At 37.4% G+C, this 61,422-nt stretch overlaps 4 protein-coding genes across 4 annotated transcripts; 1 reads left to right on the forward strand and 3 right to left on the reverse strand.

The window, feature by feature from the left end:
• Positions 1-2,019: 2,019 nt before the first annotated feature.
• On the reverse strand, positions 2,020-9,836 carry LOC110454307 (carbohydrate-responsive element-binding protein-like). The gene is made up of 7 exons (XM_021503752.1): positions 8,961-9,836; positions 7,192-7,362; positions 6,089-6,173; positions 5,643-5,742; positions 4,418-4,541; positions 3,923-4,052; positions 2,020-3,642 (listed from the first exon to the last, which is right to left on the reverse strand). Exons 1-7 carry the CDS (start codon positions 9,045-9,047, stop codon positions 2,975-2,977), a joined length of 1,365 nt encoding a protein of 454 aa, XP_021359427.1. The 5' UTR covers positions 9,048-9,836; the 3' UTR covers positions 2,020-2,974.
• Positions 9,837-26,541: 16,705 nt separating this feature from the next.
• Positions 26,542-39,951, reverse strand: LOC110454330. The gene is made up of 9 exons (XM_021503789.1): positions 39,814-39,951; positions 36,990-37,180; positions 36,671-36,784; positions 35,492-35,556; positions 34,808-34,900; positions 32,592-32,828; positions 32,159-32,227; positions 31,142-31,230; positions 26,542-30,547 (listed from the first exon to the last, which is right to left on the reverse strand). The coding sequence occupies exons 1-9, from the start codon at positions 39,825-39,827 to the stop codon at positions 27,037-27,039; spliced, it is 4,383 nt and encodes a 1,460-aa protein (XP_021359464.1). The 5' UTR covers positions 39,828-39,951; the 3' UTR covers positions 26,542-27,036.
• A 233-nt stretch (positions 39,952-40,184) lies between these two features.
• LOC110454310 (glycerol-3-phosphate phosphatase-like) lies at positions 40,185-41,403 on the forward strand. Its single transcript, XM_021503756.1, has one exon. The coding sequence runs from the start codon at positions 40,332-40,334 to the stop codon at positions 41,352-41,354; it is 1,023 nt and encodes a 340-aa protein (XP_021359431.1). The 5' UTR covers positions 40,185-40,331; the 3' UTR covers positions 41,355-41,403.
• A 7,310-nt stretch (positions 41,404-48,713) lies between these two features.
• On the reverse strand, positions 48,714-60,449 carry LOC110454311 (pectin acetylesterase 11-like). Its single transcript, XM_021503757.1, has 7 exons — positions 60,381-60,449; positions 54,685-55,112; positions 53,823-53,904; positions 53,169-53,314; positions 52,475-52,615; positions 51,814-51,987; positions 48,714-50,636 (listed from the first exon to the last, which is right to left on the reverse strand). The coding sequence occupies exons 2-7, from the start codon at positions 55,037-55,039 to the stop codon at positions 50,182-50,184; spliced, it is 1,353 nt and encodes a 450-aa protein (XP_021359432.1). The 5' UTR covers positions 55,040-55,112; positions 60,381-60,449; the 3' UTR covers positions 48,714-50,181.
• Positions 60,450-61,422: the final 973 nt, after the last annotated feature.

Genomic DNA, 61,422 nt, shown 5'->3' on the forward strand with positions numbered 1-61,422 from the left:
TACATGTACTTGCCTCTCCATGTCTCTGCATACATGTACCTGCCTCTCCATGTCTCTGCATACATGTACTTGCCTCTCCATGTCTCTGCATACATGTACCTGCCTCTCCATGTCTCTGCATACATGTACTTGCCTCTCCATGTCTCTGCTTACATGTACCTGCCTCTCCATGTCTCTGCATACATGTACTTGCCTCTTCATGTCTAACAATTTTATATTTGGCTATATATAGGGTGTGAATCCTGATCATTTCCAAGTTATTACATAAATTCCCCACCAGAGCCTACTCCTCAGATGGAACAGACCACAGAGAAAATTCTGATAGCATGCATTATTTTCTCTTATAATGTTGAACATGGATATATCTGTATAAAGGGTGGGGACCTCAACCATTTCCAAGTTATGACACAACTTCTTCAATTTGGACCCATCCCTCTATCCCTGTCACACCCTCCATTTACACAAAACTAAATTCTAAGCCCTTGGACCATGGATGCTCTAGATCAAATTTTGTTTAAACCCCTCAATTCATATGGAAACAAGAGTACCGCAGAATGGAACAGTACACGCCCGTAGAATGCCATATAGTGTTATATACTTTCTTACATTGAAATAAGATCTGCATCATTCTAAGAGTGGTTAGCTGACATGCTATAAAAAATGATCAAGGGAGACACAACTTCATATCATGATGATAATGTATATCAAGTTTCAAAGAGATCCGTTGGAAAATGTTGGAGGAGATTGCCGGTCAAAAATCAAATACTGAAATGAACGAAGGGCAATTATTTTTTGAAAAATTGTTGAATCAAAATCCTTTTAAGGGAGACACAACTTCATATCATGATTATAATGTATACTAAGTTTCAGAGAGATTGGTCGAAAAATGTAGGAAGAGATTGCCGGACAAATAAAAGTTTACGCCGGACGGACGGACAGACGGACAGACCCATAACATAATACTCCCGTCAAATTTGACGGGCGCATAAAAAGGATATCAAAGACTCTCTATTTCCCCTACTGGACCCCTACCCCTTGAAAACCTTTTGCCCAAGGATACCAAATTTATAAAAATTCTCTGAGCTATTCAGGACTAGTGACAGACAGACATGGACGCTTCACCAGGACATAATCTGGCCTGACCTTTGGACCTGGAGAGTTAACAAGAGGCCCAATGGGCCTGCATCGCTCACCTGGTATTAATCTCACACTTGTAAACTTAAAAGTGGACTAAAATACAGCTACAGGCAGAATATCAGTGTGACCTTGAATGTCAAACAATGACATTAGGTTGAAAGTGGGTCAAGGTCATTCATTTGAACAAACTTGGTAGCCCTGATTGCTACAGGCCTAATATCAGTACCCTGGGCCTTTTGGTTATTGAGAAGAAGTTGTTTGAAAATTTTAAGACATTTGACACCTGTGACCTTGAAAGTTGGTCAAGGTCATTCATTTGAACAATCTTGGTAGCCCTTCATCCCAGCATGCTACTGGCCAAATATCATCACCCTGGGCATTTTGGTTATTCAGAAGAAGTTGCTTAAAGGTTTTAAACATATTTGACCCCTGTGACCTTGAAAATGGATATAGGTCATTTATTTGAACAAATTTGGTAGCCCTTCATCCCAGCGCGCTACTGGCCAAATATCACCACCTTAGGCCTATTGGTTATTCAGTAGAAGTTGTTTAAATGTTTTAAACATATTTGACCCCTGTGACCTTGAATATAAATCAATGTCATCTATTTGAACAAACTTGGTAGCCCTTCATCCCAGCATGTTACTGGCCAAATTTAAGCACCCTAGGCCTATTGGTTATTCAGAAGAAGTTGTTTAAATGTTCTAAACATATTTGACCCATGTGACCTTGAATATAAATCGGTCTTTCAGAAGAAGTTGTTGAAAGTTTTTAAACATATTTGACCCCTGATGAAGGTCATTTATTTTTAACGAACTTGGTAGCCCGAAGGGCCAAGTGAGCTAAAAATCATTGGTTAAAATAAAAACGATGAGCAAAATGTCAGAAAAATCTATGCATTTTATGACAAATATATGGTCATATAGTACAATGAATACATTATCACTCACACACATTCAAGGCTAAATACAGAAATCTGGCACTTTTGCAGTCTTAATACCATAAAGTAGACTTAATGCTTGTTCAGCTGCATGTGTGTGCAGTAATTGATTGTGTAAATCTTAATACTGAATATTGAAAAATGCAAAATTGAAAAGATAATAAATCAAAGTAAGAAATACTGAACAAATCATCATATTTATTGGGTATAGTGATAGAACTTTTTTTGCTTTCATTCTTGCCATGTTGTCTACTGTACATAAATGGACTCAATCTTAATCTTCAGTCAGTAATCACTTTCATTCCTATACAGTTCTGTTAATACTTTAATACACTATTGATGTTATTTTAAATGCTGTAACCAGCATTGACTTTAATATGCTGTATGAAATGCTTATCTCAACATCTACCATTTCTGTTCTAGCCTGAATGCAACATCTATGGTACCTATAGGCGTGTATCATCAATATAAGCAGCAGCATCATCACTCAGTGTGTGCGATACGTTGACCTGTAAATTCAAATGATCCAGGAACATCTAAAGCAACACGCAATGACTGGTTTATATGATGCATACCGTCACCTTTTTGTACAGCTCACTTCTACAAAGTAACGTTGTTCTATTCATTGTACAACACACTTTTTGTACAAAACATATTACATCTTTTTATCCTGTAAATTCTAAATTTTCACTTTATTTACTCTTCCTATTCATACCCCCACATCCTTTTCTCATTTGTATTTTCCTCTCAAACACCACTGTATATTTTTCTCTTAAATTCCTCCCAGCATAACTTTTCTTTCAGACTTCTCTCCCTTGCATTGCTCTCCTGTGTTTTCCCCACAACCCTCTCCCCCTGGAGTGTTACCACAAAGCCTGGTGAACACCCCCTGTGGTGTTATACCTGTTGGTTCCCCGATATATGGTTCGTCTGGGAAACAGCACTGGGCGAGGTTACCAGATTACACGAGTTCATCACACTAAAGCTATTACTACACAAAGGTTCAAACATGTCCACAAAGTTCAAAGATTGTGTAAAATAATGTCCTGGTATCACAGTGCTATTCATGGATTGTGTTGACAAAATTCCTTCAAAGGTGTTGGACGGGGTCAGAGAGTCTAATGTGGTGACGGGGAGAATGTGACCAAGTTCTGGTAAATTGCTTTCTGGTATGTCAACCTGCTTGGCTAGACTGTCAAGGAGGCTGTCCGACAACATGTTGTCAATGAGGAGTTGACTAGAGGTTGGAATCTCGTTCTCCGCCATGATGGTATCCATGACGTTGGCCAAGGTGTCTATCTGCCCATCCAAGACAGTGCACATATCCATGCGGTCATCTGTTCTGAATTCTTGGGTTGGCATAACAGGGGATTGGGGCATCACAGTTAGGTCTGGGGACACAGAAGGGCTTGAAATGGACACCGGTATCTGTGGAGATGTTGGACTGGTGGGTGCAGAAAGGGGAAGAAAACCCTGGATGCTGGATAATGCTTCCTTTCTTAGATCCTCTGGTTTGGTCATGATACTTGTCTTTTTACACATTGTTGTTAACGAACCAAGCATTCCTAAAATAAGACAATTATGTAGTGTAGAATAGACAAACATTTCTGATATCACTAGTTAATATTTTTTGACCAGTTTCTGCATCAATTAATACAGAAATTAAAATCTCGAACGAAAGTATCACAGATGTTGTAGCACAGTACACTAGTTTTACATAGGATGGAAAGTGAACGGAATTATCAGACTATTCAGACGGCAAGTTTTACAAGAATGCATCAAATTTAGCTAGTTCCAGGCCTAAGTTACGATGAAATCAGATTGCTCCAACAGTTCAATACTTACCTGGGCGAAGGCTTGTGAGAGACAGGTTATCAGCCGCCCACTGGGTCACCGATTTTATCAGGGTATCTCTAGTGCTTGAGGCAGTCATATTTTTGTATGCTTTATACAGAGGATCCATCAGGAAACTGAACTAAGACAACTTAAGGAAAGCAATTTTGTAAGCAGCAATCAATTTTAACATTTTCATTGCTCAGCTCCTAGGCTACAAATACCAGTAGTTTTGAAGAGTGTTAAGTGACATTCAGATTTGATAGTTAACTAGTACTGTTAATAGGACTTTTTGGAGTCCTTTAATGGAGTTTACATTTCCATTTCAACACGAGTGAAATAAATCATGTCACTAACAGTAACAGTAACAATATGTTGAAAAAGTTGTTTTTAAAGACATGAATACAAAAAATACTGCGGTATTCACTTATTCTTTACTCTTAGAAGTTGTAAAAGGTTTATAATCTCTACCTTCCCTGTAGACATTGTGAATTAGAACAAGGATACTATCCAGAATTTCCAGTTCTGAGAGGTACGGTCACGGACGTAGTCTGCATACAGCTTGTCCAGGTCATATTGAGGAGTGTCGAGGCTGTCTATCCCTGTGGCTGGCAGACCATTCTGCAGCACACTAAAATACAACAAGTTAACATGCTTTACATGTGCACATTTACCTAAAAATACTTGACATGTCGTAAGTATAAATATTCTGTACCGTGTACCCTGACGACAACATTAACTACCCTCAAAAAGTTCAGGTTATTTTCTACATTCAAATTCTTATCCCTGACTGCAATTTTTTGAGCAATTTGTACAGAATATTCTATAGCAGAAAAAGTGATTCCTCATCTTGCCTCCTAGTTGTTTTACTTTATTTTATTATATTTATTATTATAACTGCACTTAACAAAATATAACACACTGAACAGATTGATCACAAACAACTTGGTTAATGAGGAATCACCCACTTAAAGACAGAACGTTATCAAAGTGTTGGATGTTTGGACTGACCGACACAAACTGTGGTACGATTCCTTGAAAACTACAAAGCTTCAAACAAAACTGTTATTATATAGGCACGCCACCTCTTAAGCACACAAATTTTGCATATAAATAAAGTTGTATTGTGAAAGGATATGTTGCTTCTGAAAAGAAAGTTCACACCATGAAATAGTAGACAACTCATTGGATGAATATATTATAGAATATATCAAGAATACCTATTAAAGAGAAACAAATCATATTAACACATGTATGTATTATGTAAATTACCACTTATTTCCTGGTGAATCTGTAAGTGAAACAGAGAGGATTAAACAACAGAAGTAAACGCAACAACTATTACTACAGAGTAGAAGCGTACCACAGTTTGTGAAAACGTTTTTTTGTTGCTGCCTTCCAGTCCTTCAAATATAAAATGTATATTTAACGTTTGTTCTATCAATGTTGTTCTATCAAAACAGCAAATAAAGTGTTGTCTTAAACAACATGCATATCATTACCTTAATGAGTAATACAAATTGGTCACCTGGATTCAAATCAAAACAGATATTAATCATCATCCAATTAAATCCAACACTTTGATAGGAGTTAACCTGAAAGTGATAGGAAATGGTGTAATATTAATCAGTAAAGGTTACACGATCAAATCATACATCATTTTAAAATTACACTCATGACTGACAGTTTAATGACAAACTTTACACGTTATTGATAAAGTTTCAGGACTTACTGAATGTCAGACCCCAAGGCTTGTATTTCTTGCCGTAGGACACTGATCTCGTCTTGTCGAGCCTTAGACTCGGCCTTACCCTGGCAGCAATGCACGGCAGCTACAATATGGAGACGTGTCAGATATTTGGGTGAGGGCACCCCCCACACAAACAGGGGGGTGTCGACCTATAGATAAGCTAAACAACACATACAGTTCTCTTTCCACGAGTCAACACAGCACTAATGCGGATCTACAAAAACACCTCGTTACAGATGGTGGTTTCTTGGAGATTCCCCCCTCCCTTTAACACTGATTCAGGAGATTTCATGCAGGCGTGAGGTATGGAAAGAGGATTGCAGTAATTGTATTGTTTCCTAACAGACCATACTCGAGAGAGTATCAACAGGCATAAAAGGGTACTCTTAACCAACATAAAAAGCAGAAAATGTGTGAAGTGTACCTACTTTTACACAGCATTGCCGACTTGCTTTCTTTTGGGGAGCAATCTTCTAGAGCAGGAACCAACTCTCTCAGGGTATCAAAGCCTTTCTGTAAAAAAAGAGCAACTATCAAGATGAACAAAAAGATCAAACCAAAATGAAAGATTTATTCTGAAAAAGACACATTAACATGATTAATGTAATATCATTAGCGACATCCCTGAATAAATCAATATCCAATTGTTTCATGGCTATTTGGGGAACAGTCAAAACTACCATCCCAAGGTAGGGGGATGCCCCGTGGAACTGTTTGCCCTCGGCCTAGGGGTCTCGGGCAAACAGTTCCCCAGGGCTTCCCCCTACCTTGGGATGGTAGTTTTGACTGTTCCCCAAATAGCATTGAAACAATTGTTTTATTACCAAATAAATATTTTATTATTAATGCTGAGGTCAAAAAAAAACGCTTTAACAGGGCTCTCAAGGGGAGATTTCTGTGCATCAAATTTGCGTCGGGTAACAGTTCGCTCTGACCGGGAAACAGTTTCGACTGTTTCACCCCTATAGCTGAAATTGGACAAAAAGCCAGAAACAGTCAAAAATGACTAATTATAATTTATATAGTTTATTGGGTAATAATGTATTGTGCTATACAAGTCAACAGGCAACCATTTCCTAAATAATTTAGTGGCTTCCTGGATAATGACAATATCAATTTAATTTTAAATAAAGTCCATTATACATGAACCAATAATTTAGCTCGACTGCATGCAGTGTTACAAGTCAATTACACCAAATTTCCTACAATGATCAAGCAATAAAACAGCTGTGATGTCTTACAGCAGCCAAAGTGACCCACCTTTGATGTCCATCTTACCTGGTAGACTCATCTTTTGCACATAATTCTCATTTCTTACAAAGGATAACGGGCTCATGGACTACTGACCATATGTATTATCATTCCGGGAATGGTCACATTCCTGTTTGCATTGCCCAATGGCTGGAAAATGAGCTAGTTTGTTTAGAAATGAAAACCACTTTTGACCATCACAACACAAACACCAATTATCAGAAATAAGAAATAACAAAATAATTTCATAACCTATCATCTGAATTGGCATGAAGCAAACCTGTATTTTGTCCCGGCGTTTATATTCTGCCTTGATGTGTGAATCTCTCTTGTGTCGAGGGACTGGGTTGGCAGGACGACCACATTTGCGACCATGTTTTGGGGATGACCCAGTGGAGGAGCAGTTACCATCGGACTTGCGTCTGGTCTTCTCACCATAGTGGCCATTAACCTTCAATAGAAACCAAACTTTAGACTAAAGCTTCTGAATGTGTGGTCATTGTTTTATTTAACCATTCAATCCTTGCTTGCCATCATCAGTCTAGTACAGGCCCAAAGGACTATGTATGGTTTTGGCCCCCAAATCCATCAAAATTAAAAATCTGCAATAGAACTTTCAAACCACTGTTTCTTTAATTTTGAATACTTCCCCAGTACTATTATGTAAACATTTATTGGTGTTTTCAATTTTGACTGCCATGGTAACCAGGTCATATTTGCATAAATTATTGAAATTTGATTATTCAGTCAATTTTGACAGGTTTTCACCTAGTTTTTCTCTTAGCTACCATAGAGCGCACTCTTGAACAAACTTTATATTTCTCATAAAGATTTATTACAGGTGCCTACACATTATCCTTTGATATTAAGTTTGTTCAAGCATGCGCTCTATAGTTTCCAGGAGAAAAACTGAATATTAAATTTTTTCTAATTTATGCAAATTTGAACTTGTTACAACCATGATTAGAATAAAAAAAAATAAAAAAAAATTTAATAGTATTTGGGAAGTATTCCAAATTCAAGAAACAGTCATTTCAAAGTTCATTTAAAGTTTTTAAATTTTGATGCATTTAGGGGCCAAAAAATGCCCAAACCATACAATCCAACAAAAATGGTTTACTGTTATTTTTGCAAACTTTTGTTAGATAATATTTAAAAGATGATTTTCATATATGTATGATTATAATTTCACTCACAGAAGTAACACATCATCTGACAACATTTTGTGTTCATGCATTTCCAAAACAGAAAACATTTTATGGGGCTGGGGGAGTTTATTTTAAATTATAGACTATCAATAAAATTACACACAAACAAACATCTTTGAAAATAGAACAAGATACACTATTTTCAGATTTGGTCAACATGGCATAACATAAAAATATAAAAACAAAAACAAAAGTAAAATTTATCTTTAAAATGAGGAATAGCTATATAGCTCTGTTGAAGTTTCACTTTATCCGCACAAAACAAAAACTGCATAAAAAATAAATATTCAAGAACAGTTGTTTCCCCTGCGCTATACACAGACAAATTTGAAATAAATTATAATTATGAAATAGACTATAAACAGTTGCGCGCGTCTTAAGATTTATCTGAAACAGGCTGTATGCGAACAAACACATTTGATTGGCGGATCAGGATATTCCCAGTCGTTCATTGGTTGACCAATAGAACGCGAGATGATGTCAGCGTTAGGTATAAAAACCTTTGCGCACCACATTTGATTTCTTGCCAGTTCAGCCGTCGACAGGAACGCAATTTCACGTGACTGTTCATTGTCTCGGCTAGCTGTGGTTGGGAAAATTTCTCAAATTGATTCATTATTCGGATATTTTACCGTGAAGACATCAGAAAGAAGATGAATCAACAAGCAATCATGTTTGCGTGAGAAAACCCGCTCCGAACTGGAAATAATCCGTGTAATAACGTTTCAATACAGCACATGTCCAAGGCTAATGTTGCCGACATGGAGCGTCGTTCAAAATCGACTTACACTGAAGAAATTAAATGGAGAAGCACTGCATGAATTAAAAACAAATTAAATACCTTCAGTTTAGTTGAGATATCCTTGTCCAGCTGTGTAATTGCGTCGTTAATTGTTAAAGGTGTTTCGTAATCGTCGACAACCTTCATCTTGGCTGGGGGCTCGGAAAATATCTCTTGGCGGAGGCTTATATACCCATATCCCACAATGCATCGGCGAGGTATAAAATTAGCGTAGAACCCAAAGTAGATTTTCCCACGAAGTTAGCATTGTTATAATAAATGTTTTGAAAACACTGTCACTAATGAAATGAATAACATAGAAAAGTAATGCAGTGTTTAAATTTTCACGGTAGCATTGGGAAGTATGCATATTTTCACGGAACATATCGCGCTTATGAAAGTATGTCAAAATGGAGGATTATTTTATTGGACACTCGACTCCGGTGTTCACAGGTGAACAACGCGATTGTGAAGTTATTGCTATCGTTCTTTACACTTTCACCGAATTTTACGATGGCAATATGGACTAGCTTGTCTTAATATTTGCTGTCGGTAGCCATACTTTTAGCTTGCATCTGTGCTAATCGAGGGCACTCCCAGTCCCTCATTTTGAACAATGGCCATGTTGGGAAACGTGACAACATGTAGGCCTAATCTATATTTCACGGTTATGTGGAAATGTTTGACAAATACCAAAAGAAAGAGTTTAAGTTGATAGAAATAAGTTAAGAAATCGTATTGTTTTAGGCAGTGTTGACTTGTGGCGGCATAGAGACCAACCGGTATAATAATAAATTTCAACGTCTCAATGTCCCTCTTCTGTTGTTTCAAATGACAACTGATCACACTGCAATTAATCATTCATCTTCATGTTGTATTTATGATCCGAATATATATTGAATATTTGCCGGACCGTTTTTCATGATCAGCCATTGTGTGTTGTCAGGACACTCGCTGTGCCAGCTGGTTTGAGCCGGTTTATACCAGACAGGGTTCTCTCTGGGTATAAGTGTACCGTACTTGTGCTCCACGTGTGTACACACGTCACCTCTGTAGATGTCTCATTTGGTGAAGTCACTTAAGTTATTAGAATATCTCTGGACAAGTTTTACCAAATATAAGATCTTTTATATGATATAATTGCGCTAGAATTTCATAAGTAAATCGACTATGAACACCACAGATGTTATCACAACAGAGACGTATCGTGTATATACTACATTATGTCTCTGGTTAGCACCTGTGATTTTATGATGTAGGTCTATTGTTAGATACAGAAGCATTGCCAGAAATCTCATTTTAAAAGCTTGTTTAATAACACATTTATAATAGGAATAATTTCCCAAACACTTCCAAAGTGTCGAGGTCCTGGGAATTCCCTCTCCTGTTTGTTCAAGTAGACAGTCTATAAAATTCGTGGCGGAGATTCCCGGAGACGTGCAGCAGGACCGAGTTGGTTGGTGCTATATATAAAGTATCTGAGTTAGGAGGTCCCGGGTTCGAATGCCGGTCTGGCCCTTTGCATTATACCTTTTAAATGTTACATAAATCTACTGTAATAATTAACTTCCCCTGTAATTTATCCATATTCACGTCACTCTCCCTAAGCTGTAGTTGTTAATGTTGGTTACGATGCAAGGTAACACTTATATAAGTGCATTAACACTTGTTTCTGTCTCCAATTCATTTATGTTCAATCATGTTTGTATTATATATTACATATGTTATGTGAATAAAACAAAGTTTTAACTAAATATACTGTAATATACCACATGTTTACAATACGATTCCACCGACTGCACATGATGGACCGACTTATACATCAAACGCAGTAAATATTTCATTTGACTTCCATGCAATACAGACTTACGTTTGTAAAAAGCACTCGTGTGTTTTTCTGTATAAAACCACGTACTTGGATAACAGTCTAATCTAATTCCGTGATAAAACTACGACACAATTAAAATGATATATATATGTATACATAAGTACATACACATGAATGCATATATATGTACCGTATGGGGGGCGATGTACAATCTGAAGCGGTACGTCGTTTTGAGACTGTACAAAGCATAAATGACGGATAAACATTAGGATAGAACTGTATTACCACTATAAACTGTATAGTACGACCAATAAATAGGTCCTTTCGCTCATTCGGCGTAAAACCCTACAAGGTTAGCGCGTGTAAAGGAGGGAAGCTGACAGCGCTATATGGACCTATTAGTTCAGTAGGAATAACGGGATAAGCGAATCTTGAACTAATAATCAATATCTCTTTATCTAACACAGCTAATAGGGATAATATTAATAATATACAATAAATCAAAATACCCAAACCAATTTTATAAAACAAATAGCACAGCGATGTTATACCTAATAAAACATAATATGTATACACGAGCACATACACCAACCCCTAAATATCCTCCCACAACCAACCAATCCCCCTCCTCCCAACCATCCCCAACCCCTCTTCGGTCCATACAACTAGCACTCGATACAGCCCGTAAATCTATCGGCACATTTCTTTGATACCCATCACTTCTTTCAATCTCCAACCCCTCCAGCTCACATCAATGTTATAACCAAACTATAACACTAACCTGTCCCCCTTTTCTATCCCTTCACTCCATATTTTATCCCTTCTACTCATTTTCCTTTCTTTTCTTCGTCTGCTGGATAACCGAACTACTTGGTAGTGAAGCGGACGTAAAACCTATCAATCAATCAAATCAGTATGACTAATGTTGCATCGATCATGAAAACACATATTTTTTATGAATATAACAAATTTGTAATATTTAATACAACAAATCCTATGAGTGAATAGAGTGACGCTGCGATGTGCTTTGGTGTCTTGGTGGTTATTGCAAATGTGCCCCTTTGACGCCATGTCTTGGTGGTTACTGGCGCTGTGCCCCTATGCCGGCAGGTCTTAAGTTACTGGCGTTGTGCCCCTCTGGCGCCATGTCTTGGGTAACTGACGTTGTGCCCCTCTGACGCCAGGCCACATGATCATGGTCTAAATTTGTCTTAAGTTTTGACTTGGCCAATTACAGATAACGTCATGAAAAGTGACATCATACGTGTTGGCTGAGCAAAATCTTAAGTCTAAGATTGTTTCATGATCCCGGCACCAGGTCTTGGGTTACTGGCGTTGTGCCCCTCTGACGCCATGTCTTAGGTTACTGGCGTTGTGCCCCTCTGACGCCATGCCTTAGGTTACTGGCGGTGTGCCCCTCTGACGCCATGTCTTAGGTTACTTGCGTTGTGCCCCTCTGACGCCATGTCTTAGGTTACTGGCGTTGTGCCCCTCCTACGCCATGTCTTAGGTTACTGGCGTTGTGGCCCCTCTGACGCCATGTCTTAGGTTACTGGCGTTGTGCCCCTCTGACGCCATGTCTTAGGTTACTTGCGTTGTGCCCCTCTGACGCCATGTCTTAGGTTACTGGCGTTGTGACCCTCTGACGTCATGTCTTAGGTTACTGGCGTTGTGCCCTCTGATACCATGTCTTGGCTGGGGTTACTTATCCTGGACGGTTAACCCTCACCTGTCCACCTGTTCGAGTGACCGCTAGATAAGGCTTTATTTGCACCTCGTGATAATATATTTCTTTTCAAATGAGGCATAAACATTTAACTTTTACAGATGTTCACACAAACAGGGCGATCTCTCAAACTGCAAATATGTCTTACTTTATGCGGGAAGAAAATAAATCAATGCTTTAAGAATAGTTTATTCATCCGATTTACTAATACTAGTAACTTTAAAGAACTAATACTGATTCTATCCCAGCATTATACGACGCTGACAACAATTGTTTAGTGCATAACGAAATTAGTAAAGCTAATGTGTTAAAAAAGTATTTTTGCTCGATATCTAATATCGATGAAAACCTGGACAGTCCCAGTTTTCCATCCCGTTGTAATTCGTCGTTGCATTCCATTGTAATTACTTAATCTGATATTCATTACATTCTTAAAACATTGAAGTTAAACAAGGCAAATGGAAATGATAATATAAGTCATAATATGTTAGAAAATACTGCCGAGACAGTTTGCGAACCCCTGTTTATTTTATTCGCTAGATCATTAGGAGAATGCAAATTCCCCTCGGCATGGACATTAGCTACACTTCTACTATTATTTAAGAAAAATGAACGAACTCTTCCAAAGTTCTGTAAGCAAACTGTTTGAGAGAGTCATACACAAATACCTTCATAATTATATGTTAGAGAATAATTTACTTTACAAATATCAATCGGGTTTCGTTAAAGGACATTCAACCGTTTACCAATTAATAGAAATTTATCATAATGTTTGTTCTGCTCTGGAAATTAAGCAACATCCAAGGCTTTTGACAGGGTGTGGCACAGGGGTTTTATTAATTAAATTGTATGCTTATGGTATCGAGGGTAATATTCTCTGCTGGATTAAGGATTATCTACTTGAAAGAAAGCAGCAGGTCATATTAGGTAACTCTACTTCTTCAATTGGGCATTTAAATGCAGGTGTTCCACAGGGGTCGGTTCTCGGACGTTTCCTATTTTTAGCTCACCTGGCCCGAATGGCCAAGCCAAGTGGGTTTATGGCATGGTGCGGCGTCCGTTGTCCGTCCGTCCGTTGTCCGTCCGTCCGGCGTCAACTTTTTACTTTAAACAACTTCTTCTCAGTAACCAAAAGGCCTAGGGTGATGATATTTGGCCAGAAGCATGCTTGGATGAAGGGCAACCAAGTTTGTTCAAATAAATGACCTTCATCAATTTTCAAGGTCACGGGGGTCAAATATGTTAAAATCTTTAAACAACTTCTTCTCAATAACCAAGATGCCCAGGCTAATTATATTTTAGCATGTAGCATGCTTTGATAAAGGGCTACCAACTTTGTTCAAATGAATAACCTTGATCTACTTTCAAGGTCACTGGGGTCAAATGTCTTAAAATCTTCAAACAACTTCTTCTCCATAACCAAAAGGCCCAGGGTACTGATATTGGGCCTGTAGCATGCTGGGATGAAGGGCTACCAAGTTTGTTGAAATGAATGAGTTTGACGTATTTTCAAGGTCACTGGGGTCAAATGTCTTAAAATCTTCAAACAACTTCTTCTCAATAACCAAAAGACCCAGGGTACTGATATTGGGCCTGTAGCATGCTGGGATGAAGGGCTACCAAGTTTGTTCAAATGAATGACCTTGACCCACTTTCAAGGTCACAGGGGTCAAATGCCTAAACTCTTCAAACCACTTCTTCTCAAAAACCAAACGGCCGAGGATACTGAAATTGGGCCTGTAGCATGCTGGGATGAAGGGCTACCAAGTTTGCTCAAATGAATGTTCTTGACCCACTTTCAATCTAATGGCATTGTTCGACATTCAAGGTCACAGGCGTCATATGTTTATATCTTTTAATAGGTTCTTATGAATCAAACACTGATATTCTGCCTGTTGCTGTAATTTAGTCCACTTTTAAGATTATAAGTGTGAAATTAATACCAGGTGAGCGATGCAGACCCATTGGGCCTCTTGTTATAAATGATATCGATGATCAATTACTTTCACTTGCAAGAATGTTTGCCAATGACACGTCTTTATCATTTTCATCGAGGATTGTAATATAAATAGAAAATGTATTGAACCATGATTTGGCAACTATTGAAGATTGGTCAGACAAATGGAATGTTCATTTTAATCCAACCGAAACTGAAGTAGTTCATTGTTCACAAAAGTTAGATGTACATTTAATGTTTAATAATACACCATTACAAACTTCCACTGATCACAGACATCTAGGTGTAACATTAAATAAAAACTGTAAATAGTCTGTACATGTTGACAATATTGTTAAATCAGCATCAAAATATATATCAGTATTACGTAAGTTAAAATATATTTTGAATAAGAAAACATTGTCAAAATTGTATACAGTTTTTATAAGACCTCTTTTGTAGTGTACATGGTACAGATGCGGAAAAACTAGAAAAATTACAATTAGAAGCGGCTAGAACTGTGACTGGTCTTCCTATTTTTGCAAGTAGGCGAAGCTTATATTTTGAAACTGGGTGGGAAACATTAAGCAATCGTCGGAAAATTCGTAAGTTAACATTATATAAAATACGAAATAATCTTACTCTTTCTTACTTACAGGATATAATGCCAAACAGAGTGCTTAATGTTAGCCATTACAATTAACGAAATCTAAATAATTATGTGATTCCAAGATGTCGATTAACCTTATTTGAGAAATCGTTCATTCCTAGCACATAAAGACTTTGGAATAATCTTGATATTCAATCCGGACATGTTATACGCTTTCTACATTCAAAACTAAAATATCTTTTAAGGATGTACTCTTCTGAGGTTTCAGTCAAGTTCAAGTCTCGTTTTGATCTGGTTTAACGGGTTTTTGTAATATTTATCAAATCATGATAGATTTAATAGCAATCACACATCTGAAAAAAAACATGTCAAAAAACTAGATGTCTGTTGTGTGTAGATTTTTTTTACAAGAATTTGAAAAAAAATGACCAATTTGGCGGCCATTTTGAAAGAGTGTATTTATGTGAATTTCTTGCGCTTCATAAAGGGCAAAATTTCACCTTTTTTGACACTAGATTAATCACTTAAATTGTCATTGTGTCACCATTTTAAAATGTAGCAGGTTCAATTTTGCTGTACAACTTTATTATATAATGTTCAATATGATTAAAATAATATGCAAAAAAGTGGAAAGTTATATATTATTGGTATTTTTTTTTTACATATTAGGGTAACTGAAGCACTTTTGATTTTTGTGGCTGTTTTAGAAAGAGAAATACATTTTCTTTTGATTCATTGAATACCAAAAAAAGTTTAATACAGGATTTTTTTATATCAAGCGTTTAATCTGCAAAAAATGGTGAAAAAATGTGCATTTTTCATTAAAAAATAAGGGGTAGGGGGTAACTAAAATCGCATTTCTGAGTAAAATGAATAAGATTAAGAAATTTTACTTCCATAATTTAAAAGAAAATAATATTTTTATCAATTCTACAAACATTCATACATATCTGATAACACACTTGAAAGAAATTGTATGAATTTGTTCTGCAAATGGTCAAAACCCGAAAATTCACCTATGAAAACATAAACTTGCGATTGTTTATAATGTTACAGCGTATTTTATATTATATACAGGTTACTGAGACATGTAAGGTTACATTCAATACAAAAATAATCTATAAGATTTGTATATCGACATTTTATCTTATTCATGTTTCCTTAGAATCATCTAAATTTACAGTCATCAATATTTTCTACTGCGCAGCCATATATATATTTCATCATTATTGTTTTAAGGGAGAAGGCGAACTTTAAGTTTTATAACTTGTGTCTAATCCCTTTTGCATTTTTGCAAATAAAGTATGTTTAAATAAAAAATATTCGATTTGGAAACGTGCCAGATATATACTCATAAAGAAAATGGAACTAAAATCACCACTGTCCGACCGCAGGTGTATTTGTTTACCAGTGTAGTCACGTTAATCTCGTTTGTAACACCAGCTAACTATTGTACATCACAGGTTTCCACTCATTGATCCAACAAAAGATAGACCCTAGCTCTAAAATACGTCTTACCTATTTCCATTGAGGTCGGATTATACACATATCGTAAACAGACTGATTACCAAGTTTTACCTGCTACAACAGGCACACCGCTGACGAAGAGTACCTTTCTTATATAGTATAATAAAATCCACCTGTTAAACTTACAAAATTAGGAAATACAATTATAAATGTAATAACATTTCAAGCCCCATAGTCTCCATGTAAATCTTGGTTTTGGAAAATCCATAGTTCCATGATATTGTCCCATCGTTTTGGTATATCTTGGTTGTTTTTATGCCTTTTGTTTTGGCGAATCTCGGGTTGCTGTTGTCCCTTTGTTTTGGTATATCGTTGGTTCCTGTTGTCGATTGTTTTGGTATATCGTTGGTTCCTGTTGTCCCTTTGTTTTGGTATACCTTGGTTCATGTTGTCTCATTGTTTTGGTTTACCCTGGTTCCTGTTGTCCCTTTGTTTTGGTATACCTTGGTTCCTGTTGTCCCTTTATTTTGGTTTACCTTGGTTCCTGTTGTCCCCTTGTTTTGGTATACCTTGGTTCGTGTTGTCCCATTGTTTTGGTATACCTTGGTTCCTGTTGTCCCTTTGTTTTGGTATACCTTGGTTCCTGTTGTCCCTTTGTTTTGGTTTACCTTGGTTCCTGTTGTCCCTTTGTTTTGGTTTACCTTGGTTCCTGTTGTCCCTTTGTTTTGGTATACCTTGGTTCATGTTGTCCCTTTGTTTTGGTTTACCTTGCTTCCTGTTGTCCCTTTGTTTTGGTATACCTTGGTTCCTGTTGTCCCTTTTGTTTTGGTATACTTTGGTTCCTGTTGTCCCTTTGTTTTGGTATACCTTGGTTCCTGTTGTCCCTTTGTTTTTGTATACCTTGGTTGCTGTTGTCCCTTTGTTTTGGTATACCTTGGTTCCTGTTCCCCTTTTGATTTGGTATACCTTGGTTCCTGTTGTCCCTTTGTTTTGGTATACCTTGGTTCATATTGTCCCATTGTTTTGGTATACATTGGTTCCTGTTGTCCCATTGTTTTGGTATACATTGGTTCCTGTTGTCCCTTTGTTTGTTTTGGTTAACCTTGGTTCCTGTTGTCCATTTGTTTTGAGGAAGCTCTGGTTCCTGCTGTCCCTTTGTTCTGAGGAATCTCTGGTTCCTGTTGTCCATTTGTTTTGAGGAATCTCTGGATCATGTTGTCCCTTTGTATTGGCATACATTGATTCCTGTTGTCCCTTTGTTCTGAGGAATCCCTGGTTCCTGCCGTCCCTTTGTTTGAGGAATCTCTGGTTCCTGTTGTCCATTTGTATTGGCATACCTTGGTTCCTGTTGTTAATTTGTTCTGAGGAATCTCTGGTTCCTGTTGTCCATTTGTATTGTCATACATTGGTTCATGTTGTCCATTTGTTCTGAGGAATCTCTGGTTCCTGCTGTCCCTTTGTTCTGAGGAATCTCTTGTTCCTGTTGTCCATTTGGAAACCACGTGTTGCAAGTTGTTCCGTCGGCAGAAGTTTATCCAGGAAATCATATTATTTGGAATAAGCAACAAGATGGGCACAGTTAATATCTACAGTTGGGTAGAAAATCTTGCAGGAATTCAACAAAGATGTTGTCGGAAAGTAGCTAAATCGTTCTTATAATTTCATCTGAGCTATAGTCGTGGTTTTACACAAGACGGACTCCAAAATAGTTTACAACCATTTGTATTGATATCGCCTTTCTTGGAAAAGAAAGCTCTAACAATAAGACTTCTTCAATATGGTGTGAGATGTGGCAGTGTCAAGACTGAAAGATCCAATTTTCTTATAAAAATAAAATGTTGTAGTAGAGGATACACAATTCCGTTAGGTCCACTTTTGGGGTAAAAAGTGTCATAATTAATACGATGTGTTATCTTGATTAAATAAATAGAACGCAGAATGGTAGACGTTTTGGTTATGGTTTGGTTGAGCAGCTAGAGAGCCTGTTGCAACAAGAGGCCCAATGGGCCTACATCGCTCACCTGGTATTAATCTCACACTTGTAATCTTAAAAGTGGACTAAAATACAGCTACAGGCAAAATATCAGTGTTTCATTCATAAGAACCTATTAAAAGATTTAAACATATGGCACCTGTGACCTTGAATGTCGAACAAGGACATTATAATATTAGGGTGTACAGAGTTTATAGTCTTCCAACCCAGCATGCTTCTGGAAAGATATCATTACCCTGGACCTTTTGGTTATACAGAACAAATCATTTAAAGATTTAAACATATATTGACCGCTGTGACCTTGAATATGGGCGAAGGTCATTCACTTGGTAGTCCTTCATCCATGCATATTAATGGCCAAATAGCATCACCCTTGGCCTTTTGCTTATTAAGAAGAAGTCAATCAATGGTTTTAAACATATTTGACCCCTGTGACCTTAAAATATATATGTCAAGGTCATTCATTTGAACTTGGTAGTCCTTCTTCCCAGCATGTTACTGGCATTATCCTAGGCCTCTCCTCTTGGTTATTCAGAAGAAGTTGTTTAAAGGTTTAGAACATACTTGACCCTGTGACCTTGAAAAAAAGATGAAGGTCATTCATTTGAACACACTTCAAGCCCTTCATCCCAGCATGCTACTAGCCAAATATCATCACCCTAGGCCTATTGGTTATTCTTCAGAAGTTGTTTTAAATGTTTAAAACATATTTGCCCTCTGTGACCTTGAATATAAGTCAAGGTCATTTATTTGAACAAACTTGGTAGCCCTTCATCCCAGCATATTACTGCCCAGCCTCTCGGTTATTCAGAAAAAGTTGTTTAAAGGTTTTTAACATATTTGACCCCTGTGACCTTGAAAGTGGGTCAAGGTCATTTATTTGAACTAACATGGTAGCTCTTCATCCCAGCATGTTACTGGCAAACTATCATCACCCTAGACCTCTTGGTTATCCAGAAGAAGTTGTTTAAATGTTTTTAACATATTTGACCCCTGTGACCTTGACGATATGTCACGGTCATTTATTTGAACAAACTTGGAATCCCTTCATCCAAGCATGGTCCTTGCCCAATATCATCATCCTAGGCCTCTTGGTTATTCAGAAGAAGTTGTTTAAAGATTTTAACATATTTGACCCCTGTGACCTTGAAAAAAAGATGAAGGTCATTCATTTGAACAAACTTCAAGCCCTTCATCCTAGCATGCTACTAGCCAAATATCATCACCCTAGGCCTATTGGTTATTCAGAAGAAGTTGTTTTAAATGTTTAAAACATATTTGCCCTCTGTGACCTTGAATATAAGTCAAGGTAATTTATTTGAACAAACTTGGTAGCCCTTCATCCCAGCATATTACTGCCCAGCCTCTCGGTTATTCAGAAAAAGTTGTTTAAAGGTTTTTAACATATTTGACCCCTGTGACCTTCAAAGTGGGTCAAGGTCATTTATTTGAACTAACTTGGTAGCTCTTCATCCCAGCATGTTACTGGCAAACTATCATCACCCTAGACCTCTTGGTTATCCAGAAGAAGTTGTTTAAATGTTTTTAACATATTTGACCCCTGTGACCTTGACGATATGTCACGGTCATTTATTTGAACAAACTTGGAATCCCTTCATCCAAGCATGGTCCTTGCCCAATATCATCATCCTAGGCCTCTTGGTTATTCAGAAGAAGTTGTTTAAAGATTTTAACATATTTGACCCCTGTGACCTTGAAAATTGATGAAGTTCATTTATTTGAATAAACTTGGTAGCCATTCATCCAAGCATGCTTCTGGCCAAATATCATCACCCTAGGCCTTTTGGTTACTAAAAAGGATGACGCCGGACGGACGACGGCTGGACGACGGACGCCGCACCATGCCATAATTAGCTCACTTGGCCCTTCGGGCCAGGTGAGCTAATAAACCGTTCATTATAAGGATTCTTAAAAGTAAGACTTGTGTTCATGTCTCGTTGACGTTGGTCCTATGTATATGTCTCGTTGAGGTAGGTCCTGTGTTGATGTCTCGTTAACGTAGGTCCTATGTTTATATCTGTTAACGTAGGTCCTGTGTTGATGTCTGTTAACGTAGGTCCTGTGTTTATATCTGTTAACGTAGGTCCTATGTTTATGTCGGTTAACGTAGATCCTATGTTTATATCTGTAAACGTAGGTCCTGTGTTAATGTCTCGTTGATGTAGGTCCTGTGTTGATGTCTGTTAACGTAGGTCCTATGTTTGTCTGAAAACGCAGGTCCTGTGTTGATGTCTGTTAACGTAGGTCCCGTGTTTATGTCTGTTAACGTAGGTCATGTGTTGATGTCTGTTAACGTAGGTCCTGTGTTGATGGCTGTTAACGAAGGTCCTGTGTTCATGTCTCGTTAACGTAGGTCCTTTGTTCATGTCTCGTTAACGTAGGTCCTGTGTTTATGGCTCGTTAACATCGGTCCAGTGTTTATGTCTGTTAAAGTAGGTCCTGTGTTGATGTCTGTTAACGTATAGGTCTTGTGTTTATGTCTGTTAACGTATGTCATGTGTTTAGGTCTGTTAACGTATGTCATGTGTTTAGGTCTGTTAACGTATGTTATGTGTTTAGGTCTGTTAACGTAGGTCATGTGTTTATGTCTGTTAACGTAGGTCCTATGTTTATGTCTGTTAACATAGGTCAAGTGTTTATGTCTGTTAACGTAGGTCCCTGTGTGTATATCTGTTAACGTAGGTCCTGTGTTTATATCTGTTAACGTAGGTCCTGTATTAAGTCTGTTAACGTAAGTCCTATGTTTATGTCTGTTAACGTAGGTCCTGTGTTTATGTCCCATTAACGTAGGTCCTTAGTTTATACCTCGTTAACGATGGTTAATGTCTCGTTGATAAGGTAAACTGATCCAATGTACAGTGAATGGTTATAAAGTTCCCTGGTGACGAACAACTATCTTTTCTGTTTTTGTTTTAACAGGCTTAAGTTTCGTTTTGTTTTTGGCATACTCAGTTACCAAACCGGTTAGAACCAGTTTATCCACCGTTTTAAAGAACGGTCCAACGCTTTGTCATATACTGGAATTACGTCACCCTATAAGAGGTTTCAGCACTACAGCTACCGTCACTTATGCAAACACTGGTGGAATTATAGAGCAACCAGGTCACCTGTGAAAAGGGTAGTAAATGGAAATCCCTAGTCATATTTACGTCTTCCTTTTACATTACAAATTCCACAACAGATCTCGTGTTACCTGCCTTACAACTCAATGAAATATAATTGTTGGGGAATTATGATGTTGGTTACCTTCACATGTTTCTATTTTTGTGGTGATCGTATTGGATATCGTGCCTGTTTTAGACTGGGCATGAATGTTACACGCTATGGCATCGTGACATATATACCTATCAAAACGACTTTCTAACAAGTCACCAAATTCTGTAAACTCTCTCTTATAAACCTTCATGGCCAGATGGTACAGCAAAAATTGGCCAGATGGTCTAGATGGTACAGCAAAAATGATTAGATGGTACAGATGGTACAGCAAAAATGATTAGATGGTACAGATGGTACAGCAAAAAGTCTGGATGGTACAGCAAATTGGTACTTCCTGACTTCGTTCGTTGTTGAATACATGAGCAGAGTTGTCTATTCCACGTCAATTTTAAAGCACTCCTGTCCACACTCTAAGCGGCAAACAAAAACGATCAATTTAAAACAAGTTATGATACATTGTCACTCTCCTCCTTAACAGGGGAGAGGGCATTGCTAATCTACTCTCTGTTATATTTCAGTACTTGGGATTGGAATCCCTTTCCCAGTAACATTTCAGAATCGTTTGACATTCAGATTATTACAACCAGTCATTCAATGTCCATTTCTAGAGTGTCAAATAACTGTACACCAACAAACCCTGTCTGGGACACACATGTCAAATTACTGTACACCAACACACCCTGCCTCGGACACACATGTCAAATAACTGTACACAAACACACCCTGCCTTGGACACGCATGTCAAATTACTGTACACCAACACACCCTGCCTCGGACACACATGTCAAATTACTGTACACCAACACACCCTGCCTCGGACACACATGTCAAATTACTGTACACCAACACACCCTGCCTCGGACACACATATCCACATGAAGGCATGACCTTAAATGTTGATAGGACTTAAAACCAAATCAAACCAAGCCAAGCTTCCAGGCTTCATCAGGGATCGAATGGTCCTCGTGCTAATGTCACATCCATATTTGAAAACAGGAAGTTTGTACAGTAGGAGAGGACCATCCTATCCCTGATGAAGTGCTCAGAAGCCCAAAACCTTGCATCACTACGTTTCCGGCCGGAACTATGTGATAGACCTCTGTTCTCATTTGTGTTTTTAACTTTTAACAATAGGCTTTTTAATTTAACTTGCATTACTATCCACATTTGCTATACAAACACAATGCAGCTTACAAACAACCAGATCAAGTAAACATTTTTACTTTTACGTCTACTACTGGATCATACAAGGTACAACACACGTACGTACACAGTACCGTATAGCGGGTTATTTATGACCCAAAAAACCCTTTCCCCGTTATTTTAGAACAGAGACGGACAGTTGGCATATAAATTGTCAAATAAATAGACTTATTGAGCAACAAGTGATTGTATTTTGTTCAACAAATCACCAGTAAAACTATTAGATGTGTGATAAAACCTATATCAAATCTTTACAGCGACAAACACACTATACATGACAACACGGTTATCACGTTCATTATTGCAGCTCATTTTTACTGTTGTCATTATTCTGTGGAAAATATTTTCGCGATCGCGAAATCGTGAAAATATCATCCCCGCGGAAATATACTACTATACAGTAGTGTAAGTATTGGTTCAAACATGATCTTTATATACTCTACTCATTTGTATATCAAAAGAAATAGAAGAAAAACACCATATTGTTTTTGCTGTTTTACATACAGAAAGTCTTTTTAACAAGAGTACTGCTGCCAAGAAACATTTCATTCCATGGACTCCTTGTGGCGGACTCTGCCACAAAGATCCTGGGGTCATCGGGCCAGACCTTTGATACAAACCCTTGAAAATCTTTCAGTATTTACACCAGATGCTGTTATTTCATGCTTTTAACACAAACTCTTCCTGTCTATATAAATCATCAAGCAAATGATCAAAATAGACATTTATTATGCTTGAAAATTTCGGAAAAACCCTTTCCATATTTTGTGGGAAAACATGTTGTGCAAATACAAAAATATCAGTGCAGTCATGAAAAAAATCATGTATTTATTAATAAAATTCTGTTAAGTATATAAAAAATACATTTGAGTGATTTTTATGACAATCAACTTAAGACAAAACTACACTTCATACTAGTACAGCATTATAACTGATATCAGGTGTTGGTAGAAAGCAAACAATGATTTATCAGGTGATGTGTATATACAGTAGTCAGTGATGTGTATATACAGTAGTCACCTGATATGTATATACAGTAGTCATGTGATGTGTATATACAGTACTTAATAATGATAAACAAAGTTACATGATATATATAAAGATACAAAATAAATATATGTACCATAAACGCTAATAGAACAAAAACATAAAGCACTAATAGGGCATATAGGGTCAATACAAATAGGAAGCACCTTAATAATGGGAATGTTATAAGTATACAGACAATCATAATATACCTGGATAACATAAACAGGCATGAAGATAATCTCAATCTGTTTGCTCCCACTAAAATCATTCATTGGACTTGAGCAAGGCTACACTCAATCATAACTGCAAGTATAAACAGTAACAATATTTTCCAGCTTGAAAGGATTGTTCCTAATTACAATGTGCAACTTTGAGGATAGATAAACAGATCGAGAATTACAAACTAAAGCCGATACAAGCCTTGTTTGATCAACGGAAGACTATCATTACCAATAGTTGTGCAGAGTAATTCTTCATTTGTTAATGGGTGTTGTTTTTTTAATTGTAAAGATCAAATCCTTTTAAAAAACCCAGTAACTAGTGGATTTAAACTGCTTATCTTTATCACAAAACATGAGGTGTTTTCAGCATTGAGACAGCCATCTCGACTAAAATTAGTTGGTTAATTTTTAGGGAGTGAAGCACAACTTTTGCATTTTCCAATTCCAAGTGAATATCAAGTGGTATATCTGGTATTTATGTCACCCTGGTAAAACCCTGGTATTTATGTCACCCTGGTAAAACCCTAGCTGCGTCCTAACAGCTCGGCTAGGGAGAATTTCTCTTTAGTTCATTTGTTAGAGCCTAAGCCTAGTAAACCAGAGATCATGGGTTCGATTCCTGGTGGAGGCATTGAAAAAATAATGACCTCCAATACATTTAATCAATTGCTTTTCAAAGACTACAAATTTAAAAAGTATTTACTAATGCATAAACTAACATATAAACATATTAACCAATCTTTTGGATAATCAATTCATGATTATAAATAATAATTCAATACATAGGTATATATCTGACAAGTACCATTTACCACTAAGTATGTACACAATTAGACGAGTAAAACAAACATTACAGCCAGAAAGGTCTCAGCCAATCAGAAGCTATGGCGACAAAGGTCTCAGCCAATCAGAAGCTATGGCGACAATTTGGTATATAGGCCCTGAATAATATGTCCTTATTAACTATGTAGAATATCAAAGTACCATTTGAATTTTTAAACAGTACCAATAGAACAAAAATTACAACCACACACGATTACCATCTTAGATTTGGGATCAGGGTAGTATGTATTTATCAACCGCAAACATCCACAAAGTACCATTTACAATTAAAACAAACTCTCACAAGTCAGAAAGAGCCATGTAATGTAGTTTGGATGGTAATAAAACCCTATCCATTTTTAGTAACAGTGACCTTGACCTTTGACCATCTTGGATTCCTGGTAACATGGTATTCATGTTGAATGTCAGTCATACACCATCCCGTTAACACAGGCGGATCAGAAAGAGCAATACAAAAGTACAAAGTATTTTGACATCCTCTGTTCAATTTTAGTAACAGTGAACTTAACTATTTGAACAGTAAACCACCTTTTCCCATCTTCATACAACAGTTCCATGTGACAAATACCATGTAAAATTTACTTCTAGATTCTGGTACACATAGTTAGCTCTTGAAACAAATGTGTAGACAGACACCATTAATAACGGGCACCCACATTTCTGATGCAGACCCTTACTACAAGTGCCCTCCCCCACCACAACCAAGCTCCCTCATCATCGTGTGTGGATCCGAAGTAGCACTTGCTTACAATGTTCATATTGTATATGTTCAATTGGGAGGGGCATTTTTATTGTCTCTTTAAATTAAGATGACCATTTATGATTAATTTGTTTGTGTGTTTTCAAGAAATCACTTATTTCTCACATGAGAACAGTAACTTCTATTCCCTTTAATCTTTTTGGCCCTAAAACATCCAAGTTAAAAGGCCATGGCCCCATTAACAAGAGTACTGCGGGGTGGAACAAAATACGCCCGTCCAATGCCATATAGTGTTATATACTTTCTTACATTGAAATAAGATCTGCATCATTCTAAGAGTGGTTAGCTGATATCCTATAAAAAATGTGGGAGAAAATCTTCAGACAAAAATTCATATACTGAAATGAACAAAAGGCAATAAATATTGCAAAAATCGTTGAATCAAAATTCTTTTAAGGGAGACACAACTTCATATCATGAAAGTATACCAAGTTTCAAAGAGATCCGTTGAAAAATGTAGGAGGAGATTTCCGGACAAAATTCAAATACTGAAATGAACAAAGGGCAATAACTTTTGGAAAAATTGTCGAATCAAAATTCTTTTAAGGGAGACACAACTTCATATCATGAAAGTATACCAAGTTTCAAAGAGATCCGTTGAAAAATGTAGGAGGAGATTTCCGGACAAAATTCAAATACTGAAATGAACAAAGGGCAATTACTTTTGGAAAAATTGTCGAATCAAAATTCTTTTAAGGGAGACACAACTTCATATCATGATTATAATGTATAACAAGTTTCAAATAGATCAGTCGAAAAATGTAGGAGGAGATTGCCGGACAAACAAAGTTATGCCAGACGGACAGACGGACAACGCCATACCATAATACTACCGTCAAATTTGACGGTCGTATAAAAACAGGAGAATAAGCCATGTATAACATACTGAGCGAAAATCAATGAGTATAACAACATAGTATTTATACTGAGAAGGGACAACCACAAGGTCCTGATCCCAGCATCACTAGAAATGTTCAACCCTAGTGGCTGTTTAAGTGTTTTATGTTAAATAGTATAGGTACAACCATCTTCGCTAACCAAGAGTTACGATCCGGTACCATCCAGTCTAGCTACTCTTGTTGATAAAAGAAGTGCGCGTGACCCCTGAGTATCGAGGTACAACACTCCCTATAACTAGACAACATTACAAGTGAATATAAAGCACCAAAGACACTATAAACAAGTTATCATAAAAGTATATTTAGTCTCATTTCTATTACATGTTATAAGCTACAGTAGACTACAATTCTGACCATGATACCAGTACAGACTTCCACTATTCACTACCAAATGATGGTCTCAGAAGACTCTACTCTCTGTAGACTGGATTTCTCCACTACTTGTGTATCAGGTGAGCCCTGGGTAGTGATTGGGACATTATCAATGTCTGTCTCTAACATTTCCATCCTATCCTCCACAACATTCCCTCTACAGACAGTCTGTGAGTTCACCGTGCTGGCTTGTTTTGGAGCACCTGGTGCCTGAGGAAAGTGGCAAATCTGATTGTCTGGCTTTTTGTCCCCATTTGCTACAGGATTTTTTTTGGATGGTATGCGATTGCGGAAATTCTGTATTTTTCGTGGACTTTGAGTGAGAACAGTTAGAGAACAAGGTGTCATCTGTTGTGAAGCTGACAATGAGGGATTTCTCAGATGAACACTTTTAACAGGTGGATGAGCATTGTGTAGAGGTTTTCCATTATCAGGAACAAACTTAGGAGCTGATACTGAGGGATTTCTGACACTTTTACTTGGTGGATGATCAGGATAGTGTGCAGTCTGTACACAGCTTGAAGCCCATTTAGGTGCTGATATAGAGGCATTTCTGACATGACCTTTTTTACTTCGTGGATCAAATATGTGTATAGGGTTTAAGTTACACTGAGCCACCACAGGAGAGGAGACTGAGCTGGTGACCTTACAATATGAGATCGCCTCTTCTATACTATCTGGAAACACACTACTGGCAGTTTTCATTTTGCTTGTAGAATGAATTGCTGTATGATTAATTCTAGATGAATCAGCTGGTTGATTGTCTGTCCTAAGAGACCTTGGAGGTTGCTGTTCTGTACTAAGTAATCTCGCTGGTTGCTGGTCTGTACTAAGTAACCTCGCTGGTTGCTGGTCTGTACTAAGTGACCTCACTGGTTGCTGGTCTGTACTAAGTAACCTTGTTGGTTGCTGGTCTGTACTAAGTAACCTCGCTGGTTGCTGGTCTGTACTAAGAAACCTCGCTGGTTGCTGGTCTGTACTAGGTGACATCGGTGGCTGCTGGTCTGTACTAAGAGACCTCATTGGTTGCTGGTCTGTACTAGGTGACATCAGTGGCTGCTGGTCTGTACTAAGTAAGCTTGCTGGTTGCTCATCTGTACTAAGACACCTTGGGGGTTGCTGGTTAGTACTAAGTAGCCTTGCTGGTTGCTTGTTGGTACTAAGTAGCCCTGCTGGTTGCTGGTCTGTACTTAGAAACCTCGCTGGTTGCTGGTTTGTACTAGGTGACATCGGTGGCTGCTGGTCTGTACTAAGAGACCTTGCTGGTTGCTGGTCTGTACTTAGTGACAACGCTGGTTGCTGGTCTGTACTAAGTGACCACGCTGGTTGCTGGTCTGTACTAAGAGAGCTCGGTGGTTCTTGCCCTGTACTAAGTGACATTGGTGGTTGTGGGTCTGTACTAAGTGACCCCTGTAATTGTTCTTTATAGAATTGTTGTTTTGCATCATTAGAGGAATCTATACCAAAGCTACTGGAATGTGTTTCTATAATAAAATCTGATTTGTCTGAATGATGTCTATTGTTGAGATGTGTAAACATGTGGTTCTCTATTTGTAAAGTACAGTCTTTGGTTTGAAACACAGATTCCTCTTCCTGTAACTTGTCAACCAATTCTCTGTCCTGGATGTCTCTGGATAAATTGAGTTCCTCCAGGGTAGGGCAGCTTTCCATTGCAACAGTGCTGCCTTGCCTAAGTGTCTTCCGTCGTCTTCCCCGTCTGGTTGTCACGTTAGGACTGATTTCCACGTCAGGTTCTTTGAGTATGTTACCGGTAAACCCTGGAGTGTTTTCAACCTCCTGACTCCTAACATCCATACTCATGTAGTCAGACACACTGGACACTGTTCCTACACTACCCCAAACCTTAGCAGCACTGGTGTGTGTGGGGAGTGAGGACAGACACACTTCCTTAGGTACTGCATACATAGGTAAATGAGAGACAGCAGTTCTACTGGCATCTGAAGAAATGATAGGATTCATGGACTTAATGCTGTCTAACGCCACATACCCAGGGGACACAACTCTGTCACCAGTCTCTGTGGTGCCAGGGCTGTCCTGCCTAGAAGACACCATTCCTTCATTTGTATTTCTGGAAGCATCAAGTTCCACATACCCAGGGGACACAACTTCGTCACCAGTGTCTATGTTAGCGGTACCATGGTTGTTCTGCCTAGAGGGTACAGCCTCTACAGTTGTTTTTCTGATAGGGTCAAATTCCACATACCTAGGGGACATAACTTTGTCTACTGTCTCTGCTCCTGTGGTACCAGGGCTGTCCTGATTAGCAATGGACTCCTTCCTTACATATGTTTTCTCTCCTTCCTTATGACTGTGCGTCGACATTTCAAACTTATCAGCAGTGATACTGTCACATATAACAGGTTTGACACCTGGTGTCCCCTTCCTTAGAACATCTAGTTTCAGGCAACCATTACCAAAGGTAACACTTTCAGTCATATCAGTCCTAACATCACAGCTTGTGATTCCACTTCGGTGATAAATGTTTACCTCCCTTTGCTGTGGCTGTCGATCCTGCAGTGGAAGGCTATTGTAGGGGTCACTGTCAGGGCCTTGTAGGAGTGTGACTTTGGACACTGTACGCGTGAGAGCTGTAAAGGGTTTGGCTGTCACTGCACGGCACCATCCCAGACTGCCCTTCTGTGGACTTACAACTGATGAGGATTGTAGGTTCGTTATGATGGGTTGGTGAGCTACAGAGTTAGTGGTGTGACTTTCAGCAAACCTTCCGCTCATTGACTTTGTATCATCACTTTTCTGATCTACAGGTTTCTTTACCTTATTGTTTGAAACATCAGTAACCTGATCCTTAAGAGAACTATCTATGATCTTTATGGGAACACTTGGAAAGTCCTGGGTATTACACTTGGAGATGTCTGGTAACAAGGAGTCTGGAGGAGGAGGTAGGTCTGACTGTGTGTAATCCAGGAGCAGGGATGGTATTTCCGGGGGTGGGGGCAACGGCAGGTCCTCATCACTCTCTATAACAGAACTAGAACAAGACATAGATTTGGTGCTGTGGTCATCTGTAGCAGGACAAGGAGGGATAACTCTGTATCCAGGATCTGATTCTACGGAGTTCAAGCTGATGGAGTCCAAAGATTGGTATACATTTCTCTGACCAGGATCAGACAGTGATGACCTGTTGCTTCGGCAATCCACCATAGGTCTATGTCCAACTCCAGACTGGCCAGATCCTATACTGACTGAGTCAGGAGCTGACCGGGGGTATATGACATTGTAGCCAGAGTTTGAGTCCACAGAGGAGCTATAGTTTACTAATCCAGAACGAGGCTTAGGAGGAACAGGAGGAGGCTGGGAGGACTTTTTCTCTTGTACAATGGCTTTCTTTGTCGGAATTTTACGCGGCAGAGCATACACTACAGAAGTCACAGGTTGGGTCATCTTAGAGTGATCTTCATCATCAGTTATTTCTGATTTGACAGATGACGTGTCACTGTCTGTAACCCATGGTAATGGCATCACTGAATAAGGGTGGATGAGCCTGCAATGTAACATAAAGTTGTGATTCTACTTTTAATTTAACAAAGCAGCATTTGGTAAAGTCTTGGGTCATTATAGACATGAGCTTTGTATATTTATTGTGTTATATAAGCATCCCTCTTGTAAAAGGAATGTCAAAACTCACAGTATTGTAATTGAATTTAACAAACATGTATTTTTTTGGAGCTGTAATTTCAGTTTGAATACTTTGCAAATTCTGAATGGGTATATTTTGTAACTTTCGCCAGCAACACAGCTTATTTTGGTGTAAGAGTAAAGAATGTGGGTGTTAGGGTGCTTTTGTGTAGTGTAAGAGTGTTATTGGTAGGGAGCTTGTGTGTAGTGTAAGAGTGTTATTGGTAGGGAGCTTGTGTGTAGTGTAAGAGTGTGGTTGGTAGGGAGCTTGTGTGTGGTGTAGGAGTGTGGTTGGTAGGGAGCTTGTGTATGGTGTAAGAGTGTGGGTGTTAGGGAGCTTGTGTATGGTGTAAGAGTGTGGTTGGTAGGAAGCTTGTGTGTGGTGTAAGAGTGTGGGTGTTTGGGAGCTTATGTGTGGTGTAGGTATGTGGTTGTGTTGAGAGTGAAGAGTATTTTGTACCTGCTGTTAGCAGCACAGTTGATGTCCTCGTTACTACTGAGTGATGGAACACGGACAGAGTTGAGGGGGATCTGGTACTCGCTCAACTCCTGTAAAGGTAAAATCATATATCTCGGTATACATTGAGAGCAAGGCATCATTGTACAGTATATACAGCTATGGAGGATCACACTATGCTGTCAATCAAATTTGCCAAAAAAGAGGTCATTAGTCGATCAATTAAGATAGAGTATATATTCAAGGTATACTACCACAAAGCCCAACAAAGCCCAATAGAACATGAGCTATTACATTAACTGCATGAACTAATTACAGGCCATCTTAGGTCAATGAATTTAGAAGTTGGCTATTTTAAGTAAAGCATGACCTATCACTCTCACAAAGTATCAACAGAGTCAGGCCAATAGAACTTCAGGTATGACTATAATTATTTCAGCCAATCAGTGGCTATGGCAGCCATTTTGAATTCAGAAAAGTGAAACCTGCAACTTGAGATTAAGTTTATCCTTATGTAATACTACGAGAAAATGTCATTGTAACTGGTCAGATAGTTATAGATAATTTATCTAGAATGAGCTTAAAAAAGGGCAATAACTCTGGGGGGAAAAGTCGAAACTGAAAAATAAATACAATGTGTGCAATTTCACCATGGTTTGATCATGTATATAGTTTGATTGAAATCAGCTTAGTAGTTAAGAATGATTTATATGGACATCATTTTCTCTATGGACAGACAGACAGACATACAAGTCGATTCCAGTGTAACTAGACTTGTTATTCAGGTGCTAACTAATACACTTTGGTCTGGGGCCGCACATTTATGTTTTTACAACATATAATATTACCTTCACCTTAAGAATGATTGCTGCCAAATTTAGTCAAACCCCCTCAGCAGTTCTGAATTATTAGTGTTTCATGGAGAAGTTGACAGAATGACGGACACAGATACTGCACTGTGGCAACAGCTCACTTGGCTCTCTAGACTAGGTAAGCTTAACCATTTTTACTGAAACTTACCAAAATAGGTGACACATGGCTGTTCTTAATGGTTCTAAGTGTCGGAGAGGCAAACGTACGTACTGGTCTCTGTAACATATAAAATAGAAAATGAGAGATTGTTCTGAGGGATGTGCAGATGAATACAGGTGAACACTGTCATTACAATGTGTGCAGTAAGAAATTCCAGTTATGTGTTACTTTTCTGTTGCAACTGTTAGAAAATAGACATTTCCATACCTGATATTACATTTCAGATTGAGAATATAAGGAACACTATCTCTAAAAATAAAAAAGAAGAAAAACTGTGCCTTTTCACTTGCAAACCGATATTATTCAAAAGATTTGAACAAAAAACATTATAAGAACTGTGCAATTAAAAACATCTGGAAAGGAATTCTCTTCTGAATAGGATGGTAATAATTCACACAGTAATATTCCTCCTTTGACTTACAACAGGTGTAGAGTTCTCCTTGTCACTGATTTGATGCTGGAGTTTTGGAGGTGTCTTTCCAAATGTAGAGAAAGGAGAATCCAGGAATCCGCCATTCTCCACAGAAAGTCGCTTTGACTTGGGTCGTTTGATGGCAGTGAGGTGTGAGAATTCATCAGGCTCATCAAACACATTGAAGTTTCCAGTGTTCTGTGACAGGTGGGGACTCTGGATCTCCTCAGACCCTCGGTAATATTTCTGTAAGAATTAAAATGTACTATTTACAATGTGACAGGGAGGACTCTTGATCTCCTCAGACCCTCGGTAATATTTCTGTAAGAATTAAAATGTACTATTAACAATGTGACAGGGGGGGGGGACTCGGGATCTCCTCAGACCCTCGGTAATATTTCTGTTAGAAATAAAATGTACTATTTACAATGTGACAGGGGGGGGGACTCTGGATCTCCTCAGACCCTCGGGTATATTTCTGTAAGAATTAAAATGTACTATTAACAATGTGACAGGGGGGGGGGACTCTTGATCTCCTCAGACCCTCGGTAATATTTTTGTAAGAATTAAAATGTACTATTTACAATGTGACAGGGGGGGGGACTCTGGATCTCCTCAGACCCTCGGTTATATTGCTGTAAGAATTAAAATGTACTATTTACAATGTGACAGGGGGGGGGGGGACTCTGGATCTCCTCAGACCCTCGGGTATATTTCTGTAAGAATTAAAATGTACTATTAACAATGTGACAGGGGGGGGCTCTGGATCTCCTCAGACCCTCGGTAATATTTCTGTAAAAATTAAAATGTACTATTTACAATGTGACAGGGGGGGGGGGCTCTGGATCTCCTCAGACCCTCGGTAATATTTCTGTTAGAAATAAAATGTACTATTTACAATGTGACAGGGAGGACTCTTGATCTCCTCAGAACCTAGGTAATATTTCTGTAAGAATTAAAATGTACTATTTCCAATGTGACAGGGAGGACTCTTGATCTCCTCAGACCCTCGGTAATATTTCTGTAAAAATTAAAATGTACTATTAACAATGTGACAGGGGGGGGCTCTGGATCTCCTCAGACCCTCGGTTATATTGCTGTAAGAATTAAAATGTACTATTTACAATGTGACAGGGGTGGCTCTTGATCTCCTCAGACCCTCGGTAATATTTCTGTAAAAATTAAAATGTTCTATTAACAATGTGACAGGGGGGGGGGACTCGGGATCTCCTCAGACCCTCGGTAATATTTCTGTAAAAATTAAAATGTACTATTAACAATGTGACAGGGGGGGGGGACTCGGGATCTCCTCAGACCCTCGGTAATATTTCTGTAAAAATTAAAATGTTCTATTAACAATGTGACAGGGGGGGGGGACTCGGGATCTCCTCAGACCCTCGGTAATATTTCTGTAAAAATTAAAATGTACTATTAACAATGTGACAGGGGGGGGGGACTCTGGATCTCCTCAGACCCTCGGTTATATTTCTGTAAGAATTAAAATGTACTATTTACAATGTGACAGGGGGGGACTCTTGATCTCCTGAGACCCTCGGTAATATTTCTGTAAGAATTAAAATGTACTATTTACAATGTGACAGGGGGACTCTTGATCTCCTCAGACCCTCGGTAATATTTTTGTAAGAATTAAAATGTACTATTTACAATGTGACAGGGGGGGGGGACTCTTGATCTCCTGAGACCCTCGGTAATATTTCTGTTAAGATAACACCACAGTAAATATTTCTGTTAGAATTAGAACGTACTATTTACAATGTGAAGTATGGTAGAATTAGAACGTACTATTTACAATGTGAAGTTTGGTAGAATAAGAACGTACTATTTACAATGTGAAGTATGGTAGAATTAGAACGTACTATTTACAATGTGAAGTATGGTAGAATTAGAACGTACTATTTACAATGTGAAGTATGGTAGATTTAGAACGTACTATTTACAATGTGAAGTATGGTAGAATTAGAATGTACTATTTACAATGTGAAGTATGGTAGAATTAGAAATACAGTCGATGAATTAACATCACTTTGCAAATGTAACAGAGATCACTTTTCCAAGTTTCTTGAGAAATTCCTACCAAACCTAGACAACTCATGCTATCTATAGGGAGGCTAAAATAACAGGAATTTAATAGGATTTGATACACCACTAAATTTAAATAATTCTAGAATGAACTTTAATCTTTATTTGTCCACTAGAAAACATACCTGTGACAATTTTCTTTTGTTCCAGAGCTTCATAAATGTCTTGAAGTAAACTTTCTTCTTGGGAGATGATATCTGATTGTAAAGCTTGTGTTTCTAAAAAAATCATCCCACTGTATTATTTTTTTGTAACCATGGACGACAAATTACAGTAAGACAGACAGAGTTGTCTCCCCTGGTCAACAACTGAAATTATTTTAAAAAAAAAAGGATGATTTCTTTATAACTTGATTTCTTTATGACTAATGATCTTATCTTAAATTAAAGCAGCTCAATAACTGTGCTCACCTTAAGAAACAAATGGATATAATTTCAAGTATTGTTTAAAACTTTCCAATGTGGTTTTTTTCTAAAACTTTAAATGATAATATATATAGCCCTGTAAGTTTCTCAACATTTACTGCAAACGTGTTGAGCTGTTGTGTTATAATATATGTATTTCTTAAAAGATGGAAATTAAAAAGTATAAAAACTACTGTAAAGTAGCCAGACAGGTTATGTCGATTTGTCAGAAACTCCTGATCAGAGTTATAGAAATGTAACTACCAAATAGTAACAGTTTAATACTTCATTTGAACTCAGTTTTTAATCATGTATGTTAAACTATTTTCTCACATCCTATCTACAGATGTTATGCAAAGCTTCTGTTAGTCACTGAGTTAACGTGCCAAGATATAAACCTCTTACCTCCTCCTCTATCCAGGTGTGAAATTCGACTTGTTTGTTTAGGAAGTCATCCATTGATATCTTGTCTATAAAACAATACAAGATGTTGAACTTTTAGTAATATGTATTTTGAAATCAAACAAATTTATTGATAAAAAAAGTTTATTGGTAGTCAATATGTATATATAGTGTACCTGTAAGTATTGAACTTTTATTGATGTATTGTGACATTGGCCAACTCAAAACTATTTCTCTGTTATTTCAAAAATAATCATAATCTGTATCAATATCACAAGCTTTTCCAGGCATAAATATACACATCCGTTTCTGTTAAACATCAAGGCCAACAAATATGAAATCAGCTTTTCATTTAACAAGAATGCACAAGAAAAACAACTTTCCATGGATTTTCATTTAAAGTCAAGTCTGATTTGTACACCATTGTACTAAGTAACACTATTGTACCAAAAATATAAAGATTTTACTAGAAAATATTGCTAATCTCTAGGCAAGGAGCACATATGTTGTTTGTTTATAAATGGTAATCATGCATATTTGTGTATATAATCAGAATTGAAATTAAAAAAATTGTAATACACATTTAAACAGCAGCTTTGTCATCAAACTAACCCAGACCAGGTATCTACTGTAAGTCCTTTTCATCAGATTACATCTAATATACATGTAATACAATTGTGTTTTGTTTGTTTGTTTGGGGTTTTAACGTCCTTGCAACAGCCAGAGTCATATGAGGACAGGTGCCTAGGGAGACACTGTCTGAAACAGAAAGTAGATAGAAAAGAAAAAGACAGGAAAGATAGGAAATGAAAATTGTCCTGAGTGTTGCAATAGGGGCAACATAACAATTTGGTCTCTTCAATGTCCCCTTCATAGAAGATAGGAAGAAAATTCCTGATTCTACAGGGTCCCCCCCCCCCCCCCAACATTAGTCGCCTTTAACTTTACACAGGCAGTGGGATACGACAGGTCTATTCTTGTTTTCCTCAATGTCCCCTGAAAAAATACAAGGATTAAAAAAACCACCCCTGATTCTGCAGGGGCTCCCCAAGCATGAAAATTTTGGTTTCAAGTGTGACAACACTTCAACAGGAAAAGATACACTGTATACAGTATTACAAAATGCGTTCCTTCCTATAGAGAGATCTTCTTGTAAATAGTCATACATGTATATATATATACTTTGTTCCTTCTTTTTCCTGATGAGCTCCTCACGTTGTTTTTCCCTACGCGTGAGTCGGCGCGCCAGAGTCCGCTGTGTCTGACTGGCCTGATTCATGTCATCCCCGGAGGAATCTATATTTAGAAGAAATAATTGATAAACAAGGACAATATTTGGAGTTACATATACACAAGGTGAAACAGCCTAGCTACAGCCTTGTAACTAATTACAATAAATTCTTCACAAGAAAGCAAAGTATGTACACTTATCAAGTATAAATATTACAAAACATTTACTATAACCATTCCGAGGGGTTGTAACTTTCAGGAAACAATATACCTGTCTCCTCCTCACTGCTTGGCTGCGAGTCTGATGAACTGCACACAAACTCTTCATCACTGTACTGATATTGTAGTTCATTCTTCGTTTTTGCTGCCAATACTTTGGAAGATCCATCTTTTTTCTTTTTGTGGCTCTTTGGAGACTGTGAATGTTCATCTGCTACTGACAAAACTGTTCTCTTCTTATTCCTAAGTAATTATATAATAAAATCTTTTCATTCATTCTTTTGGAATGATATGCATTTAAAATCTAGAATTGTCCTTTCTCTTTTATTAGACAATGTGAAGACAGACCATATTCTGAGCTTTTACATGTGTAGTAGGACGAGGAATAGTGATAAAGATTGTGCTGTCACTGGGGCTCGAAGCTTGGCTCTACAGCTGATCTTGTAAGGCGACCTAATCATCAATGCACACTGTAATCACCAACAGTCACATACAGTTGAAACTGCTGTTCCAGTCAATGTTTGTCCTCTGTTTCATTTTTAGTTTCTTCAGAGGTTCTCCCTAATCTGGTCAGTAAGATATGTCACCCTGGTCAAATACTAGCCGCTGCCTACCGACTCGGCTAGGGAGAATTTCTCTTAAGTTCATTTATTAGAGCGGAAGACTAGTAAAAATCCAGAGATCCCTAGTTCGCCTTCTAGTGGAGGCATTGACAAAATAATGACCTCTGTTAAAAGATAAAGCATGTGCAGCTAGTATTTTATCAGGGTAACATATACTCAATCCCCGTACAGGAAAGTACTTAACTCCAGTTTTCCTGGGGTCAACTTTTACAGCAATTCTTGTGAAAGTATCGTAGGTATTTACCATCTTGTCAATATTTCCAGGGTCCCTATCATTTTACATATTTCCAGGGTCCCTATCAAATCATTTGCTGATGAATGAAATAACTTTTTTCTTAGTCCCTGATTTAAGTGAGGTGAAAACAGAATAATATCCAAATAAAACAAAGTCCAAGTTTTGTATTAGAATATTCAATAACTAATGAGCCATTTAAGTCCTTGACCCATACTCACGAAACCGTTCTCATGCTCAAACTCACATTCTGTGCTCAAACCCAATTTCTTATTCTGGAGATATATTAATAAATAAAATCACATTTTGTACATAAAAATATGGAAAATTGGATAGACTATAAACTGTAATCTTATTAAACACAAACTATTTTATTGTGACACATAATTTAGCGAGGTTCAAGAAAGTTGACTTGAGAACAGAAACCATGCTTGAGCATGAGAATAGTTGCATGAATACGAACCATGTGCAAAAATTAGAACTTAAATGATTGAGAGTCCATTTACATCTGTAAAACCAATTCCCATAAATGACATAACATGCAACATTCTGTCCTTCTGGTGATTTGATTGAAATTGAAGTTTTCATTTAAATTTCGAATTGGAGAACTTCAACTTCAACAGGATACTTTAAAACGTTCAATATACTGAACATTAATTAGAGGCATCAGAAAGATTGGTAAAAAACAAGGTTTTTTTTAGGTTCTTTTAGAACTATACGATAAAAACAACATGTACGCTTAGAATTTGTGAGAGGGGAGATTTGCCTTCAGTGTTGAGAGGTCTGCACTGTCGGCTATGAAAGTTGGGAGGCTGTTCCAGGTATGAATTGCTCTAGGAAAGAATGAATTTGCATGATAATTTGTGGAGCTGTGCGGAATCTGGAATTTGTGTTGTCGGGTTCACTGGAGAACTAGGAGGTTGCCATCATAAGCCACAAGGCTGTTTATGATTTTATATAGTAATATGGTGGAGGTCATTTTTATGGCGTTGTTCAAGGGATTGCCAGTTCAGGGTTTGGAGCATTTCTGTAACACTACTGATGTAGTTATAGCACCCGAGGGTGTACCTGGTGGCTCTTCTCTGCACCATTTCTAACCTTATGGGTAAGATTTGCCTGCCATGGATCCCAGATGGGGCTACAGTATTCAATGTGTGTTTTTAATGATAGTTAAGCCCAGGTATTTAGCTGAATCTGCTTGTTTTAGAATTTGTCCATGGTGAATGTAATTAAAATTGTGTGTCAGTATTTTCTTTGAGATGTGTAGAATTTCACATTTATCAGGGTTGATGGACATTAACCAATTTTGTTCCCACTTTTCCAGAAGATGTAAGTCTTTTTGTAGTGTTTCTGCATCAGAGTCGGATGAAACAGTTACATAGACAACAGTGTCGTCTGCAAAAAGTCTAACTTGGCTTGTGATAGTCTGGTAGATCATTTATATAGATTAGAAAAAGGCGGGCCCCCATGACCGAGCCTTGGGGGACTCCAGAGAGGACAGGACAGGACGAAGATTTGGTGGTACTTAATACTTACAGCAACTTTCTGACTACGGTCAAGGAGAAAATTTTGGACCCAAGCAATGATTTTGCTGTGAATGCAAAAACGAGCGAGTTTTAGGGGTCTGAGTCAGGCATGGTCGCCTTTGTTGAGTCGACAGTTGATGTTCAAATATCTCCTTTAATGTTAACTTATATGTTTGTATTATATATGTATTGTCAATAAAATACTTTGAAATTGAAAAATTGATGCAGAAAATTAGGTTACCACATTATAATATTAACTGAATATTATTTAAGTGTCGTCTGTGGTTTTTATGGTCTTATCGGGATGTTTTGGGGTGTTTTTGGGTAAATCGTGCCAGCCGTCTTGGTTTAGCTGAACGTCTCAAATCGCGGGCACCTGTTCATGCTCATTACTAGCTTAACGGTTTAAGGTAAGATTTACGAGATATATCATTTATAAACAACATAACTTTCTGATCAGTTAATGCAATTGCCGGGATTCTGCCACAGAATTACCTGAAAATATCCATGTGTCATTCGCTTTTCAATCAAAACAAAACTGAATTTTTCAATTTGGCCGCCTCATAGTTCAAACTGAAAGTGATCACTACAACGCTTTACTACTTTGAAACAGCGAATTGACTTTCAAGTATATTAATAACAACGATTAGCGAAAATCAATATATTTTACGAATCGGTATTTTTAATTGAAACGGAAATATATACGAAACTATTTTTTTAGCTTTTGTTTTTACAACAAATTTCAGTAAAAAAATATTCCGTATGTAAACTGTATAACAAGTTTATATTTAAAACATTTAAAAGGGTTAACGTTTGATACAATGTACTTAATTATACACCGTTCTGAAAATTAGTTAACCCAAATATCGTCTTGAAGTGTTCGGATGCAAGTAGCTAATACATGGTGACTCTTATAAAATCTTGATGAATATAGTGTAATGATATAGTATTTTGATCGGAGTGTGAAGAATTGACAGTCGCAAGCTAGCACTGTCTAGGATCTGAAGCTCAGGATGCTCTCGAGGTTGACTATAGGTCGGATATGTTGGGAACTTGCGGCACAGTGCAAATCATGGACTGGACTTGTTGCCTATAATAGGCCTGCAGGTGCCCGTCATAGTCGTCCGTTTACGACAGATGCGTCAAACGTCCGACATCTGACTCAGAACAATCTAGATCACTTCTTACAATCATACGACACGTTCATGTTGGATTGTGACGGGACACTGTATGGTACCGATCATGTGACCGAAATTCCAAATGTTCCAGAGGCAATATATAAATTACGGACCATCGGCAAGCATCTGTTGTTTGTGACAAACAACAGCATGCATTCAAACGAGCGCTATGTCAATAAATTCAAAGAAGTTGGATTTGAAGCAAACGAATCTGACATTTTTGGTGTGGCCAATGCCGCCGCAGTATATTTGCGACACATTGCTAAGGTGGAGGGGAAAGTATATGTAGTTGGTGGGCAAGGTATGAAGCAAGAACTAGACAAATACAGATTAGAAAGTTTTGGAGCAGGACCAGATCCTGACCAGGCATCCTGGGACCCGAAACAACTACTTCAAATGGAATTTAGAGATAACGTGCAAGCAGTGCTGGTTGGTTTTGATGAACACTTTCACTACAACAAGATCTTTAAGGCCCTGAGCTATCTCAGAGATCCAAAGTGTCTTTATGTGGCTACTAATGTAGTGGAGACAGCCGTAAAGATTGGAAGTGGGCGGGTGCAGCCCACTACTGGTGCGTTAATACAGGCAATATCAGTACCGGCAAAACGGGAGCCCTTAGTGGTTGGCAAGCCAGGAACGCTCTTACTAGACTGTATCCGACATAAGCATCCGGATATCGACCTCAGCCGGACAGTGTTCATAGGTGATGGCCTTCGGTCCGACATTGCCTTTGCCAACAATATAGGGGTGGACTCCGTCCTCGTGTTGACAGGATCTGGAGCCCTGGACAAAATAGACGGTCCAGATGTCAAACCAACATATGTTATGGACTCTTTTGAACTGTTTTCTAAAATATGATAGTGGAATATCTTGATAGACAATGTGAATAAAAATATTTTATTGCTTCTTTTTGCTGTTTGTTAACCTGTATAAGTAAACACCAGAGCCTAGATATATTGCTTATCTATGTGGGGAAATCAAACCAGTCAGAACACTCCTGATGACTTACAAATTACAGTAATATCTTCTAGAAAATACTCTATTGTATTTTAGTTTGGTACATCACTCTTGTGGTAAAACTCTTTTAGGTAGCAGTGTACAATAGCGTACAATGGCCATGGGTGATATATTTATACAACGAATAACCCCTGTAATATAACATGTATCAACATTTAAAAAAATAATCAGCACTAAAATTGGCATATACATGATGAAGTGGACTTTGTGGACTTCATGATTTAAAAAAAAATCGAATTTGGTTTGAGACTACAGTTTTGAGCATTTACAAATCTGTCTACACAACAAAAGCCAGCTTTTCATGTTGTCTATTTTTGTACTCGGCACATGTGTAAATATTGTGAAAAAATCCACCGGAATGACCTATGCTTAAACGTGAGTATTTCTGTTACCGAGTAGGCGGTATTTAATTTCAGACAGGTTTTAAGAAAAAAGTTGCTACTTACGGGGGTCAAATTTTGGATTAAAATTCCATTTTTGTTTTGCATATTTTGGTGTTTTTTGATGTGGTAACCATGGTTTTCAGAAGTCAGGGGAAAACAGTTTTTGAAAAAAAAAATCAGTCTTCTAAACAAAATGGAATCAAAATGTAGTTTATAAATATGTACATTTGTATATATATGTAGGTGTGGTGTGCAGGTTGAATTCACTATCCATGTTTATCTGAGACATGCCCTTTATATTATGGGTCAAGCCATTTCTACTGTACACTGCTACCTTAGTGATGGGGTTGGTCAGACTGATGTTGTGATACTTTCTACCATGGATGTCCATTACATAGCCAGGGTTTCGAACTGGATAGGTTGTAAGCTATGCTGTCACACATGTTGGGGTTTAATAAGGATAAAGTGGCTGTATCATAATACTTCAATCTGACATGGCCGTCTCCAAACAAATTGTACTCAAAACACAATAAAACTGTTATACAGTGTCAACCAATTGTCAACATTAATTATCAACATAAAACAATACAAAATATCTAGATTACCTTTTTAAAACAAAATTTAATTTCAAGTGATGATACAGTAGTTTTAAACAATAGACTGTCTAAGCCAAAGGAAATTACAAATATGTTTCACTTACAAACATCACTCACAAGAACAACACTCTCTCCACAGTGTAGCACAATAAAGACTGATCGGGATTCTAGGGAAGACGTAGCATTCCCTCACTCATACTTCCTATTACAGACACACTGTTACAGAGGATGACCTGGATTTCTAACATTTCTAAAACACGATCAGAATTACATAACATGTTTGGCACACATCTTCTGTATGAGATTATTAACTCCTTATACTGAGGAGTACACACATTGTTTTATTCTAGTGACAATGACTTAGACCGTGAAGTTACCCAACATATAGCAACATGCTTCACACTCACGTTCAGAACTCGGAACAGTCAAAGCTTTCCAAGGCCGGCATATTAGTAAGTATTTCTGTCCAGTAGACATCTGATAAGCTTCTAAAAACACATGATAACCAATTCTTTTTAGTGTGGTATTATGTTATATAAATGTTATTTTGATGTTGTAAATTGAGTATGAAGAATTTCTTCTGTAGTATACACAGAGGTTTACAATTGTTAAAATATTTCCTCATGTTATATATAGCAGTCATTTAAAATTGTGAAATTTCCCATAAATATAAATGTATCGTTGTTCCTTTGCTCCTTGTTCGATTATGTCATATTCCTATGTCTGTTTTGCATTTTCTAGCAAAGCTTTACTATGATTGATTGATGCTGACAAACACAATTCATGTGTGTACTACAAATGAGTAAGAAAACAGATTCAATATTCCTATTGATATGGAAAATAAAATAGGAAGCTAAAAATCCAACTTTCAGACTATCAATTTCAATTTTCTTTTTAAAGTACATTTGTATGGATAAGGCGTGGATTATGTTGCCAGCATTTGAAGCATGTGTAAGATGAGTATTGTCCATGTGGTCGCCAATAAAGTTAAAATTAGTATAAACTTGCTGTCAAGGTGAGGAGTGCCAACAACTACAAATCTGTTTTATGTACACAGTTTGACCGTGTTTTTAAAAGAGTGTTGATGGCTGTTATGATGAACATCACTAGCCTATAGGAATCTAGAAAACATGTAAATTATACCGTCATGTACATTTCTCTGTAAGTCATCAACTATACTGTCATGTATACCGGTACATTTCTCTGTAAATTATACAGTCATGTATACCAGTACATTTCACTGGTAAATTATACTGTCATGTATACCAGTACATTTCACTGTAAATTATACAGTCACGTATACCAGTACATTTCACTGTGAATCATACCGTCAGGTGTACCAGTACATTTCACTGTGAATCATACCGTCAGGTGTACCAGTACATTTCACTGTGAATCATACCGTCAGGTGTACCAGTACATTTCACTGTGAATCATACAGTCGTGTATACCGGTACATTTCACTGGTAAATTATACATTATACTGTCATGTATACCGGCACATTTCACTGTAAATTATACCGTCATGTATACCAGTACATTTCTCTGTAAATTATACAGTCATGTTTACCAGTCCGTTTCACTGTAAATTATACATTCATGTATACCAGTACATTTCTCTGTAAATTATGCAGTCATGTATACCAGTACATTCCACTGTGAATCATACCGTCATTTATACCAGTACATTTCACTGTGAATCATACCGTCAGGTGTACCAGTACATTTCACTGTGAATCATACCGTCAGGTGTACCAGTACATTTCACTGTGAATCATACCGCCATGTATACCAGTACATTTCATTGTAAATTATACAGTCGTGTATACCAGTACATTTCACTCTAAATCATACTGTCATGTATACCAGTGCATTTCACTGTTAAATTATACAGTCATGTATACCGGTACATTTCACCGTAAATTATACAGTCATGTATAATTTAACAGTGAAATGAACTGGTATACATGACAGTATAATTTAACAGTAAAATGTACCGGTATACATGACGGTATGATTAACAGTGAAATGTACTGGTATATATGACAGTATGATTTACAGTGAACTGTACTGGTATACATGACTGTAGAATTTACAGTGAAACGTACTGGTATACATGCCTGTATAATTTACAGTGAAATGTACCGATATACATGACGGTATGATTCACAGTTAAATGTACTGGTATACATGACCGTATAATTTACAGTGAAATGTTCTGGTATACATGACTGTATAAGTTACAGTGAAATGTACCGGTATACACGACTGTATGATTCACAGTGAAATGTACTGGTATATATGACAGTATGATTTACAGTGAACTGTACTGGTATACATGACAGTGTAATTTAACAGTGAAATGTACTGGTATCCATGACAGTATGATTTACAGTGAGATGTACTGGTATACATGACAGTAAAATTTACAGTGAAATGTACTGTTATACACGACTGTATAATTTAACAGTGAAATGTACCGGTATACAAGACAATATAATTTACAGTAAAATGTACTGGTATACATGACGGTATGATTAACAGTGAAATGTACTGGTATCCATGACAGTATGATTTACAGTGAACTGTACTGGTATACATGACAGTGTAATTTAACAGTGAAATGTACCGGTATACAAGACAATATAATTTACAGTAAAATGTACTGGTATACATGACAGGATAATTTACAGTGAAATGTACTAGTATACATGACAGTATAATTTAACAGGGAAATGTACTGGTATACATGAATGTATAATTTACAGTGAAACGTACTGGTATACATGACTGTAAAATTTACAGTGAAACGTACTGGTATACAGTCATGTATACCAGTTCATTTCACTGTAAATTATACTGCCATGTATACCGGTACATTTCATTGTAAATTATACAGTCATGTACTGGTATACATGACTGCATAATTTACAGTGAAATGTACTAGTATACATGACAGTATAATTTAGCAGTGAAATGTACTGGTATACGTGACTGTATAATTTACAGTGAAGTGTACCGGTATACATGACAGTATAATGTATAATTTACCAGTGAAATGTACCGGTATACAAGACAATATAATTTACAGTAAAATGTACTGGTATACATGACAGGATAATTTACAGTGAAATGTACTAGTATACATGACAGTATAATTTACAGCGAAATGTACTGGTATACATGACGGTATTATTCACAGTGAAATGTACTGGTATATATGACAGTATGATTTACAGTGAACTGTACTGGTATACATGACAGTGTAATTTAACAGTGAAATGTACTGGTATCCATGACAGTATGATTTACAGTGAACTGTACTGGTATACATGACTGTAGAATTTACAGTGAAACGTACTGGTATACAGTCATGTATACCAGTTCATTTCACTGTAAATTATACTGTCACGTATACCGGTACATTTCACTGGTAAATTATACATTATACTGTCATGTATACCGGTGCATGTCAATGTAAATTATACAGTCATGTACTGGTATACATGACTGCATAATTTACAGTGAAATGTACTAGTATACATGACAGTATAATTTACAGTGAACTCATACTAGTGTAAGACTGTCACATACTAGTGTAAGACTGTCTTACACTAGTATGTGACAGTCTTACACTAGTATGTGATAGTCTTACACTAGTCTGTGACAGTCTTATTCTAGTCTGTGACAGTCTAACACTAGTATGAGACAGTCTTACACTTATACTGTCATGTATACCAGTTCATTTCACTGTTAAATTATACAGTCATGTACACCAGTACGTTTCACTGTAAATTATACAGTGATGTATACCAGTACATTTCACGGTAAATTATACAGTCATGTATACCCCGTGTTTTTAAAAGAGTGTTGATGGCTGTTATGATGAACATCACTAGCCTATAGGAATCTAGAAAACATGTAAATTATACCGTCATGTATACCAGTACATTTCACTGTTAAATTATACAGTCATGTATACCAGTACGTTTCACTGTAAATTATACAGTCATGTATACCAGTACATTTCACTGTGAATCATACCGTCATGTATACCAGTACATTTCACTGTGAATCATACCGCCATGTATACCAGTACATTTCACTGTGAATCATACAGTCGTGTATACCGGTACATTTCACTGGTAAATTATACAGTCATGTATACCGGTACATTTCACTGTAAATTATACTGTCATGTATACCAGTACATTTCACTGTGAATCATACCGTCATGTATACCGGTACATTTCACTGTAAATTATACAGTCATGTATACCAGTACATTTCACTGTAAAATATACTGTCATGTATACCAGTACATTTCATTGTAAATTATACTATCATGTATACCAGTACATTTCACTGTAAATCATACTGTCATGTATAACAGTACATTTCACGGTAAATCATACTGTCATGTATACCGGTACATTTCACGGTAAATCATACTGTCATGTATACCAGTACATTTCACTGTAAATTATACAGTGGTATACCGGTACATTTGCACTTAATTTTGTAATAACCATTAATGATAACTTAGTACTTAATAATTGTGATTATAATGGACTACAATATAATGTCTTTATTCATTTCCTATAAAAATACTACTGTAAATATTCTTACAAGAATACTTAATATAACACAAAACAAATTCATAGCAACAAAACATATCTCAACACATATTTGCATATTGAGGAGTAAATATTTTACATGTAAAAAACATTGTAATATTTAATTGAGAAACAGAAGAAAAGTTTTACAAACCTTGTTGATTCTATACACATTAAAATGATCTTTCACATTGTATCAAAATTTCATTGATAACAGTGAAGGGAGCACTAAGTACATCAGGGGTTTTGTCAACACATTATGTCTAATAGTAACATCATGCTCTTTGGTCAAGTATGTTATCATCATAAATTATTAAATATTTCTGCGAAATTTTGTAGAAATATTAGACAAGTCAGCACGTGACAGTGTTGTGTCGTTATAAGATCTTATCTCCACCACCCACCCCTTCCCTTCACTGAGTAATAGTAACAATATAGTAGACTATATCGTATATCGAAATAATTTCACTTATCCTCATACCAATATGATCTGAAGATAATTTAAAGCCTTTGTATTGTGTACTATAAATAACCTGGATACTTGTCAGTCGACAAGGCATTTCTATAAAAGTACACTACCTGGTAATACAAACTGGGGACTAGAATGTAAATGATTGTATCACAAAAAGTCAAAAAATCAATGACTACAACTACACAAAACAACAACATGATTTACAACAGTTAAGTCTTGTTTGTAGTAAGTCATGATGGTCTCGGGTCACTGGGATCTTTGATATCAAGGCTGATATAGTTGGTACCCGAGCATACAAGACAATAAGTAGTAGTTTACATACAAGGTTGTAAGTAGCAGTGATAACTAGTCTCTTTGCAGCATTAACTGTTCTAAAAGTCTCACCAAAACTTTTTAATTCGTTTGATTTTGTCGGAATATGCCACTTAATTTCAGAAACAACATAGGGCTTTACACCTTCACTCTTAGGTCAGATGACATCTTGTATCCACGGACGGTCAACCTAGCCAAGGTCGTACAATGTCAGTCCACTAAGAGCATGGTTACCGACGACCACTACACATAAATGTCCCACCCAGTCACCTTGTTCTGAAAATGGGTGAACTAGAGGTGCCTAGTGAGACACAACTCAAAGATTTCATCAAAGAGAACAAACAAGGGTACTAAAAATTACAAGTAGTGAAAGAAAAAACTTGATAATAACAATACAATAACATAAACATATAACTTGGAATTAAGGCTCAACATGAGCAACTTGAAGGAATTTTGATCCAGCCGATTACACTAATAGTCACACTATTATGAAATCACACTCATCTACAAGCTTGATTTATTGCACATCCAGTCATTATGTTTGATTTAAACGAACTGATATTAAAAGGGAGGTACTTTTGTGCTTGAAAGATCAGCACACATTAATGGGTTAAACGTTTTGTACAGTAACACATTGGAGTCCTCATTATATAGTGTAACAGTGATCGAGACAACACCTATCCAAGTCCCCATTATATAGTGTAACAGTGATGGAGACAACACCTATCTGAGTCCCCATTATATAGTGTAACAGTGATGGAGACAACACCTATCCGAGTCCCCATTATATAGTGTAACAGTGATTGAGACAACAAAGTGTAAAATGTTTGTGGCCTTTTAATGTTGTTGAAATGGACACTGTCATACAAAGTCCTCAACAAGACATGGCTGTACAGCTGAGGCAGACAAATCAATTACCTCACAGAGCACTGCAGTTTTCCTGTCTGTTCATCTATACAAAAACATCTCCATCAAAACCACATTTGATGTCCTCATGTACAGACTTATTTAAATTAAATAAATTACATGAATAATTAAATGAAAATAAATGTCTACAACAAAAGTGAGTTGAGCTTCATATCACAATACTGTTATTTATTACCAAATATCTGTCAGAAAGGTTCCCAAACCTTCATTGACAATGGGTTTCTCACATGATCAATGCCTGACAAAGGGTTTCCCACACAATCCCTGACAGAGGGATTCCCACACCGACAAAGGGATTCCCACACCATCCCTGAAAAAGGGTTTTACACATGTTTCGCACACCATGCCTGTCTGAGGGATTCCCAAACCATCCCCGACAGAGGGTTTTACACAGGTTTCTCACACCATGCCTGTCTGAGGGTTTCCCAAACCATCCCTGACAAAGGGAATACAACAACATCCCTGACAGAGGGTTTTACACACCATCCCTGACAAAGGGAATACAACAACATCCCTGACAGAGGGTTTCCCACACCATCCCTGACAGAGGGTTTCCCACACCATCCCTGACAGAGGGTTCCCCACAATACCAGTTAAGATATTATTGCCGACACAGCCAGAGGATCACCACACTATTATTAGTAGAGGGTTTATCAGGTCATCCTGGGAGTCATACACTAGTATATGACTGTCTTACACTAGTATATGACTGTTTTACACTAGTCTGTGACAGTCTTACACTAGTATGAGACAGTCTTACACTAGTATGAGACAGTCTTACACTAGTCTGTGAGTCTTACACTAGTATGCAAGTCTTACACTAGTATGAGACAGTCTTACACTAGTCTGTGACAGTCTTATTCTAGTCTGTGACAGTCTAACACTAGTATGAGACAGTCTTACACTAGTATGTGACAGTCTTACACTAGTCTGTGACAGTCTTACACTAGTCTGTGACAGTCTTACACTAGTCTGCGAGTCTTACACTTGTCTGTGACAGTCTTACACTAGTATGAGAGTCTTACACTAGAATGTAATAGTCTTACACTAGTATGAGACAGTCTTACACTAGTCTGTGACAGTCTTATTCTAGTCTGTGACAGTCTAACACTAGTATGAGACAGTCTTACACTAGTATGTGACAGTCTTACACTATTATGAGACAGTCTTACACTAGTCTGTGACAGTCTTACACTAGTCTGTGACAGTCTCCCACTAGTATGTGACAGTCTTACACTAGTCTGTGACAGTCTTAAACTAGTCTGTGACAATCTTACACTAGTATGAGACAGTCTTACACTAGTATATGATAGTCTTACACTAGTATGAGACAGTCTTACACTAGTCTGCGACAGTCTAATATTAGTATGTGATAGTTTTACAGGTGTGCAGCGTCTCTGAGAACTGACGGTTGTCGATGTATTTGACAGGGTGTTTGTGATGATACCACAGAGACAGAGCCTGTTGTAGACTGGTGTTGTTAACACTAACAGACTGATGGGAGAACCACTTAGACAGTAACAGAATGTGAACTGGGCACGATGTGATGAACAGGCCGTCATGGACAGATTGTTTCACAGGCTGGAGTGCCCGTAATGTAGCAGACTTGTATTTGTCTATTACAATGATCTCCTGGGGTGGGCACTTCTTAAACGGGCAGGTGATGGCCAGGGCATTGTTTATGTACCAGGAGTCGTGGAGAGAGCTGATCAGGAACACGGGTGTGAATAAGTAGTTGTAGAAGTAGAGAGGGTCCATACAACGGTAGGCGATCGACAACGCCAGACTCGAGGTACATTCTTGGATAGCTGGGGCATCTACAACACAATATAGATTCATAAGGGATCTAAAAGATAAGTAGTAAACAGTTTTAACCTGGTAAAAGATGATTTCCTCTACAAAACCTAGGAAACAGAGAACCTTTATCTCCTACATCTGCATATGCAAGATTCAAGCTTCCCTTATAGAACACCCATATAGAATAACTATCCTAAGTTGGTGCACCAGGTGACCCCCAATCTAGAACTACAAATGTTCTTAATCCTGACTAGGGAAGGCATAAAAACAAATTGAGTTCGAAATGTTTACTTCCCTATTGGCTGATACTATAAAAAGTGAAGTCATTTTCGATGTGATATGTGATGTCCTTTAGGTAATATTTTGGTCAGCAACAAATATCTGCCACTAAAACACCTGACAATCGGTATCTGACATCACCTCACGGAGAAAATCGATTATACACAAGGTCTCCCCCATTGCATTTTCACTCTTTGAACACTCTATTGACATTTTCAATCTTTGAACACTCTATTGACATTTTCACTCTTTGAACAATCTATTGACATTTTCACTCTTTGAACACTCTTTTGACATTTTCACTCTTTGAACACTCTATTGACATTTTCACTCTTTGAACACTCTACTGACATTTTCACTCTCTGAACAATCTATTGACATTTTCTCTCTTTGAACAATCTATTGACATTTTGCCCCTTTGAACACTCTATTGTCATTTTCACTCTTTGAACACTCTATTGACATTTTCACTCTTTGAACACTCCATTGCATAATCTTTTTGGCAGTGGTACAGGGACCTTTAAGATAATCTTCATGGTTACAGTTTTTGGCAGTGGCACAGGGATCTTTAAGATAACCTTTTTGGCAGTGGTACAGGGATCTTTAAGATAATCTTCATGGTTGCAGTTTTTGGCAGTGGTACAGGGACCTTTAAGATAATCTTCATGGTTACAGTTTTTGACAGTGGTACAGGGATCTTTAAGATAATCTTCATGGTTACAGTTTTTGGCAGTGGTACATGGATCTTTAAGATAATCTCCATGGTTACAGTTTTCTTAGCAGACATAATGGAATCCTAAAGATAAATGTTCAAAGTTCTCGTTTTTTCATGCTATCATGGTATGAGAATCATTAAGGTTATTGTTCATAGCTACAGTTTTTGGTATTGGGATCCTTAAGATAAATGTTCACATGTACCTGCTATTTTATGAAGGTGGAAGACTTTTTTCAAAGTGTCCTGCATGATGTGTTTGCCATAGATGTTCTGACTGTCTATAAACAACATGCCATCCAGTAAGGCATGGACAGACTTGACCGTCACTAATTTCTTCCTTAAGTGGTCAACATTGATGAGAGCAGCAAGACCACCAGCTAGGAAACAAAACAACAAACAAATTAAAGTTTCTTGTAGAATTTGTTTGGAAAGGAGATATGTGCTGTTTCAATGAACACAAAGTTCAGAAATGTTTAGCAATTAATAAGTTATTGTGAAGAAAAAGACTAAATGCTTCAATGGTTCACCTTTATTGTGATATTAGACATGCTGATGACAGTCTGCAACGAGTGGTGATATTTGTGGGAATGAATGTTCATTTAAACATAAACAATCTGTCAATACTGATGTTCTGATCCTGGATTGTCCAGACAACAGATGGCATCAAAGAAATATTAATCCCATTGTACATATTAATGGTTAAGCATCATAAAGTGTAATGTGTTACTGGTAGAGGACTCAGATTCCATGAAGAACTAATAAAACATTACAATTTTCACTGACAGAGGATTTAGTTTCAGGAACCACAAGTAGTTATAGATGAGATTTTACTTGGACCTGTGTCCTCTACAATCAGGTCCTTACATGAGGAGCCGGCCAGGATCACCTTCTCAGCTGCTCCAAAGTTTGTGTTCATCTGAAGGTACTCAATAACAGCTGTCAACACCTGTGTCCCGCGCAGGTACAGGTGCTTCCCCTGGTGGACCAGTGGTTCTGCCCTGTTTCCTGTATGGCACAGATAACATGATTACAGCAACCTCTGAACATTCTATCAGCTAAATTAGGTTGCATAACGTCCAATCTTGTGAAGACTTTATGTATCATTGAGACATGTAGATTAAAACAAGAGGCCAAAGGGCCTTACCAGTCACCTGAGTTAAATCAAATAGTTACTTGTTATTGTGAAGTGACAAAGAATAAAAATACATGCTGTATATCCAAATCTGAGTGACTCGGGTAACCAAAAAAATCAACAAGTCAAATACAGTTGATCATCAAGGCTTGAAAATGTTAGATACGATCAACTGCTTTGTTGTGTCATTATTTTTACACATACATATTTTTGTATTTGTATATCCACACATTTCCTTAAAAGTTGAAGAAAAAATTGTATGCATCTTTTATTAACTAATTATTCATAACTGGGTAACTATGACAGATTCACATAAACTTTAATCAAGGTTCTAGTTATTGTGAATATTCAAAATAATTATTATCTCACTGCAGTACTACTAAGAAATCATATACAATATTTTCAGCAAACATCCATGACAGTTACCTAAAAAGGAGCCACCATCACAATAGAGGATTTTGACCATGTTCCAGCGGTAAAAATCTGGGTTCTCCTCCTCATTAGCTGACAGGATTCCAGTGAAAGGAAAGAAGATTGGAGCTATTACACTAGAGCCGACAGCTGTGAAGCTTCTACAAGGTAAAGAGGTGACAATCAGAATTCTGGGTAGGGATGTTACCACGATCATGTGAGATTCCGAGATAGCAGTTTACAGGTGTGCATATGTATTTACCTGTTGTAACAATCAGCATGTGTGTGTATGTATTTATCTGTTGTAACAATCAGCATGTGTGTGTATGTATTTACCTGTTATAACAATCAGCATGTGTGTGTATGCATTTACCTGTTATAACAATCAGCATGTGTGTGTATGTATTTATATGTTGTAACAATCAGCATGTGTGTGTATGTATTTATATGTTGTAACAGTCAGCAGGTGTGTATAAGTATTTACCTGTTGTAACAGTCAACATGTGTGTATATGTATTTACCTGTTATAACAATCAACAGGTGTGTATATGTATTTACCTGTTATAACAATCAACAGCTGTGTATATGTATTTACCTGTTATAACAATCAGCAGGTGTGTATAAGTATTTACCTGTTGTAACAATCAGCATGTGTGTATATGTATTTACCTGTTATAGCAATCAGCAGGTGTGCTACACCAGGCACCTGGTGACAGGTAGATAATCCAATTAGTGTTACCTGGGAACTGACCTACAAAGATTGATTGTAATCATATTAAGTCACAAAACAATCATACTTTGAAATAATGATAAAGCATACAAATTATACATCAGTTATGCTTATGATTTTGCTGTTTAGAATTGCAAGGGCATGTTCTCATATTATAATCCAGCTAATTGCAAAAGCAGCTAGGACGAGTCTGCTATTTATCTAATTGAACTATCTATAACTTCAGCATAGATGGAGCAATGAACTGCTTTCAGTTGGCATTTATAGTCGATATGAATGTTATTGAATAACATTAGTACACTACAAAAGTTTGTTTTGGTTCATGATTCATTCTAAATGAACTGTTTTAACAAATGGTGGAACAGTCACCTTTACAGAAACAAAGACATGTTTGCTTACCATTTTATTCAGGTGAGAAACTGAACTCAGAATTTGGAGATTTCTGTCTTGCTTAACTTCAGTTTAGTAATATTATGACATGGTTAGTCTCAGGATAGATTGGAAAAGTTTCTAATAGGTAAATATTCACCTGTAATAGTACTTCAACGTATTGAGTTGGTAGGTTTATTTAGAAGCTGTACAATGGAAACATAAATATACATCAAGGTCTAGTTTTAACAAATAGACATAAACCAGAAGGACTCTTGTACTAGGTGACATATGTCTGTTATCATTTGAAGGTTTAGTGCCTTAGCTAAACTTCCTTGAAACTAGATAGTGTACTTTCCAAATATTATTTAACAATAATGTATGCAATAAATATCGTGATTTTGAACTGACGCATCAGAACATAGGGCTTACCATATCGAATGTAGTAGCCTGGAGCTGAACCATCAAGGCAGAATGCTGAACGTGACTGTGCGAATCGCTGGGGCAGGACAACAAGCTCCCCGTCTGTGTCACTTGCCATGTGGTACTCCTCAAACATGACCCGCACATTAGAGATTGTTCGTATTAGCACCAGCAGCACCACAATGACCAGGAGCACACAGATCTGCACATAGAACCGTCGACATGTACAGGACAGGGGAGATAACTGGAATTTCTGGATGTTCAGCCCAACAGGGACAAAGGTCATTGCCCCACGGGACTCGTGGGGTCGCACCATCTCCTCCTCTGATTGGTCACTATTGGATTTACATTTGTCTGACTCCATGGAATACAGTTCAGATCTCAGAATCCCTGCCTCCTAATGAAGGACTCTTCTAACCCATGTCAACCACACATTCCTGATCAAAAGCAGATAAATTTTACCCTCACATTTTTAGAAATTAAAACATTTTAATTTGTCACGGGCATGCTCATGATGAGTTATAGTCATTGAGTTACTATAATATCCATTATATAGCAGCAGTGTAAAATTTCATTCTCCGAGTTCTAGTCTACAAGCAAACTTTCTGCCAGCACAACCTATATTTTCTTAATAAATATCAAAACTTTCATTAGCCCTGAGCGACATAAAACCTTCGAAGTACAGAACGGCATGGATGTGACTGCTATTACCTGTAGAACTCAGCATTGACACAAAAAAATATAACCAGCAAAATGTCTTTATGAGATTTCATCATTTGTTTTGCTTTTATACAACATATCGGTCCCCTCTTTATTCACAAGTGTAAAAGCTAACACCACCCCTACACCCCTCCCGAGTCAGTGCATTCCCATGCAGACTGGCTTGAGGCCTCTTTCTTTTGGTATACAGAGGATTTTTGGTCAGTTTTGATTACATAGGATATTCATGAAACAAGTTTTATTGAGATTCTTTTCATCATATACTCAATCAAAACATGTTTAATTAAAACAAGAGGCCCAGAGGGCCTGTATCGCTCACCTGGATATCTAAGCAATCATGGCAAAATATTCTCCAAATGACATCCAAGAAAATACGCCAGACCCTAAGGCCAATCCTTGAAGGCTAGCATATCTGTATTAGATTTGTCATGCCCAGCAATTTTATGTATGGTTATGGGATGGGGATCTCAACTGTTTCTAAACTGTGACTCAGAAACTAGGTCCCTAGGGTTGTGGCCAGACCCCAGGATCAATTCTAATTTCATGACTACATTCGTCTCTTTTTGCCCAGCATTTGTATATATAGTTTTGGGGTGGGGATCTCAACCGTTTAAAAGTTATGACCCAGGGGTTAAGTCTGCAAGGGTGGGGCAGACCCTGGGGTCAATTCTTATATCATCACTGCATTCGTCTCTTTATGCCCAACAATTGTATATATAGTTTTGTGGTTGGGATCGTAACCATTTCGAAGTTATGACCCAAGGGTTAAGTCTCCAAGGGTGGGGCAGACCCCAAGGCCATCCTGGAAGCATATGTGCATTCATCTCTTTATACTCAGCAATAGTATAGATGGTTATAGGGTGGGGATCTCAACTGTTTCCAAGCTGTGACTAAGAAACTAGTTCCCTAGGGGTTCGGTCAGACCCCAGGGTCTATTCTAATATCATAAAATATTCGTCTCTTTATGCCCAGCATTTGTTTATATAGTTTTGTGGTGGGGATCTCAACCGTTTCAAAGTTATGACCCAGGAACTATGTCTCCAAGGGTGCGGCTAGACCCTAGAGCCATCCTGGAAGCACATGTACATTCTTCTCCTTATACTCATCAATTGTATATATATGGTTATACAGTGGGGATCTCAACCATTTCCAAGTAATAAACTTTTTTGGCCCCACCCCTTAGCCTGGGGGGGTCAGCCCAACGATTTGTACAATTTTGACTCCCTGCTTACCATGAATGCTTCCGACCAAATATGATCGATATCCATGGCATATTTCTACAGAAGAAGTCGTTTATAGCAATATAACCAAATTGGTCCCTTTTGGCCCCACCCTCAGCCCCCTGGGGAGTCAGCCCCACCATTTGTACAATTTTGAATCCCCACCACTTAGGGATGCTTCCAGTCAAATATGGTTGATATCCATCTCTTAGTTCCAGAGAAGTCGCTTAAAGCAATATAGCCAAATAACCCTTTTTGGCCCAGCCGCTCAGTCCCCTGGGGGTCAGCCACACCATTTGTACAATTTTGAATCTCTACTACCTAGGGATGCTTCCAGTCAAATATGGTTGATATCCAATCAGTGGTTAAGAAGAAGAAGATGTTTAAAGAAATTGTTGATGTACAGACGACGGATGGACGCCACAGTATGGCATAAGCTCACCTTGTGAGCAAAAAATTGAGATTTATCTAGACATGAGATTTATCTAGACCGGAAAAATCAAAGGGAACCACAACCAGTTTTTCTTTTCATGAATTTATAATGTCACAATGGATGACACGTTACATATCAAAATATGTTTGTGATGATGATGTTAATAAAATTCGTAACAGCCTGTGTATCTGATAAATTTTCTAATGTATTGCATCAAAAAGGAATGTGATATTTAGAATGAGCAACATACTGGAAAATATTAACACAGTGAAAGAAGTTCATGTTAAACCCCATTAAAAGATGAGAGAAAATTTGCTGTACAGTTAGATTACTGTACATGTTGGAACACTGATTCTAAAATCACCATAACAGTCTTGCTTTTTTGTGCGATTTATGAAAACAGAGTTTACAGATAGCAAAGGTGGGGTCAACATTTGGCCCCCTCTTTGATTTCTTTTATTCTTTTGCCATATGTAGATACATAAAAATGATCAATAACTGCCTATATGATTATTCATAATTACAACTGATAACCGTAGTGGACCTCCTTACATAACACCATGTTGAGTGACGGGGGTATCCTAACAAAATGACAGATAAATGTCACAGGAGAATGCTATTTTGAAAATGAATTATGTTAGTGTACAGTGCATTAAAATTACTGTTATTTTGATACTAAATATGTCATATTGGTATACATGAAGTAAGCCTAGTGATACTTTTAATTAGAAAAACATGCAAAATTTTCACATAATTCAAAATATAACCAACATTGTCAACTTGCCTATATATAGTTACAATGGTAATCTATATCTTAAACTTCTTTAAAAACTTTCCATATACATATTCTGTCTACAGAATCATTTTTATGAAATATCAAAACCGGTAAAGTGCTTTTTTAGCATGCCAAACATGATCAAAGGCCAATTTCACATAAACATGGAGATTTGATTATCAATGTTTTTTATGGTAAATGCCGATACATTTTCTGTTTTTGTACCAAAACACTTTATTATATAAAGTTTGTTTGAAAGTTATGTGCAACAGCATTAACTCATGAAAATGTATTCTGCCAAAGTAATCGTTTCTCTGGAGAACTACTCAAGGTTGAGATTGTGTTATAGACAACGATATGTAATAATATAAAATATAATAACATAATCTTAATAGTAAAACTATTATACAATTAAGTATAACCTCCGCAACGATGTTAGGGTGGTATACTGGAATCAGCTTGTCCGTCCGTCTGTCTGTCCGTAGAAAATGTTTGTCCGGACAACTCCTTCTAAAGTAATGGACCAATTTCAACAGAAGTTTCCAGATATGATAACTACAGTACTACCTAAAGTTTTGCATGCAGGTATTATTTTTTTCATTCTGACCCTTGTTTTACAAAGTTATGGCCCTTTGTTGAAAAATCCTTTTCCAGACATAGACATGCCCTCCAAAACCAAGGGGTCAATTTCAACGAAAGTTTTCAGATATGATAACTACTACCTGGTGTTGAGCATACAGGTATTGTTTTTTCAATCTGACCCCTTTTTTACGGAGTAATGACCCTTTGTTGAAAAAAACTTGTCCAGACAAATCCTCCAAAACTATGGCGCCAATTTCAACGGAAGTTTATAGGTATGGTAACTGCCCCCTGACATTGTGCATCCAAGTAGTACGTTTTCATTCCGACCCTTTAAGAGGAGGTATGGCCCTTTGTTGAAAACAACCTCTGTCTGCCTCATAAACTACTGGGCTGATTTCAATGAAAGTTTACAGATATGGTTATTACCCCCCGATGTCGTGCATTAGGATGGTATTTTTCATTTCGACCATTTTTAAGGAGTTATGGCCCTTTGTTAAAAATCTTTGTCTTGACAACTCTTTCTTAACTATTAGGACGATTTCAGCAAAACTGGTTCATCTGGACTAACAAAATCTGGTATAGAAGAATGTTTGGCATTGGGAGGGAGTACAGAAAGTATGTCAGTGACCTATATACTTAAATAATTACCGATGGGTGACTATGGATTGCTTTACAATGCTTTGTCTTAGCTAGCCCTTTGCTTACAGTTCTGCTTTATATAGGAGCGGGTGGTATTAGTTAACATTTGACTTACAGCTCTAGTTATATTTCATTTTGCCTATTGCCAATTCACTAATCAAAATATGAAGGAATATTACATTATTTTATATTGTTAACTCTAAACAAATAAAGCAAGGAAAGATATCCTTGTCGGACTCCCAATACAAACATTTTATTCTAGCAAATTTGTTTTTGTGACCTTGAACGAAGGTCAAGGTCATCAATGCTTACAAAACTTAATGCCATTCACATAAACAACCTACTTGCCAAATATCAAAACCCAATGACCTTTGGTCATGAAGAAATACAACTTAAAGGAAAAGTGGAAAGAAAGCTGTTTTTCTTTTTTTTTTAATCAAAAGTGTTATGACAAATTTACCGTGTCAAAAAAGGAAATTTTCTCATTAGTAATAAAATTTCATATACTTTTCTGCTTTAATATTAGTATGGGACCCTTACTTAAAAAAAAGATATAGACAAGCTAGAGATGGTACAGCACAGGGCTGCTCGTTTTGTTGCCAACCGCTATATCGTAACACCTTTAGCGTTGGCAACATGTTAGAACACCTAAAATGGCGTAGTCTTGCAGATCGCAGGAAAGACGCGAGGCTGACCAGACAAACAAGGCATAGTCATCAAACCTCATTTCAAACTATCTCATGCACGACGTCTGTAAGGAAGGAATCATTCTTTCCTCGGACTATCAAAGATTGGAACAAACACCCTTCTCAAATTTAATTCTTCTGATTCAATACTAACTGTCCTTCAAATCATCTATCTCTGCTCATCAATATTAAGTTCTGTTCCTTTCCTTTCATAGCGCTACACCTATATATGACATGATCTTCACTATGCTGAAGTAGGTCATCAAATGGTAGAAGTAGAGGTAGAACCCATAACGAAAACGACCACTTCGATATTTTCACTCATATTTGACGGATGATTCTACTTTTGCAGAAAAGAGTTAAACACAAAAAAATGAACATTGACGCAACAACAGGAAAATTGACATCCATTTTTCCACCTTCGCGACATCTGTCGCAGGTGAGACAACAAAACAAACAAGTAGTCCTATTGTAATATAGTATTGAAGTCGCAGTAGTACTAAAGCGGTTCCTGGTGTATGTACACGTTGACAATATTGATCGTGCGACAATGACAGCGTGCCAAGCTTAATACATCTTGAGATTCATTTTGATCTTCCACGTTTGATTGATGTAGCAAAAGAGGCCTACATGCAAAAATAACAGCAAACCTCTTATCTCAGCATCTCTTCACACGACGAGCACAGCCATCTTCTTTCAAGGGAAGTAAGTCATTTTACGGCTTGTCTAATATCTTAAACGTGGTTTTTGGAATATCCGGATGCGTGCACTAATATAATTAGCTACATTCGCGTATCCCGGTTGAAACGGTAGATCTACGTGTGGCTCAGAAACAAACGCACTTGGACCGTTCTATAAGCAGAGCTAAAATGCACAGTTTCGGAGAATAAAAACAACGTATCAAGAATAGTATCATTGCATTACAAGGTTTACGTTTTATTGAAAACACTGTTTATCGATATAAGAATGTCTCCTTGGCTCTTCGTAAGTGGAAAAAAATCGGCAGGGAGATGTGGCCTCATTTGCATACGACATTTTCGTACGTTTGTCAGACTACAAAAAAGACTGGTTCATGAATGAAATATATCACCGTTTTTTCAGGTATTGATTCATTTTGAACGAGATAAAAAGTGCATTAAGCAAAACTGCATATTTATGCGTGTTTTTTAATCAGTGATTAATTCTTATGTTTTCCGGACGAACTTCCGGTAAAAAAAAATGTCAGTTTACAGACGATGGCCAAACGTCTAAAATATCCTTGTGTTGTGTCCAGCAGGTCACGTAGTTACGAGATATAGCTTGATAAAAATGTCTGCGCGGAAATACATAACGCGCGGAAACTGGTGACTAGACGATATGCCCTTCTTTTACGCGTCCACTGAATTACATAACGTATCTTAAAATCTACATGTGGTTTGACATTGTTTTTAGAAAGAAATAACGCAAACTAGGCAATAGGTAGCACTTTAGTTTCGGTCCGGTACATCTGCAGGGGTGTTTCTAGGATATTTGAAAGAGGGGGCGTGGAATCAAATCTTTTGCCGATGCGAAAAAAATATTTGGACTTTTTTTTGCTAAAAAACATAAAATAATTGTGAAATGCACTAATGTAACGGTTCCTGACTTGGAGCATGTATATTTTATATTACGATTGTTTTTTGGGGTTTTTTTTGTTGAAAAGGAGGGGGGAGG

This window comes from Mizuhopecten yessoensis, unplaced genomic scaffold (genome assembly GCF_002113885.1).
Source record: "Mizuhopecten yessoensis strain PY_sf001 unplaced genomic scaffold, ASM211388v2 scaffold7763, whole genome shotgun sequence".
Classification (NCBI taxonomy): domain Eukaryota; kingdom Metazoa; phylum Mollusca; class Bivalvia; order Pectinida; family Pectinidae; genus Mizuhopecten; species Mizuhopecten yessoensis.

Excerpts from the sequence above, each read along its gene's own strand:
- LOC110454311 (XM_021503757.1), bottom strand. The coding sequence starts at position 55,039 with ATGGAGTCAGACAAATGTAAATCCAATAGTGACCAATCAGAGGAGGAG. Across the intron at positions 53,905-54,684 it reads AGGCTACTACATTCGATATG|GTCAGTTCCCAGGTAACACT; the intron begins GTAAGCCCTATG and ends CAATCTTTGTAG. Across the intron at positions 50,637-51,813 it reads CCACCTTCATAAAATAGCAG|ATGCCCCAGCTATCCAAGAA; the intron begins GTACATGTGAAC and ends ATTGTGTTGTAG.
- LOC110454310 (XM_021503756.1), top strand. The coding sequence starts at position 40,332 with ATGCTCTCGAGGTTGACTATAGGTCGGATATGTTGGGAACTTGCGGCA.
- LOC110454330 (XM_021503789.1), bottom strand. Across the intron at positions 36,785-36,989 it reads AAGCAGTGAGGAGGAGACAG|ATTCCTCCGGGGATGACATG; the intron begins GTATATTGTTTC and ends TTCTAAATATAG. Across the intron at positions 32,829-34,807 it reads ACAAAAGAAAATTGTCACAG|AAATATTACCGAGGGTCTGA; the intron begins GTATGTTTTCTA and ends TAATTCTTACAG.
- LOC110454307 (XM_021503752.1), bottom strand. The coding sequence starts at position 9,047 with ATGAAGGTTGTCGACGATTACGAAACACCTTTAACAATTAACGACGCA. Across the intron at positions 7,363-8,960 it reads ATATCTCAACTAAACTGAAG|GTTAATGGCCACTATGGTGA; the intron begins GTATTTAATTTG and ends TTTCTATTGAAG. Across the intron at positions 3,643-3,922 it reads TCTCACAAGCCTTCGCCCAG|GAATGCTTGGTTCGTTAACA; the intron begins GTAAGTATTGAA and ends GTCTTATTTTAG.